The sequence below is a fragment of the Myxine glutinosa genome, chromosome 4, assembly GCF_964187855.1.
Source record: "Myxine glutinosa chromosome 4, kmMyxGlut1.1, whole genome shotgun sequence".
Lineage (NCBI taxonomy): Eukaryota > Metazoa > Chordata > Myxini > Myxiniformes > Myxinidae > Myxine > Myxine glutinosa.
Window position 1 is genome coordinate 35,950,799 of NC_136264.1, and position 72,089 is coordinate 36,022,887.

Consider the following 72,089-nt stretch of genomic DNA (forward strand, 5'->3'; position numbering starts at 1 on the left):
AATCCCATCTACTGGCATTAGTTGGTGGACGTTCATGATTTAACGGTGCTTTCACAAAGTGTAGTCGGGCTATCACAAGCACCCTGGCTATATTTAAAACTTGTGCCCTGACTTCCTGAGTCGGAGTGGTGACCTATGTAGGATTGTAGCCTAATAACTGCTTAGTCAGCACCAAGGCTCTCCATAGGGCATGAGACATAATGTATCAATATATGGAATTTTGCTACAACATAATGTATAAATTAGGGAACCAAATTGTTATACGTTCTGTTAAATTAAATTTTAAAGAATTTAGAATCTCAGAATGTTTTTTTTAAATTTAGTTGGGAGAGGGGGTGGGGGTGGGGTGGGGGTAATAGTGGCGCATTTAATTGTGAGTGGGGGCATTTTATACTGCCCCAGATCATTCGCATGATTTTCGTACCGCTCAAGCACTGTGCTGAATGTCACCCTTCTGAACGTTCTTATTTCAGTAAAACTAAGTGAAGATGTCCTGGAAAAATGCTATTAAGTGCAAGTGATAGCAGAGGTGCAAAAATCGACGATGAAGCAATTACATTGGATGTAAAATTAGATGTGTTAAGGTGATTTTGAAGAGGGTGAAAATTTTTGCCAAATGGTGAAAGCATTATAGCTTGCTACATCTGCAGAGAGAACTACACGTGATAGTAAAGACAAAATAATAGCAGAGGTTCTCAAACAGCTCCACCTTTAAGTGTTACTACGTTGTCTTATCGTAAAGGTGATGTAATGGAAAACATATTGGGGTGATGGAAAACATATTTATCCATCTTTGAACCGAAATATTTTTTTTCTGTTGGAACACATCTCCAATTGTATGATGGAAGTCAATGGGAAAATAGGGTTCGATATATGGAATTTTGCTTCATGTACAAATTTTCAAGAATATATTTATTCCGTCATTCGAGGGACGGGGTATCCACATCACATTAATTTTTATTTCAACAATATGTTCAAATCTTATTTATTTTTAAATTCTCTTTTCAAGATGCATATTGATCATAGACCACTCGTCTATTTTAGCTTTAGTTCTGGAAACTCATATTTGAACACATTTCCTCTGCTGACACAGGCAACTAACTTCAAAGCAAGAGGTCAGGGCAGTCTCTTGGGAATATCCGATACTTTGGGCATGGCCTAGTACCCAGCCCTGCTTGCAAAGCTCTCTGCCATTAGCTTCCAGGGTCCATTATTTATTGGATGGCAAACTTTGTGCACCAATGGAAGCAACATGTCACTTGGAGTCTGACTGCAACTTATTTTCCTCCCGATCCTTGGAGCCTCGAGTCATACAACACACGGTACATGGACTAATTGTTTTTGACATACAAGATTTGATTTGACAGTTCAAGGTTTACCTGCAATTTTAATTAAATAAATCGCTTCTTTTAGCATGAGTGGGGAGGGGTGGGGAGGACATCCCTAACCTATATAATCACGTGGGCAGGAAGTTGCCACATAATGCATTATTTATTTTTGGGATTTTTTGTATACATAGTCGAGGCTCATGGAAGAGCTAGTACAAGTACACTGAATGGATCAGGACAAAACAAGATAAAAGGAACAGCAGAGAAAGGGGAGAAATACCAACAGGAGAGCCAGAGGCCAAGACAAAGGCAGGTGGACAATCTAAGGGTGTGGGGAGGAATGAGGGGCAGGAGAGGGTAAAAGGGATGGACAAGATGGATCCAGAAGGAAACTCCAAGGAGGGAAAATTGCAGGGAGTAGGGATTTGGGTGGGGTTAACGAGTGTAAAAAAAATTCATGGTTTTAGATTCGGGATGATGTGAGATGGTGGCGAACAGCTGGCTTGAAGACCTGGAAGGAATAATGAGATTGAAGAGGATGTGGAAGTTGATTCCATAGATGGGAAAAAGAGGAACAAATGAGTTGAGGTGAGCAGTGATCCCAGATTTCTGTAGTTTCACCAAAAGGGGGATGATGATGGACTGTGTGTTCCCTCCAGAAACCCGGCGGAACAAAGCACAGAAAGAGCAGAGAGCACAAGACCAGAAAGGAGGTGGTAGCAGGCAAAGAGACCACTTACCAGTCTGCGATGGTGAAGTGATAGGCCTATAGATTCAGTTTTATCACTGGAAATTCTAATAATCTTAAATGCCTTGGTTTCCATGGTATCAAGCTGAGCAAGAAAGATGTGAGGCAGGGGAACCAGCCCAAAATGGAGGGCAGTACTCCAACAAGCCGAGAATGACGACCTTGTAGGTGGATAGGAGTTCAGGTGTGCAAAGAAAGAATTTTGTATGACGGAAGATGCCCAGTCGGCGGCTGGCTTTGGAGGACAACTTTGAAATGTGGTTTGCCCAAGAAAGATATTGGCTGATATTGAGGCCCAGGAGTCTGAATGACTGAACTTCCTCAAAAGGATTGTGAAGAAAGTAGATTGGAGGATTTGCCAGATGGTCCTTTCAGAAAGAGATAGTAAGGGGTGTGAGATTTGTCAAGATTGAAAGACATATTCCAAGTGTTTAGCCAGCTGGTCATTTTTTTTAAGGTCTGAATAAATGGAAGAGACTGCAGCCTACCTGTCTGAAAGATGCAGGTGAAAGGCAGAGGGCGGATTCATCAGGAAATACATAACGAGGATTTTCCAGAGGGTCAGAGAGATCATTGATGAAGATCAGGAATTGGACTGGGCCTAAAATTTTGAGTTGTTGTTAGGATTAGGGTTAGGGTAGACAATTCAAATCATAGACAAAATGTGTTTTTTTTTTAACACAAACAGGGCAATGGCTTTCTGGGTTCACCTTGGTGCACTGAAAAGCAGGTGATCAAGCATTCAGTGGTGACACAGTGGCTCCCCATGGTCCATGAAGTTCAAAACAGTGACATCTGCCAGGAAGTGTTGTCTACAGTGTTTGGTGACTTCCGATGACTTATACATGTCGATATTTTTGACAGCAGATAAATTACCACCCATTATTACAGCGACTTCCTACGGAAATAGGTTTGCAATGCAATTTGCAGGTGGCAGCCACGGATTGCTCACAGCCATTACATAATGTATTGTTACATTACAATGCCACATATTGCAAAGCAAGTGTCAACCACGACACAGTTGTGCAGAATCATCAACCTCACATTGAAAATCTGTCACATTGTGACTTTCACCTCTTTGGGTCACAGAAGAAATACTTTTGGTGGCCTAAATATTGGGAGTGATGATGAAATGAAAGCTGATGTGCTAATGCTGATGTGCTAATAATGTAGCTGTGCACCCATCCCAAAATATCTCTATGAAGATGACATTGAAACACCACCATATAAGTTCAAAACACACCTCGTCACAAGTGTGCCACACTGACCGGGTCCTCAGTCGAGGTCCCCAGCATCATCCCGTTTCGGCCCTTCAACCTCGATACGGTCAGCAAAGGTGGGCCAGCAGGGGCACATACGCCTCCACATGCAGCAGCTCCACTCAGATGCATACACACCCCCACCCCCAGCCAGTGATAACACAGACTACAACAACAAAACTGCCTTCACTCCCAGAATCAACAGCCCCTCATCCACTCACTCACACACCGAAAAAAAACGAAAAAACAAAAAACAACCGACCATCACCCTTACAACATGCACTACTCAAACAAAAACACATTCATGCAAAACCACACCCACTCCTGCAACACACACTCCCACTCCTCTAACACACACACCCACTCCTGCAACACACACATACACACACACACACACATCATTCACACATCTCCATTTCTCTTCCGTGCTCAGTCACTACCCCTTCAGACTGAAATGAACCACCACCCACAACCTCAACCTACACCGTTCGACGTGGCTCCATAAACTTCCTCCATATCCAAAATGAGCCTTTCAAGGCAACCTGGGCCATTTTGTCACACACCCTCCTTCTTTCTGTCCCACACACTCCAAGCCGAACAAGAAATGCAGAAAAGAAATTGCCAATATACCCTCCACACCCCACCTCAAATGGCTGACAAGAAACTCGCCAACCCTTCTCCCGGCACTCTGCCTCCAGCTCACTGTACTTTCCTCTCTTCCTCTTGTGCACCTCCTCCATGTTCTCTTCCCAAGGTACACACATATATATATATATATATATATATATATATATATATATATATATATATATATATATATATATATATATATATATATATATATATATATATATATATATATAATATAATTATATATATATTTATATATATATATATATATATATATATATATATATATATATACACACACACACACACACATATATATATACATATATATAGCCTGGTGTTGCCTTAGCGGTTAGGGTGCCGGCTTGGGATCCTAAGATCCTGGGTTCGAATCCCGGTCGATTGCTAAATTAATACCAGGGGGGTTGACTCAACCTGTCATCCTTCCGAGGTCGGCAAATTGAGTACCAGCTTGCTGGGATGAATGATCCCGGTGTGTACACCGCTTTAGAATAGGTACACCGTACCCCCACGCATCGTAAGAGGCAACTAAGGGTTGGCGCCAGGAAGGGCATCCGGCCATAAAAACATTGCCTCAAACAGGGAACGATGATTGTCATGGGGCCCGCAAGGCTAACCTTCGCTCTAGCGGGGGAAATGGCCTTAAAACGATCATTCATATACATATATTTACACACACACACACATATATATATGTGTATATATATATATATCAGTCACTATGCGACCTTCATATCATCAGTGGAGAACCACTGATGATATGAAGGTCGCATGGAGAACCACTGATGATATGAAGGTCGCATAGTGACTGATATAAAAACCGAAAGGTTCACAGAGTTACAAGTGTATGGAAAGCCTCACTGCGTTGCCCTGATGAAGCCCCAACAAGGGCGAAACCAGGTAGGTAACTGTGAGTTTTGCATGCACTTGTGACAGTATCTGAATTTATAATCCGTAATGACGCACTGCTAGATGGTTCCTCTGGAGCTTTGCAGGCAATGCGGACATGCATGGCGATGACGTCATGCTGTCCGCTCATTAGGTTGGAGAACCAGATTACAGATACCATTATTAGTAACTCCCAACCGCAACCAGGTCGACTCCATATGATGAGTGGATACCAGAGATAACGTTACCATGTGGCAGGCGGTGCTTATCGCTCCCAGCAAGGTGCAGCAGCAGCTGTATGGGACACCTTGCTGGTGGTTCTCCACTGATGATATGAAGGTCGCATAGTGACTGATATAAAAACCGAAAGGTTCACAGAGTTACAAGTGTATGGAAAGCCTCACTGCATTGCCCTGATGAAGCCCCAACAAGAGCGAAACCAGGTCGGTAACTGAGTTTTGCATGCACTTGTGACAGTATCTGAATTTATAATCCGTAATGACGCACTGCTAGATGGTTCCTCTGGAGCTTTGCAGGCAATGCGGACATGCATGGCGATGATGTCATGCTGTCCGCTCATTAGGTTGGAGAACCAGATTACAGATACCATATATATATATATATATATATATATATATATATATATATATATATATATATAATGTGCCGTGTCTGTTTGTTTGTCATGATATAACTGATGAACGGATTTTAATAAATCCAACTACGGTGTGTACCCCAGTTTAGAATAGGTACACCGTATTCCTGCATGTCGTCAGAGGCGACTAAAAGGTTTGGCGTCAGGGAGGGCATCCGGCAATAAAAACATTGCCTCAAAAAGGGAACCATGACAATTACAATTACATATGGGCAGGGTACAGCCCGAATTACCCCTTGGGGGACCTAACTCCCTCTTGTCAAAACTCAAGGTGGGGAACTCGATCGAAACAAGGGTGGAAATCACTCCAATTATGACGACGAAACGCCTGATGCCCCACGTGAAGATCGGTTTCTGAGGTTTGGGACATGGAATGTCGGGACAACGACATGAGGATCAGGAGAAGTGGTGGAAGTATTGGTCAGAAGAAGAGTGGACATATGTTGTGTGCAGGAGACGAGATAGAAGGGAAGTGGTGTGAGAATGGTGAAGGGTGGGCAGGGACAGAAATGCAAGTTTGTGTGGCAAGGGTGCCCGGAAGGCGTGCATGGTGTTGGTGTCCTGTTTTCTGAGGAGTTTGTAGACAGTGTGGTGAGTGAGACTAGAGTGAGTGATCGGTTGATGATGGTGAAAATGATGATTGGAAAGCTCTTGGTGAACGTCATCTCGGGATATGCTCCGCAGGTTGGTCGAAGCGATGAAGAGAAGGACAAGTTCTGGTGTGCGATAGAGAAGCTGATGGAAAACGTGAAAGATGAGGAAGTTGTTGTGGTAGGAGGAGACCTAAATGGACATGTGGGAAGGAGTATAGATGGTTTTGAGGGAGTTCATGGGGGTTACGGATATGGTGTGAGGAATGGAGAAGGTGAAAGGATTTTGGAGTTTGCTGATAGAGCTGATTTGTTGATTTGTAATACTCAGTTCCAGAAAGAGGATAATAAGCTTGTTACATACACGTCAGGTGGGTCGACGACAACCGTTGACTACCTGATGGTGCATAGGTGAGATAGGGAGCACCTCCGCGACACAAAGGTGATCACGGGGGAGGAGGCTGTTTCACAGCACCAATTGGTTGTCTGCAACATAAGGGCGAAAGGTGCGACGAGAGCTCGGCGGTGAAGTACCAACCGAGAATGAAGGTGTGGAGGTTGAAAGAGGTGACAGTGAGGGAGGCATTGAAAGAGAGACTGAGTATGGCAGAGGATGATGTGGTTGAGCTTGAAAGTGGTTGGATGTCAATGAAAGATAGTCTGTTGGGAGCCGTTGGTGAGGTATGTGGATGGACAAAAGGACCAAAAGGTGAGGTATGATGAAGGCACTCGGAAACATGGCGGTGGGATAATGAAGTTGGAAAGAGGATTGACGAGAAGGGGAAGGAGTTCAAGGAGTGGCAGAAGGCGAAGGGTACGGGGGCAGAAAAGGCAGAGCATGAAAGTTATAAGGCAGCAAGGAAGGCTGCAAGGAAAGAGGCAGCAAAGGCACAGGGGGCATGCAGGAAAATGTTCGGAGAACACTTGGATTCGGAAGAGGGTCAGAGAGCGGTATTCAGGATGGCAAAGCAGATAGCGAAAGAGAGGTGTGATGTGATGGGGGTGAGTTGCTTGAAGGATGAAGTGGGACAAATCGTTGTCGACTCAGATGGAATTAAAGGAAGATGGAAGAGATATATGGAAATGCTGTTGAATGCAGAGAATGAATGGGACAGCAACATCGAGAGTTACCCAGTTTTAGGACCGGCAGAGAAGATAACTGAGAAGGAAGTTGAGGAAGCAATAAAAGCAATGAAGAGTAGAAAAGCGGGAGGCCGACGGGAGTTGTGGGAGATATGTTGAAGGCAGCAGGAAGTTCGGGTGTGAAAATAATGTCAGAGATCTGCAATCTGGTGGTGAAAGAAGGCCGCATTCCAGTGGATTGGGAACTGAGTACCCTCGTCCCTCTGTACAAGGGGAAAGGTGACCCTTTGGACTGTGGCTTGTATTGAGCGATAAAGTTATTGGAGCATGGAATGAAGGTGTTGGAAAGGGTGTTGGAGAGGAGGATAAGTAAGAAAGGGAATATCGATGAAATGCAGTTTGGATTTATGCCAGGAAGAGGAACGACAGACGTGATTTTTATTGTAAGGCAGTTGCAGGAGCAGTACATGGAGAAGTGGAAAAAGTTGTTTATTGGGTTTGTTGATATGGAGAAAGCATTCGATAGGGTTCCATGCAGAGTAGTGACATGGGCATTGAGGAAGTTAGGAGTGGTGGAATGGTTGATCAGAGTAGTGATGGCAATGTACAAGAGAGCGCACACAGCTGTAAGGATGAAGGACGGGAACAGTGGTGAGTTTGAGGTGAAGGTGGGAGTGCATCAGGGGTCGGTACGAAGTCCACTACTATTTGTAGCTGTGATGGAGTTGCTGGCTCGGAATGTAAAGGAGGGTTTACCGTGGGAGTTGTTGTATGCAGATTATCTGGTGTTGATTGCAGAGAGTATGGATGGAGTGAAGGAGAAAATCAACAAGTGGAAGGAATGTATGGAGACAAAAGGTCTGAAGGTGAATATCGGAAAAACGAAGGTGATGGCAAGTGGTAAAGCATGCGGTGAGGTGGAAAGAACTGGGAAGTGGCCGTGTGCTGTGTGCAGGAAGAGTGTCGGAGTGAACTCCATTCAATGTACAATGTGCGCTGAGTGGGTTCATCAAAAATGCAGTGGTCTGAGAGGGTCATTAACCAGTGTGGCAGCTACATTCAAGTGTAAGGTGTGCACAGAGGGAGCTGCAGATGGAGGAAATGTTGAGTTGGATCTTGGAGACGGCGTGAAGCTGGAAGGTGTGAAAACATTTTGCTACCTCGGAGACATGCTGAATGGAGAAGGTGGATCAGACTCGGCAACGGTTGCTGGAGTGAGATGTGCATGGAAGAAGTTTCGGGAACTGAGTGGCATGCTGATGAGGAGGGGAGTGTCGTTGAAGCTGAAGGGAAAGGTGTATGCTGCATGTGTGAGAAGTGTTATGATTTATGGAAGCGAGACATGGGTAATGAACGTAGAGCAGCAACGAAGGCTGGAAAGGGTGGAAATGCGAATGGTTGTGCGGAGTATCATTGAGAGAGAGGAAGACAAATGATGAATTGGGAAAGATGGGAATAGAGTCTGTGATGGATGCTGTGAAGAGAAATAGGTTGAGATGGTTTGGTCATTTGTTGAGGAAGGATGAAAGTGACTGGTTGAGAAGAGTGATGGAAATGAATGGAGAAGGAAGTAGAGGACGGGGAATATCGAGAAAGACTTCGCTAAAGGTGGTGGAAGAAGAAATGTGGCCAAGGGGGTTAACAAGGGGAGATGCAGAAAATAGGGCAAAATGGAGAAGATTGTCATGGGGCCCGCAAGGCTAACCCCCGCTCTTGTAGGGAAAATGGCCTTAAAATGATTGTTGTTGTTGTTGCAACTACGGTGGATTCGGGTAACTCCCGTGCATGTTTGAGATCCAAAGAAGGATTTTTAAAAATGGGTTCATGGACACGCGTGCCAAACCCGCAAATGCCAACACGTGACGTTGGATATCCCTGCACGGAGAGCAGAAACACCCAGGAAGCATTCTTTATTAACTTTAGATCGGATTTCAATGAAGCCACTCTCAGGAAGTAAATATAACCACTTATCCCTCTCCCTTCAAATATGTTTTATCCACCACGTTGATTCCAAATCTCCACGAATCCAAATCATACAAATCGTACATTTTCCACATTTCTTTCATCGAATGTCTTTTTTTAACACCAAGCAACAACAACCTTTTTTTTCAATTACGCAAACATTGGTGTTCCCGTCAGCAAAGCGACGGGTCTTGTATGCCCGTACCGATGAAACGAGGTTGTCGGTGTTGCTAAGGCATATGTTGAATAGTGAAAGTTTCATCGTTTTTGGATTTTTTTTTTCTTTGTGAAATTAAAGTGCTGGTAGACCTTGAATCATCCTCGTACATCAACAATCTCTCCATCTCTGAAAACGAATTCCTCTGCATCACTTTGCAGATGACTTCACCTTATGCCAAATGGTTATTTCAACAATGGTGCCTATCAAAGAAGGCTGCTGCCACACTGCAGATATTTTGGTGGCATTATGGCATTTTTAGCATTTCACAAGTGCGTCTCCAGCTACACGAGAGAATGCATTTCTCCAACAGCACATTTATTGTCCACCTTTTTAAGGCTAAAGTTTCATCGACATTTACAACTTATTCTCTCTTTCCCATAGAAGTAATTGGCTGCTGATGCATTTCCAGTATTTTCCCTTCCAACAATTCAATGCAGTAGCTTTTCCACCTTTTGTCCAATCCAAAGTCTAACCCTGATCTTGCCTGTATGATTTATTAATGAGTCTCAGGGCCATTTGTTCTCAACTTCTCCATTGTTGGTTTTATCACACTGCAGTCCTATATTGGTTAGCTCTTCAACAAGGCGGTATCAGTCAGTCATCCCCAGTGGGGCATCAGGGCACCCATAAGGAGTCACAAGCATTTTACAGCTCACGAAATACTCTGTAAATGTTGCTACACTCCATCACAAGGTGCTGTCCAAGCAACGCTCAACAAGAACAGGAAGGTATATGGCCACACAATAGCATACTTTTCATTCTGAGCCTTTGTACACATTTAAATAAACAAATAAAACAATTGCAAGTATATATATATATATATATATATATATATATATATATATATATATATATATATATATATATATATATTGTTGCGGTTTTGTGAATAAAGGCAACCCCCCTATAGTTAGTTACACCACAACATGTAGCCTCGTATAGTTAGTTATTTCTTATTAAATGTAAAGCATAGTCCCCTTTCCAGTGTTAGGATGCGTTGATATGCACCTGGGCACCTGAGCTAATTTGCAAGTGTCATAGCAAAGGGTATGAATACTTATGTCAATGTGATATTTCAGTTTTTTCTTTTTAACAAATTTGCAAAACTTTCTAAAATCCTGTTTTCTCTTTTTCATTATGGGGTATTGAGTGTAGATTGATGAGGGAAATAATGAATTTAAACGATTTCAGCATAAGGCTGCAACATCACAAAATGTGAAAAAGTGAAGGGGTCTGAATACTTTCTGAATGCACTGTACATAGAAATGCCAAGGAATAAAATCTGACCTTCTCTACTCTTGCCTCATATTCATCTTTTGATCTCAAATCCAAATTTCTTGAGTATATAGCAATAATAACAAATTTGACTTCACTGTTCCAATACTTATGGAGGGCACGGAAGGCAACCGGAACCAATTAAAGGAGTTACGGATGTAGCTTCAGGACGATCTTTCTTCGAAAAAGATTTCAACTAAATAGGCCTCGTCATTGAGGAAGACCAGGAATAACACGTATTTGGCAGAAAGCTTGTTGGAATAAAGAACATTTGGATGCTACATCCGTAACTCATTTAATTTCTTATGGTTATACAAGGAGGCACCCTACTCTTTTGGGGGAGTTTATGCGATACACGTTCTGCTCTATATATTAATACACTCCTCTGTTTACCCATTGACCCACTCCCCTTAATTATCTGTGTCATCCCTGAGTCTACTTCAAATTTTGCTTTCATGCAGAGAATACAGTATAGTACAGAATTATAACAATTCCCACAAAACATAAATTGGGCATAACAGTCCAAATTCACAATCCATACCGAGTTGGGCCACCTGAGCAACATCGGGTTATTTAAATTTTAGTAAACTATCAATAAGTTTGACGTTTAAAGCTCGAGAAAAGCTTACCCCAAGAGTGCAACACGACAATGATGTGGCAATGGCCTCATTTTCTTGGATACGGTCGTGCAGGATCACATGACGAATACCTACATTCAATGTCGCTGTGTGCCGAAAGTAGACCTTTGTATATTGATTTTCATTCTGCATATGAAATATGAATATTTAAATGATATTAGTTCGGTTCCCAACAAAATTCACCACTGAACGTGATGTGGAAGGGCCAAGCTCCACCCCTCTTGCCACCAAGGACATTCAGTCAGCCATAGCAGGGTTATTTTTGTTTTTAACATAGATTTATGATTATGATTTATGATTATTTTATGATTTATGTAGAGGTCACAGATTAATAATGGCAATTTTTTTATTGTGATGTTGACCTGGCATGTGTTAGAATAATGTAGTATAGCAAAAGTTGTGGCAATTGGACCAGGGGTATAATGAAATTGTATTAAAAAAAAAAATCAACTAACAGGCTCTCCATCCAGACACAACTCACTGATATCCTGCATATATATATATATATATATATATATATTATATATACAGTATATATATATATATATATATATTATATATACATTTATATATACATATATATATATATATATACATATATATATATATAAACAGGAATTAAAGTCCTGCGTGGGGCTAAGTGTAAAAAAAACTCTGACTCAACACGGGACTCGAACCAAGGGCCTCCATCACTTTCGCGGCAACAGCACACTGCGCTATTGAGCCAGCCAAAATCTCCTCAGAATTTTCCGCACTTAACACTGCGAGCTTTATAATGGCCGATGTCTTACGTGCCTGCTAGGCAGACCCCGGATGTGAGCATAAGTATATGTATGCGTATGTATGTGTATGCAAATATATGCAGAAGTGCATTGGAGATTAACTCATCTACAATTTTTTTATAAACAGGAATTAAATTCCTGCGTGGGACTAAGTGTGAAAAACTCTGACTCAACCCGGGACTCGAACCAAGGGCCTCCATCACTTTCGCGGCGACAGCCCACTGTGCTATATTCCCTCATATCAGACACAACTCGCTGATATCCTGCATATATATATATATATATATATATATATATATATATATATATATATATATATATATATAATATATATATACATACATACATACATATATATACATACAACAACAACAACAGGCATTTTAAGGCCATTTTCCCTGCTAGAGCGGGGGTTAGCCTTGCGGTTCCCATGACAATGTTCTCCATTTTGCCCTATTTTCTGCATCTCCCCTTGTTAACCCCCTTGCCCGCATTTCTTCTTCGACCATCTTTAGCCAAGTGTTTCTCGGTCTTCCCCGTCCTCTACTTCCTTCTACATTCATTTCCATCACTGTTTTCAACAAGTCACTTTCATCCTTCCTCAAAACATGACCAAACCAGCTCAACCTGTTGCTCTTCACAGCATCCATCACAGGCTCTATTCCCATCATCTTTCGCAATTCATCATTTGTCTTCCTCTCTCTCAACAATACTCGGCACATCCACTGAACCATTCGCATTTCCACCCTTTCCAGCCTTCGTTGCTGCTCTACGTTCATTACCCATGTCTCGCTACCATAAATCATAACACTTCTCACACATGCAGCATACACCTTTCCCTTCAGCTTCAATGACACTCCCCTCCTCGTCAGCACGCCACTCAGTTCCCAAAATTTCTTCCATGCACATCTCACTCGAGCAACCGTTGCCGAGTCTGATCCACCTTCTCCATTCAGCATGTCTCCAAGGTATCAAAATGTTTTCACACCTTCCAGCTTCATGCCATCTCCAAGATCCAACTCAACATTTCCTCCATCTGCAGCTCCCGCTGTGCACACCTTACACTTGAATGTAGCTGCCACACTGGTTAATGACCCTCTCAAACCACTACATTTTTGATGAACCCACTCAGTGCACATTGTACATTGAATGGAAATTTATTATTATTTATTTAGTTATTATTTATAAAAAGGAATTAAATTCCTTCATCCAGATACAACTCGCTGATATCCTGCAACTGCAGGTGTGTGTATATATATATACATATATATATATATATCCATACATACATACATACATATATATATATATATATATATATATATATATATATATCCATACATACATACATACATATATATATATATATATATATATATATATATATATATATATATATATATATATATATATTCAATCACATGAAAAAGTAAGTACACCCCATGTAAAGTTTTGACTTTTTCAACATACAGCTATTTGATCTTCATTTCAACAATATTGATAGATAAAGGTGATATAAGATAACAAATATCATGAAACATTTACATACACTGTACAACACATGCATTATATTGAGTACAGTAAATGTGAGCATATACACTGTACAGCACACTATATTGAGTACAGTAAACGTGGGTATACAATGCACAAAATGTTATATTGAGTACAGTAAACGTGGGTAAAAACTGTACAACATGATATATTGAGTACAGCAAATGTGAGCATATACACTGTACAGCACACTATAATGAGTGCAGTAAACGTGGGTATACACTGCACAAAATGTTGTATTGAGTACAGTAAACGTGGGTATACACTGTACAACATGAGATATTGAGAAAGTGTTTTGGGGATGTGTGCAGGTTTTGCTTTAACAACCCAGCTTGTGCATACATTGAGAGATTTCACAAAGATGTCTCCATTCCCTGAATTCTCACAGATAATCATCCCATCCCCTGTACATTTACCTTTTCCCATTAGCAAATTACATCTATGGGGTATGTATACCCTTTGGCCAAATGCACAGTAGATGTCTCGCTTAAGTTGTAACTCAGGATAATTAAAAGAATAAATAAATGGGAGGACATACATTGGCCAACTTTGTCACACAAAATGGGTAAAAGTTTCAACGTAGCGATGCATTCACCTTGAGATAAACTAACACCAGAACGTAGAATCCACCAGATACAGATTTTGCTTATTCCTGATCCCCACTGGTGATGTACAGTCAAGTGAAAAAGTAAGTACACCCCATGTAAAGTTTTGACTTTTTCAACATACAGCTATTTGATCTTCATTTCAACAATATTGATTGATAAAGGTGATATAATATAACAAATATCATGAAACATTTACATTTTGTAGTCCATTGTATAATTTAAATAAACATAAATGCAAATTTCGCATGTGGAAAAAGTAAGTACACCCTTGGCTCTAATAGGTGGTGCTGTCCCCTTTGGCAGAAACAACCTCAAGTAGGCGTTTCTTGTAACTGTCTACCAGTCTCTGACATCGACTGGGAGAAATTTTTGCCCACTCCATGCAGAGTTCTCTCAGCTGTGCGATGTTTGAGGGGTTTCTTGCATGCACAGCTCGTTTCAAATCGCCCCACAACATCTCGATGGGATTTAGATCCGGGCTTTGACTTGGCCATTCCAGAACCCTCTATTTCTTTCTTTTCAGCCATTCCTTGGTGGATTTACTGGTATGTTTAGGGTCATTGTCATGTTGCAAGGTCCACCTTCGGTTGAGCTTCAACTCTCCGACAGATCGCCTCACATTATCCTCAAGCACCCTCTGGTACAATGAAGAATTCATAGTGGATTCTATGATGGTGAGCTGCCCAGGCCCTGATTGAGCAAAGCTGCCCCAAACCATAATATTTCCACCACCATGCTTTACAGTTGGTATCAGGTTCTTGTGGTCAAATGCTGTCTTTGGTTTTCACCAAACATGTCTTCTGGTTCTGTGGCCAAATAGCTCTACCTTTGACTCATATGTCCAGAGCACATTGTTCCAGAAGTGCTGGTCTTTGCCTCGGTGTTCATTGGCAAACTTTAGTCTTGCCCTGATGTTCTTTCTGGACAGCAAAGGTTTCCTCCTGGCACACCTCCCATGTAGATCAAATTTGTGCAGCCTCTTTCTAATGGTAGACTCGTGCACTTTGACATCAACAGTTGCAAGAGCTACCTGTCGGTCCCGTGATGACATTCTGGGGTTCTTAGAGACTTATTTCAGCATCTTGCGGTCTGCTCTTGGGCTGAACTTGTTGGGGCGGTCTGGCCTGAACAAGTTGGCAGTTGTTTGGAATCTTCTCCACTTGTAGATGATCTTCCGGACAGTCGAATGATTGGTTTCAAATTGTTTGGAGATCTTTTTAAATCCCTTCCCAGACTCGGAGGCATCAATACCCTTCTTTCTGAAGGCCTCAGAGAGCTCTTTTGATCTAGGCATGGTGACGCCGCACACTTCAACAACAAAGAGCAAACCAAACTAAATGTCTGAGGTTTAAATAAGACAGGTTCCTCCAAGATCCTCTCTAACGATGTTCTAATCATTTGCACATGAGCTGGTGCATCTGATTCTAATTTTAGGTATTTGAAGTAGTTATAAATGTAGGGGTGTACTTACTTTTTCCACACGCAAAATTTGCATTTATGTTTATTTAAATTATACAATGGACTACAAAATGTAAATGTTTCATGATATTTGTTATATTATATCACCTTTATCTATCAATATTGTTGAAATGAAGATCAAATAGCTGTATGTTGAAATATGTTTAAAAAGTCAAAACTTTACATGGGGTGTACTTACTTTTTCACGTGACTGTATATACATATATATACACACACACAGTGTATCCCTGTAAACAATATAGTATTTGCATAAAATATGAAGCTGAGATGGCTGTGAATCATGAATCATCATTAATTTGGTGAGACAGGTGTGATTATCCAATAATCCTCTCCCTGTGCTGAGTTTGGTTGCATTTAATGCCACATTTGAAAATTTCCAGGCAAGTCGTAATTTGTGCAGACCTATACAGTAGAGTAAAAGAAGTGTTGAATTTCATGTCATAAGATAATGGAAAAACAATACATGAATGTTTTAAGGCAATAAATTGTTGAATTTCTAACCGTTGACAGCACAGTGATTCTTATTGTGTGGAATTGCTGGCAGCTTCTTCCTCAATACTTGCTTTGGTTGTAACTGTTCTGGCTACGGGATACAGTAAATATATGATATTGTACTTGATGTAGAGGTCACAACTCACCCGCTGGGATCTGGGTCAAGCACAAGGTGTTGCGGCAATCGATGGCTTCTTTCGACATGGTGAAGTCTGAGATGTTACCCAAAGGTGGAACGCCACATGAGGGTTGAAAAGGAAAGATCTCATCCGAGGGAATTAATCTTTGATGTTTATTTTTGGAAGAACAGCATGAGGGCAGTGGGTTTAAGGGAGATGCCGGCCAGTTCAATCGATTTCCGATGTGCAAATAAAAAATTTTAAGACGTGTTGAAAACAATACGTGTTAAAGTGCAGGAGAGATTAAAGGAGAAGCAATGAGGTGTTGGAACAAAGTATAGCGCTTGGGACTGGGGTGGGGAAAAGCAAGGAAAGGCAGAGAGCAAAGGTCACAAAGTATGAGCAGCAAGGGGATTGTCAATACCAGAAGAAAACGAAATCCAATTTATATGGCTCTTGTAAGTGTCAGGAATACTAAGGAGCATGAATGTTAATTAATCTGCACGAACCTGAAGGAATGACAGCTGCTGCTTCATGACAATTTCGAACTATCGAAGCTAAACTCATTCCGCATTTATTTCATAATTGGAGTTACTTATGCATGGACGTAGTAAGCCTATTATCTTGCGTGTCATGGGGAAATTTGATAATGTACCGTAATTATTGTAAAGACAAAGTTATAACAGACACCGAGACTGATTTTCACTGGAATGCGAAGAACCCGGTATGGTTCGGGCGACTGTGTTTGTGAATAACTTTGCCCGCTCCCCTGGAAAGTGGCTCGGCGTGGAGACAACATTATCAATGATGAACGTGGGCAGTGGACATTGATACAACTACAAACATATTTGCGGTAAAAGGCAGAAATCTCCGAGCCTCAGTATTTTTGTACAACTTCTAGAAATGTGCAAGATGATTCATGCTTTAAACTTCCATCAAATTGGGCAGATACATAACCGGCAAAAAATACCGTAGCAGAGAATAAAGAAGTGATTTTCAAACAAAATGACTCAGGCGATGTGATGGAAAACATGGAAGGAAGTAGTTTCCTTTTGTATCTGTATTTTAGTGTCAGCTCAGGCTTTTTGCACTGGCATTGGTAACATGTAACCCAGTGCCGCATGGTCGGGTTGTCACAACTAAACTTTGGGCTTTGCTAGTGGGGAGGATGACTGTGACACCCTGCCAGGACTAAAAAGAACACCTGGCAAAGGGAGGATGAGCTCCCATAGGGAGCCAATGGCCATCCAGTAAGGAGATGGTGTCTCCTAAAAAACACCCATCCGGATTGGACCGGTTTGAGTCATACCAAAGACTTTAAAAATGGCACGTCCTGCTTCCTTGCTCGAAAAGCATAGAGCACGGACAATCGCCATTGGTTGACATCCATCGGGAGGAGGAAATTACTCTTGAGGAAATAGCCCACTGAGCACGGTGAAAAAAGCAGCGCCATTATTATGACGTCGCTGGTACTCAATATCCCAGGAAGTGACGACACTTCCCCCAAGCTCAGTGGCTGTGTTAAGTATTTGTCATGTCAGTATGTCCGTCCGTGTGTGTGTGTGTGTGTGTGTGTGTGTGTGTGTGTGTGTGTGTGTGTGTGTGTGTGTGTGTGTGCATGTGGTAGCTCCATTACAAGCCATAGACCACGTTTTTAAAAAGTCCATCTTGTCCACACCATGCAACCTCTTCTGCCCCTCACCCCTCCCTGCACCCAACACCCATTGTTTGTCCAAGTCTGCCTCTATCTTAGCCTTAATCCCTGTTGTTGGTATTTCCCCCATCTCTCCTGTTCCTTTTGTCCTGTTGTGTCCTGATCCATTCAGTGTACCATTTCTAGCTCTGCCATGAGCCTCGACTATGTATAGAAATAAATAAATAAAATCTATTGCTCACATTGGTGCAGACAATTGAATGTCCTTTTTTGCTTTTCTTTTTTTCTCATTCTTGGGGGTCAGGAACTAACCAATTCAAGCTCAAATTGAGGAACGTTAACAATATGTAATGATGCAATTTCCTCTTTTCTTTTTCTGAAGGAGTCAAACTCGCTGCACCTGTCGTTGGTGTGACCTTTTTGATAGCGGTGTGTAGTCAACATGCCATATATCTTACTTGTGCCTTGCCTCACTTCGTGGCGCTGAATCAGTCTCAGCCATTTACTCTGCTGCTTGACTCACCGCAGTCTGGCAATAGTTGACGGGTAATGTCGGATCATCGTGCATGGGCAATGGTGAATCTACAATGAAAGAACTTTTGGCATTTGGGAGTATACACTCTTCCGTCCATGAAAGATTTAGTCTTGTTATACTTATAGATGAGGAAGCCTGGTGTTGGCTTAGCGGTTCGGGTGCCGGCTTGGGATCCTGGGTTTGAATCCCGGTCGATCGCTGAATTAACACCAGGGGGGTTGACTCAGCCTGACATCCTTCCGAGGTCGGCAAATTGAGTACCAGTTCACTGGTAATTCCCTGTGTGTCGCAAGAGGCGACTAACAGGGTTGGCGGCAGGAAGGGCATCCGGCCATAAAACATTGCTTCAAAAAGGGGCTCAAGGTGCCCGAAAAAGGTCCAACCCCTGCTCGGCGGGGAAAAATGGCCTCTAAAGGTGGCTCTATACTTATAGATGAGGAAGGACACAGTGTGAGTAGATTATGGAAGAAGAAATATATATATGGTGTCTGAGATTATAACCAGGGGTCACCAGCAATCTGATGAACGTGTTCAGACGTCTGATCTGGGTAAAGCGACTGGCAAAGGTTGGCATCGTCCCAAAAATATTGGAGGGAATCATTAAGGAATCGTACACAAAAGGGAAGCCAAAACTGAGTGGTTGAAGCAACACGCGGCAATCATAGGTAATGAATGGTGGGCGCACCGTTACGCAAAACAAGAGTGTTACCCACAGTTAAGACTGTGAGGCAAAGGGCAGAGAAAGCATGGCACAAGGTGAGAGAACATGTAAACAGATAGATGTTTGCACTATCCCAGAAGTGAGTAATGATGACAAATAGTCGCCATCAGGCCATAATTGCAGCCAGCAGGGCATCCCAGTGTCATGTTATGACTTCGAAAACCCATAGGCGCCATTATTATGCTTCAGCCAACAAGACCTTTCAGCCTGCCGAAGACAAATATATGCCATTCGATTAAATATTAGGTGTCATGGTAGCTCACGCCATGACACATGGTCACACCTACGGTGGGTGCCGACACCTTATTGGATATTTCCACGTGAAAGTTGTCGTCAGTTGACACACAAGACACACAGCACAAGATAACAACATCAATGAAGGCATGTTGTAAAAAGTCATTATTTTGCATTGCTGCTGTCTGACTTGGAAAGTGACCTCACATTGTATCTTGTGACGTGTCTATACCCGACTGTAAATAAGGGTGCAGGAGCAATGGTGATGACAAAATTCACCTTATCATCAGCTCCGTCGAAATGTTTTCCCAGCTCACCAATTCCTTGTGAGGTCAATTGATTGCACCTGTTTCAGTGCATTCCAAAGCACATATCATTAAATAAAGGAAGCCTGAATGTTGCAAGAACATTTATATACGATGTGCCCCCAGATCCCAGCTTACTATGTCTATGTCCTTCAAGCCCTCCCAACCTTCTCTTCCGAGTCGTTCATTCTCTTGCTTGTTGTGTCAAAATGTTACCCTGCTGCCCCACTGTCAGTTCATATTCTCAGGCACTTTGCTCTTCTATGGGCCTCAATCGAAGAAATAAATAAAGTAGAAAAATAAAAATGAGAATACACTAAAATAAATAATATAAAGTTTTGTAAAGATTGATTCAACTGTTTTTTGAGTTATAGCTGTGACTTACATAGCAATAAAATGACTGCCTATAACATTGGGGTGGATTAAGACATCATTGTATAGCCATGATCTATTTGCCGTTAATACAACAACGTTGGGGAAACGTCAGCCCCAACGTTGGGCCAAACACAAAAAACAACGGGCCAACGTAATTTTTTCCCAGCGGGCAAACGGTGGGTCGATGTTGGAAGGGAGCACTGGCCCGACGTTGGACCGATGTTCGACAGATGTTGGTCAGACGTTGGGACGACGTTAATCAGACTTTGAAAGGGAACGATGGGCCAACATCATGCTGACGTTGGAAAGGAGCGTTGCTCCAACATTGGGCTGACTTTGGGCCAAAGTTGTTCTGTTAGCTGGGTTGGTTCTTCAAATTTAATTGTGATATCATCATATTTAAGAGAGAAAAAAGACTAACTGCACATGTATGCAGATCTAAAGATTGATCTATGTAATCACCTTTGATGTAAAGCATTTTAATCAAAATTGGCCAAGTAAATTTACTAATTAATTAAAGTATCTATAAAGTGATTGGTTTAGCAATAAATCCTCCATTTGCAAATTGAAAACTAGAGCAATGCGACTGTGTCGCCAATATGCCTCAGCATGTCACTTGTCACAGGTAGATGCCCTCGTTCACCTCCTAAAAATAAACAAGTTTGATTTAAATCCCTTCAACTTTTTTCAAGTATCACATCTTCACCCACCATGACAGGTTTCACATTGATCGGTGAAGCGGTTTCAGAGAAGGGATTTTTAAAAATATTGGCTTTCAAGATAATATGGTTGCCACACCACGTGACATATGACCTTAAAAAATGTACACTTTGCATATGTATAGATCATGTTTGTGAAGTATTGTGTTGATCGAATAAGATTAGTTTTTCTATCCAAGATGACTGCCAAACCACATGACTTACGACATCATCAAGTTTCAAACTATATGCAATCCACCCTCTCTGAAAAAATGTCCACTTCTCCCTTCATTGACCTCCACACCCCTTCCGACCTCACTGACTACTACAACCACACTCTCTCCTCCTGCCTTGACCAGCTTGCGCCTGTAAAAACCAAAACAGTTTCTTTCACCCATTCTGCTCCCTGGTTTACCCCTGAACTCTGCCTGATGAAAACTCGTGCTCGCCAACTTGAAAGACTCCGCAATAAAACAGGTCTCACAGTTCACTCCCAAGCCTACAAGGACCACCTACAACACTACAAAGATGCCCTCTCCCACGCCCGCTCCGCCTACTACTCTCAAATTATCCACTCTGGCTCCGGAAACCCAAAAGCACTCTTCTCGACAATAAACAAACTCCTCCGCCCCCTGGACACCACCACCCAGTCATTCACAGTAGACAACTGCATCTCCTTCCTTTCTTTCTTCCAACGCAAAATTGACAACATCTACAACAGCTTGACCACCGCCGCACCCGCTCTTCCTCCAACCACCTGCCCCCCCTTATCCTGCCTTCCCCTGTCTCAATTCTCCCCAGTCTCCCCTACTGACCTCCCTGAACTCCTCATAGGAATGAAAACTGCCACCTGCACTCTTGACCCCATCCCCTCCAGCTTTGTCAAGGCCTCCCTCCCTGCTCTCTCTCCACTTATCATTGCAGCAATAAACTCCTCCCTGTCTACAGGCATCGTCCCACCATCCCTCAAAATTGCTGCTGTTACCCCCATTCTAAAAAAACCTGGTCTAAACCCTGACACCCTAAACAACTTCAGACCCATCTCCAACCTACCCTTTCTGTCGAAAGTTTTGGAACGTGCTGTAGCCACTCAACTCAAACATCACCTCTCTGCCAATAACCTGTATGAAACATTCCAATCCGGATTCCGCTCAAACCACAGTACTGAAACTGCTCTCCTCAAAATCACCAACGACCTTCTTCTCTCCTCTGACGCTGGCAACCTCAACATTCTCGTCCTCCTCGACCTCAGCGCTGCCTTTGACACCATCGATCACACTATCCTCCTCACCCGACTTAATCCACCTTTAACGTTACTGGCACTGCCCTCTCTTGGATTAAATCATACCTCTCTGACAGACGCCAGTTCATCTCCATCAATAACTGCAAATCCCCCACTGCTCCCCTCCCCCAAGGTGTCCCCCAAGGTTCAGTTCTTGGCCCCCTCCTCTTCATCCTTTACCTGTCCCCCCTCGGTCACTTAATCCGCCGTCATGGTCTCCAATTCCACTGCTTCGCCGATGACATCCAGCTTTTCATCTCCACCATGTCCGTCTCCACCGACACCCACTCTATCCTGACAAACTGCATCTCTGAAATAAAATCCTGGCTTCAAATCAACTTCCTCAAACTTAACTGTGATAAATCTGAAATAATCATCATTGGCCCAAAAACGCTCACAAAATCCACCCATAACTTTGCCCTCAAAATCGACGGTATCCCAGTATCCACCTCCCCTCTCATCCGGAATCTTGGCGTCATCTTTGACCAAACCCTCTCCTTCGACAAATACACTAAACAGATCACAAAGACAGCCTTCTTTCACCTGAAAAACATCGCCCGTCTCCGCTCATCCCTCTCCTCCACGGCTGCAGAAACCCTCATCCACGCCTTCATCACCTCCCGTCTGGACTACTGCAATAGCCTCCTCTATGGTTCACCCTCAACAATCACCAATAAACTCCAATACATTCAGAACTCCGCTGCCCGTCTACTCACCCATTCCCGGACCCGTGACCACATCACCCCCGTCCTTTACAAGCTTCACTGGCTCCCCATCTCCCAGAGAATCCAGTACAAAATCCTCCTCTTGACCTACAAAGCCCTCCATAACCTGGCCCCATCCTACCTGGCTGACCTCCTCTCCAGACACACTCCCACCCGCAACCTCCGCTCTGCCGGTACCAACCTCCTGACCCCCCCCCCCCCATCCGTACCAAATTCAGATCCTGGGGGGACAGGGCCTTCCCCATCGCTGCTCCCACCCTCTGGAACTCACTACCTCACACCATCAGAGACTCCTCCTCACTCACCACATTCAAAACATCACTCAAGACCCACCTGTTCAGCACTGCATTCAACATTCAACCCACAGCATTTAACCCCTGACTATTACTTCTCCTTCTCCCTCCTTTTGCTTTAAATATTTCCCGAATGGATTCTTGTCTTTTTGCAATTGTTGTTTTCATGTTTTGTTATGCATTATGTTTTGCACTCTGTCAAAGCGCCTTTGGGCTTCATGAAAAGCGCTATACAAAATAAATGAATTATTATTATTATTATTAATGGTGATAGATAGCATTTGTAAAATTTTGCACAATAGGGTAAGCGGTTTCAGAGATATAATTATTTTATATTTTCCTTCAATCCAATATGGTTGCCACACCAGGCACACCATGTGACCAATGATATTTTCATGACCAACCTTTAACCGCCTTGCCTAGTGAGTGTTTGTAGTTTAAGTTTCGAGTCAATGTAAATGTAAACATGTAAAGTTTCGAGTCAATCAATTTAGTAGTTTGGGAGAACGTGTTTTTTAAAGGTTTTATGTTAAATACAATATGGCTACCAAACCATGTGACCTATGATGTTATGAATTTAATATTTCAATACGAATGATTCATAGATCATGTGAATGCAATTTCAGATTTTTAGGATAAGGAATTCGATTAAAACATTTTTGGCTGGTATACCACTTTCCCTATGATGTCATCATTATCATGCTTTTGTTCCCCATTGGGAGCACTTGACAATGTGCTGAGTTTAAAAATTTTCCATTCAGCGGTTTCTGAGAAATATATTTTTAATTAATTGTGTTTAAACCAAGATGGCTGCCATAGCACGTGACCTATGACATCACAATTATCAGAAAAACATTCTGCATGGGTGTCACTCCTACCCTAAAAGTTTCGTGTCAATCGGACATATGGTTGCTGAGAAAAATTATGTTTAGCCCATACGGACGGACGTATGTACGTACAGAAGGACGGACGGACAACCCGAAAACATAATGCCTCCAGCCACCTTCGAGGGCGGAGGCATAAAAAAGTAAAACTGAGATAATTGAACTATTATAACCGAATAATGATTCAATAACTTTGGCCATTTCAGAAAAATCAAGAAGCATGAATTAAAATTATTCTGAAATAAAAATGACCAACTATTTATTGATATCCAGGGGTATAATGAAATCAATATATGTTGCATTAAAGTGAGCCGAGTTTTCTTGCTTACTTGATGCAAACTCCACTTCTCTACTGAGCACAAGGGCGCTAAAATCTCCAACCTTGTTCCCAGCATGGGGCCAAAGCAAACTCTGAGCAAATGCGTATGCGCAGTCCAAGCTCCGCTCTCTCCTCTGCAAAATGTGAATACATCCATTACGTATGTAGAACAACGCCAATATGCCTGAAGTACATAGTAGTATAGAAACTGTTTGATGAAAATTATGACTTGCGTAAGTTACAATCTTTGCTTTCAGCAAATAAGTTGAATTATATTTCGAATATATATATATATATATATATATATATACATATATATATATATATATACGTATATATATATATATATATATATATATATATATATATATATATATGTATATATATATATATATATATGTATATATATATATATATATGTATATATATATATATATATATATATATGTATATATATATATATATATATATATATATATATATATATATATATATATATATATACACAGACTTGGCATTTAATATGGAATATTATTTTTTTCTTGACTTGGATTTACTTTCTTAACTCAGTATATCAATCTGGTGAATTTCTTTTACACTTTGGTGATTTATTTGTTAAAAGAACCATGTCACTGATTGTCTATCGCAGCAAGAAGTCAACAACAGGATTATATCACAGGTGGCGTGGCAAAATGTACGGACAGGTGCATTTGATGATTGGCTTCACAGTCGGGTATACAAGGGTTGTTGCGTTCTGTATTAGTGGAAAACAACTGCTGCACTTCTCCAAAATTTATTGCCGCTTCCTCTGGAGATGGTCCGTCAACTCGACAATGCTGTTTGTCATGGAGTGGTGTCTTTACGAAATTACGGCATGAAACAGCCTGCTATTGCTCGGCAGTATGGCATCACTCAAGGTAAGGTGTCAAAGATCCTGAAACGAAATGCTCAGAGGGGTGTCCCTCCTCCAATACCGAGGCCAGGACGTCCCCGCAGAACCACAAGGAGGGATGATCACCAGCTGCACCCGTTAGTCCGCAATGGCCGTACCAAGTCAGCTAATCGGCTTAGGGCTGAGTGGCAGCAACTGACAAATGTGCCTGTATCCAGAAGGCTAGTCAACCAACGACTGGTTCAAGCAGGCTATCGTGCCAGGTGTCCCATGAGAAAGCCACGCCTGACCAGACAACACCGCCAGCGCCGCGCCGATTGCAGTGGGCCAGAGAGCACCGTCAATGGCAGCCAGGACACTGGAATCACGTGATCTTCAGTGACGAGTCTAGATTTCTGGTCTATCGTCAAGATGGCCGCGTCCGAGTGCGCAGACAAGTGCATGAAGCCTACAACAAAGATTGTATAGTGCCAAGAGTCCAAGCTGGAGGTGGTGGGGTGACCGTTTGGGCTGCTTTTCATGCAGGGGGCAAAACTGACCTGGTTGTTCTGAATGGAAACCTGAACCAGTTCAAGTACAGGGCCATTCTGGAAGAAACATTGCTTCCATTTGCTCGTGCAGCCTTTCGAGGAAACTTTGTCTTCCAAGATGACAATGCACGGCCTCATCGTGCTCGCATGATCCAACACTTTCTTGCTGACCGTGGTGTAGAGCATATGGAGTGGCCTGCCATGTCCCCGGATATGAATCCGATAGAGAACTTGTGGGCAGAATTAACGCGTCAAATCGACCACTTGGACCAGCAGCCGACCTCTGTGCGTGAATTGCAGCAGGCTATTGTCACTGCATGGCAAGCGATTCCTGTCCAAACCTTGGAAAATCTCGTGAACAGCATGCCTCAACGTGTACGTGCTCTCCTGAATTCTCGTGGGGGATACACGAAGTACAGAACTGTAATTTTACTGTTCGTAATCCCAGTCGTAATTTAACTTTTGTTTTTGTGGAAAAAAAAATTGGCTAATGTGCAAAATAAAGAGATACTTCTGGAAAACGTACAGAAGTTTAACACAGTACTGTCCATGAATTGAGTTCGATATCAGTTTACATCACTTTCAAGGATCAATTTATTTGTTTCGAAATGTCAAATGTGGTTTTTGTTTCTTTTAAAGGGAACATTAACAAAATCTAGAATAATTTCAACATAATTCCAATGAACTGTTGGTTCTAAGACATCTTGAAAAGTAAGTTCACCCCACAAAAAAAATATTCCATATTAAATGCCAAGTCTGTATGTATATATATATATATATATATATATATGAATGAATGAATGAATGAACCTATCTCCCCTTTTTCCATTGACCCAATGCCCCGCTATTCATGGTTTCGCAATTCGCAGCATTTTCCAGGAACGTGTCCCCCGCAAATAGCAGGATCTCACAGTATATATATACAGTGAGGTATCCTTACACATTGTGTAAGCAATAACAAACCATGCTTCGCATATATATATATATGTATATATATATATATATATATATATATATATATATATTAATATAAATATATTATTTCACATGTTGTTGTGTTACAGCCTGAATTAAAAATGTACTAAACGGAGTTTTTTTTGTCACTGATCTACACATAATACCCCATAATGTGAAAGTGGAATTTCTTTTTTTTGAATATTTTGCAAAATAATTAAAAACTAGAACTGATGAGACACTTCCAGGCAAAATGGCCACGATTCCACATTACTGATGACCTCATCATTTTCAATAAATTTTCCACATGGATATTGGATCATATCTGTAAACTTAGGTTTGGATCGGTTAAGCAGTTCTGGAGATTTAGATTTCAAATCTTTTTCCTTAAATCCAAGATGGCTGCAATACCATCTGACTGATGATGTCATCATTTGCAAAAAAAACAAAAACATTCATCATGTGTAGTCAATGATAAGTATGAAGTTTCGGATTGATCCGTTGAGTGGTTCTGGAGATATTGATTTTCGAAAATATATTTTCGTAAATATACTTTCGAAAATATATTTTCCTTAAATCCCGGATGGCCGCTATACCACATGACTGATGATGTCATAGCTCAGAAACTTTTTTTTCTCATGTAGTTGATCATACATATGAAATTTTGTATTGATACATTCAGTAGTTTTGGAGAAAACAATGTTTAAATGTTTTACTTAAATCCAATATAGCTGCCATATCACGTGACTGATGACATCATAGTTTATAAATATTTTCCCTACATCGGTAGTTGATTATATGTATGACATTTTGCATTGATCCTTTAAGAGGTACTCTGGAAAAGGTTATTAATTTTTTGCTTAAATTAAAGATGGTGGCCAAACCACATGAATGATGACATCATAGTTTGCAAATGTTTTCCCACATCGGAATGTAAACATGTGTTTCAAGTTTCGTATCGATCGCATAAGCGGTTTCGGAGAAGTGGACTTTTAAAGTTTTATTTTTAAATCCAATATGGCCGCCAAAACATGTGACCGATGACGTTTTTTCGCAAACTTTTATCCCCATGGCTAGTCAGTCGTATTTGTAAAATTTTGCGTTGATCTGTTCAGCAGTTCTGGAGAAGAAGATGTTAAAATTTTATGACATCATGGGCAATGATTGCTTGCGTGCGCAGATCAGAAATCAGAGACATTCATGAGCAGCCAATGTAAGTCAAAATTGCAAAAACAAAATTAATGATGCACTAAGTTACATGGGTATCTAAAATTAGTTTAAGTTTCGTGGAGCTAGCTATAACGGTTTTCTCGGAATCGTCTCCACAAAATGTGTGAGAATAATAATATTCTTTACAAGAACAATAGGCTCCAGTGGGAACCTCACTGAAAGCCTAATGGAAAGCTGAGATGTCTCGATTCAATAAGTATTCAACCGCTTTGCGATGACATTGAGCTCAGGTGCATCCAATTTTCTTTTGATCATCCTTGAGATGTCTCTACACCTTGATGGGAGTCTACCTGGGGCCACTTCAATTGATTGGACATGATTTAGAAAGGAACACACCTTTCTATATAAGGTCCCACTGTTGCCAGGGCATGTCAGAGCAGAAACTCTACCATAGAGTACAAGGAACTGCCCATATAACTCCGAGATAGAATTGTGATGAGGCATAGATTTTTTATTTTTTTAATTTTTTTTTTTTTTTTTGTATACAACATCGAGGCTCGTGAAAGAGCTAACATTAATCACACAAAAAGACAAACCGACACACAAAACACAAAAAACAAGGGGAGCGGCAGACAAGATGGGGAGAGAGGGGGAAGGACACAAAAGAGAGGGGGAAGAGGGGGAAGGACACAAACACAACATTTGAGAGCAGGGACATCGGGAGGACTTGGGGGGAGGTGGGAGAGGATTAAAACATATGAACACTGCAAGGACTCTGGGGTGAATTACCGGGGGTAGAAAAGATCAAGGTTTTCGATGGGGGACGATAAGAGATGGTGGTGAACAGCTGTTTTAAAGACCTGGAGGGAGGAGTGGGATTGAAGGGAGTGGGGGAGTTTGTTCCAGAGGCGGGAGAAAAGGGGAATGAAAGAGTGAAGGTGAGCAGAGAGCCTAGACTTTGGCAGTTTAACCATAAGAGGGTTGCAGGCAGATCTTGTGCGACCTGAAGGAATATTGGGGGGACAGAGCACAGAGAGAGCTGGGGGAGCAAGGCCGGAGAGGAGTCGGTAGAAGACAGAAAGACCACCAACCTGCCTGCGGTGAGTGAGTGAAAGGCCCTCGGCGTTGACGACATCGCAGGAGATTCCAATGATTCTGAAAGCTTTGGCCTCAACAGCGTGAAGCCGAGCAAGGTGTGAGGCAGGAGCACCAGCCCAGAGGGGGGAACAGTATTCCATTGAGCTGCGGATGAAAGCCTTGTATGTGGTGAGGAGCTCAGGTGTGCCAAGGAAGGACTTCGCACGACGGAGGATGCCCAGTCGGCGACTGGCTTTGGAGGCCAGCTTGGAAATGTGGTTTTCCCAAGAAAGATCATGGCAGATAGTGAGACCCAAAAGCTTGAGCGACAGAACTTCTTGGAGAGGATTGTTGAGAAAGTAGATGGGAGGGTTGTCCAGTCGGTCCTTTCGGAGAGACATTGTAAGAGTGTGAGATTTGTCAGGATTGAAAGACATGTTCCACTTGTTTGACCAGTCTGTGATTTTGTCCAGGTCTGCAGAAAGTGAGGAGGCTGCAGACTGCCGATCTGAGGGATGAGGAATGGAGCGACAGAGAGTAGAGTCGTCAGCAAAGAGATAGAGAGGATTTTCAAGAGAGTCAGAGAGATCATTGATGAAGACCAGAAAAAGCACAGGGCCCAGAACACTACCTTGGGGAACTCCAGCCTGAACAGGAAGAGGAGATGAGAGAAACCCATTCAGGGCCACACGTTGACTACGACCAGAGAGGAAGTCCGCCAGCCATGCGTGAAGATTTCCATGGATACCAAAGGAGGAGAGTTTGGAGAGCAGAGCAGGGTGCCAGACCGTATCGAAGGCACGTGAAATGTCAAGGGAGACAGCTCTAATTTCCTGTTTGGTGTTGAGGACCTCCATCCATTGTTGAGAAAGCAGAAGCAGCATGTCCAGAGTAGAGTGACCAGGTCTGAAACCAAATTGATGATCAGAGATCAAGCCATTGGAGAAGAGGAAAGATTTAATATCTGAAGCAATGATGGATTCCATGACTTTGCTGATAATTGGGAGAAGGCTGATTGGTCTGTAGTTGCTGGGATCTGTTTTTGCACCTTTTTTGTGCAAAGCGGTGATGTTGGCTGATTTCCAAGCAGATGGCAGATGACCTTGAGCAAAAGAGAGGGTGAAGAGAACAGAAAGAGGGAGTGAAAGAGCAGAAGAACATGATTTTAGGACCCGTGGGCTGATGCCGTCAGGACCAGTTGCAGAATCAGAGTCGAGGGTTGACAGAAACTTTTCCACCTTGTCAGGAGGAAAGGACACAGAGTCCAGGAGCAGCTGGGTACGACTGGGTACGGTGGGTACAGAGAGGGATGGGTTTGGGACACAAGATTTAGAGGCAAACACTGAGTTGAGGCATTCAGCTTTTTCACGTGCGGAGTCAGCCGTTAAGCCGTTTGAGGTGAGGGAGGGGATGGAGGGGGAACAAACACCAGAAACAGATTTGACCAGACGCCACCAGGATTTGGAAGAGGGAGACAAATAAGAGAGTTCGGTCTTGAGAATGGTGAGATATTGTTTCCTGGCTCTCCTGAGGGTGGACACACACTTGTTTCGGGCTTTGTGAAAGGAAATGAAAGGAAAGAAAATCTGGGGCTTTCCTTGTGAAAGGAAAGGAAATCTGGGGAAGGGTATAAAACAATTTCTAGTGTTGAAAGTTTCTGTACTCCAAGAAGTTCTGTCACTCAAGCTTTTGGGTCTCACTATCTGCCATGATCTTTCCTGGGAAAACCACATTTCCAAGCTGGCCTCCAAAGCCAGTCGCCGACTGGGCATCCTCCGTCGTGCGAAGTCCTTCCTTGGCACACCTGAGCTCCTCACCACATACAAGGCTTTCATCTACAGCTCAATGGAGTACTGCTCTCCCCTCTGGGCCGGTGCTCCTGCCTCACACCTAGCTCGTCTTCACGCTGTTGAAACCAAAGCGTTCAGAATCTTTGGAATCTCCCGCGATGACGCTATCTCCGAGGGCCTTTCACTTACTCACCGCAGGCAGGTTGGTGGCCTTTCCGTCTTCTACCGACTCCTCTCCGGCCTTGCTCCCCCAGCTCTCTCTGGGCTCTGTCCCCCAAATATTCCTACACGTCGCACAAGATCTGCCTGCAACCCTCTTATGGTTAAACTGCCAAAATCAAGACTCTCTGCTCACCTTCACTCCTTCATTCCTCTTTTCTCCCACCTCTGGAACAAACTCCCTCACTCTCTTCAATCCCACTCCTCCCTCCAGGTCTTTAAAACGGCTGTTCACCACCATCTCTTATCTTCCCCAATCCAAAACCTTGATCTTTTCTACCCCCGCTAATTTCACCCCAAATCCACTTTTTTGACGTGCCGACTTCTTTCCTGGAAGACTTGGTGTCCTTGCGTTTTTATACCTATCATGCATCCCCCCAGGCCCTCTCCCTCCCACACATCTCCCGATGTCCCTTCTCTCAAATGTTGTGGTTGTGTGCTTCCTCCCCTTCTCTCCCCATCTTGTCGACCGCTCCCCTTTTTATATACTTTGTTTGCTTGTTTGTTTGATTTGTTTGTGTGATAAATGTTATACCAAAAAAAAAAAAAAAATTGATTTTTAATTATTTTGTAAAAAAAAATTCTACAAACAAAATCCCACTTCAACATTATGGGGTATTATGTGAAGATCAGTGACAAAAAATCTCAATTTAATTCATTTTAAATTCAGGCTGCAACACAACTAAATGTGAAAGATTCAAGGGTTGTGAATACTTTCTGAAGGAACTGTATAGTCTGCAAAGTGGTATACTCCCTGGAAATTTATTCAACATCACTCCACGATTTAAATAGGAATTACTACATTTGCCGAAACTCCATGACAGGTGAACAAAGTAAATTATACGTTGGATAAGTAAGACATTGAAGCAGCACCGTGATGTGATGATTATATATTTTTTGTTCTCACAATGAGAGTCATAGATGAGCAGCTTTCAATATAGAAGTACAGTATGATAACTCCGATACATGGGCAGTAACTTTCTCATTATTAGTTAAGAGAGCAATCATATTGTGGCTTTGTAAAAGCCAGCATTATATGTGTCATTTTCCTTCGTGGAATTTTTGACAAAGAGTGTTTGAACATTTGCGCAGAGGGTTAAGGAGAGAAACCCATGGTCATATTTTAATGATGCCTTCAGAAAGTATTCACACCCCTTGACTTTCTCACATTTTGTTGTGTTACAGCCTGAATTTAAAATGGATTTCATTGAGATTTTTTGTCACTGATCTTCACATAATACACCCATAAATTCCAAGTGGAATTTCTTTTTTGGAATTATTTTGACAAAATAATTTAAAATGAAATGCCATAGCAGATGGCCCACTTTGTGATGCAACTCCCAGCCTGTGAAGCACCAATCCAAGAGTTAGGTCGGAGACTTGGGTAGGAAATAAAATGCAGTCTAGACAGCTAAAAGGTAAGTGCACTTCCGATGTATCAATCTGTCAGACTCCCCTGGAAATGTGTCGACTGAACAATAACACATCATGTACCATTCACGAGTAAATAACATCAATGTTTAAATTTTGATTGTATAGTATTACCCCACCTCTCAAGAATTTTCCCTAAAAATGTCTGAGTATCATGGAGGACATATAATGTCCCACTGGGTGAGAGTTTAAATCATTGAAGCCTTTGGTATGACTCACATTACTCATGCATTTTAGAGGGGGTAAAGTGTAATTTGGCAAGGCTCAAGTCATAAAACATTTTTTGGCACTATCCATCGATGGCAATGTAAAATGCATGTGCTTCTTACAATAAATATCAACCTGAATCCAGGTACAGTACGTTGTTCTATATTTGTCTCTGATTGGTGTCATATTCATATTCTATATTCATGAGACATTCATTATCAGCTCCTTGATTTGATATCCAGGCGGGGCCTCCGAGAGTAGTAGATCACACTCTTACGATGTCTCTCCGAAAAGACCGACAGGACAACCCTCCCATCCACTTTCTGAATAATCCTCTCCAAGAAGTTCTGTCACTCAAGCTTTTGGGTCTCACTATCTGCCATGATCTTTCCTGGGAAAACCACATTTCAAATCTGGCCTCCAAAGCCAGTCGCGGACTGGGCAATGGGCATCCTCCGTCATGCGAAGTCCTTCCTTGGCACACCTGAGCTCCTCACCACATACAAGGCTTTCATCCGCAGCTCAATGGAATACTGCTCTCCCCTCTGGGCTGGTCACGCTGTTGAAACCAAAGCATTCAGAATCATTGGAATCTCCCGCGATGAAGCTAACTCCAAGGGCCTCTCACTCACTCACCGCAGGCAGGTTTGGTGGTCTTTCCGTCTTCTACCGACTCCTCTCTGGCCTTGCCCCCCCCCCCCCCCCCCAGCTCTCTCTGGGCTCTGTCCCGCAAATATTCCTGCAGGTCGCACAAGATCTGCCTGCAACCCTCTTATGGTTAAACTGCCAAAATCAAGACTCTCTGCTCACCTTCACTCCTTCATTCCTCTTTTCTCCCGCCTCTGGAACAAACTTCCTCACTCTCTTCAATCCCACTCCACCCTCCAGGTCTTTAAAACAGCTGTTCACCACCGTCTCTTATCTTCCCCCATCCAAAACCTTGATCTTTTCTACCCCCGCTAATTTCACCCCAATTCTACTTTTTTGAAATACCAACTTCTGTCCTGGAAGTCCTTGGTGTCCTTGTGTTTTATACTTCTCCCTCCCCGCCCCCCTTCCCACGCCTCCTCCCCCCAAGCCCTCTCCCTTCCACACATCTCCCTGCTCTCAAATGTTGTGGTTGTGTGCTTCCCCCTCTCTCCCCATCTTCTCTTCCGCTCCCTCTTTTTATATATTTTGTTTGTCTGGTTGATTTGTTTGTGAAGTAAATGTTAGCTCTTTCACGAGCCTCGATTCAGTATAGAAAAAAAAAGAAAAAAAGAAGAAAAAAAAGCCTCCAATCAAATTACTGAAGCAGATCATGTCATATTCCGAAGATCAAGTGATGCGGAATGCTAGAGATGGTAAATGGATTGCACGGCAGAGCTGAAAACCAGGCTTATAAATGTCTTTACTGCTTAAGTACATATTTGATTTCAACTCCCGGCTTTCCTGTAATGACTGGTCTTGGAAATTACATACTGTGAAAGGAGTAAACATGATAAAGGCCTTCAGCACTTTGGAGGCCTTTTTTTTTTACCGGTTAAGGGACAGCGAGAGATACACTAATGCAACATTTAATCCAAATCATCTTCAGTTCCTGCAAACATCAAAATCATCTTTCAATGATAGCTTAGAGTCAATTCATAAACTTCCATCATTGTTATATTATAAATATGTAAATTATAATTGACTAAATTCAATGGACATTGAAGATGACTCGGTCAATAGTTGAGCAGTTGCTTCATTATATTGCCCGACAAATTTACAACACATAAATGTTATGGAACTTTGTTCTTCCAAGCTGGTCAAATAGCAAAATAAAACTGTACACAACCGTCCTGTAGATCTCCTGGGCATGGCCATTCAAACAAGAGTGAAAATTGCTTTGCAATACGTGTCCCCTGCCAAGTTTCAGTTCAATATCAGTAAAGACATCCCTTTAGTTGGGCGGTGTATAATCCCGTGTTCAATGCCAAAAATAATAATAAAATAACCCGATGTACACACATGAAGTAAAATCATGCATACGGCTTATGTGCATATATGATATATTGTCATGGGTATATACCTGGGATCATTCCAATTGCACTGGGCCATGGTAGCACCCAGACCTAAAGCCTGAGGCCTGCCAATCTGTACTGTTTCATTTTGGATGAAGTCAGGCCAGCTATCCAGCCAATGTGTGTAAAGCAGTGTGGTGAAGTCAGGGCAGCTGTCAAGCCAATTGGGTGGAGTAAGGGCAGTTGAAAAACTGACCCATGTATAATGTGATATTTTCTAAGTCCAAAAAGGGCACAACTCAGTGAAAAATTAACGAAAAACTCCAAAACTCTTCCGACTTCTTTCAAACTCCGACTCTCTGGAAAATCCTCTCTATCTCTTTGCTGATGACTCCACTCTCTGCCGCTCCATACCTCATCCCGTAGATCGGCAGTCTGCAGCTTCCTCACTTTATGCAGACCTGGATAAAATCACAGACTGGTCAAATAAGTGGAACATGTCTTTCAATCCTGGCAATCTCATACTCTCACTATGTCTCTCAGAAAAGACCGACTGGAAAACCCTCCCATCTACTTTCTGAACAATCCTCTCCAAGAAGTTCTGTCACTCAAGCTTTTGGGTCTCACTATCTGCGATGATCTTTCCTGGGAAAACCACATTTCCAAGCTGGCCTCCAAAGCCAGTCGCCGACTGGGCATCCTCCGTCGTGCAAAGTCCTTCCTTGGCACACCTGAGCTCCTCACCACATACAAGGCTTTCACCCACAGTTTAATGGAATACTGCTCTCCCCTCTGGGCCGTGCTCCTGCCTCACACCTAGCTCGGCTTCACGCTGTTGAAACCAAAGCTTTCAGAATCATTGGAATCTCCCGCAATGAAGCTGAATGTGAGGGCCTTTCACTCACTCACTCACCGCAGGCCGGTAGGTGGTCTTTCTGTCTTCTACCGACTCCTCTCCAGCCTTGCTCCTCCAGTTAGATCTGTGCTCTGTCCCCCAAATATTCCTGCAGGTCGCACAAGATCTGCCAGCAACCCTCTTCTGGTGAAACCACCAAAATCAAGACTCTCTGCTCACCTTCACTCTTTCTTTCCTCTTTACTCCCGCCTCTGGAACAAACTTTCTCACTCTCTTCAATCCCACTCCACCCTCCAGGTCTTTAAAACAGCTGTTCACCACCGTCTCTTATCTTCCCCCATCCAAACCCTTGATCTTTTCTACCCCCGCTAATTTCACCCCAATTCTACTTTTTTGAAATACCAACTTCTTTCCTGGAAGTCCTAGCAGTGTCCATGTGTTTTATATCTCTCCCATCCCCGCACCCCTCCCATGCCTCCTCCTCCTCCTCCTCCTCCCTCTCCCTCCCACAGATCTCCCGATGTCCCTGCTCTCAAATGTTGTACTTGTGTGCTTCCCTCTCTCTCCCCATCTTGTCTCCCGCTCCTTTTGTTGTATGTTTTGTGTGTCCGTTTTTTTTTTTGTGATTAATGTTAGCTCTTACGCGAGCCTCGATCTTGTATATGAAAACAAACAAACTCAAACTTCTTCTGTAACTTATCATAATAAAGCCCAAGTACCAAGTTTCAGTTGGATATGTTAAAGGGTATGGCGGAAGTGCAGAAAACCACAGGTAGGATGGACGGACGGACGGACAGACAGATGGAAAGTAAATCTATAGTCCACTCCGGGTAGGGGACTAATAATTAAAGGAATGCCTAAAAAAGGTAATTTTTTTTGACCTTTCACTCTGTGATAGCTTCGTCAAAAAGGGATATTGGGAGGAGGCCTGATACATCTCGATTTCTAATTAAGAAAGGAATCTGATCATCAATTTCTGTCAAAATGAGCCTGGTGTTGGCTTAGCTGTTAGGGTGCTGGCTTGGGATCCTAGGGTCCTGAGTTCGAATCCGGGTCAATTGTTGAATTAATGCCAAAGGACAGCCTGTCATCCTTCTGAGGTTCGCAAATTGAGCACCAACTTGCTGGGATGAATGTGCTGGTGTTTGCCCCGGCCTAGAATAGGTACACCGTACCCTGCATGTCGTAAGAGGTGACAAAAGGGTTGGTGTCAGGAAGGGCATCCAGCCATAAAAGCATTGCCTCGAAAAGAGAATGATGATGATTGTCATGTGGCCCCCACTCCAGCAGGGAAAATGGACTTAAAAAAGGGATTATTTTTTTTGGCAAAATCTCTCAACTGCAATTTGGACATTTGCTGTATTTCCTGTTTTTCGAAAGACCTTTTGATTTCATTTTCACCCGATTTAAGTGTGAGTTGGGAGGGATAGAAAAACTTGGTAACGACAACCAGAAGACAGGCTTCTGTCAATTTCCGCAAAAAATATATCTATTACTTTCAGAGAAAGCCCGACTGTTTCTGATTAGTTTATAAAGTTAACAGAGACAGGTGGGATTGACCCCACATCATGAATTGACCTTCCCAGGAGCATTGTTCCAGGTTTGCTAAAATAAAAAAACATTTCAGATTTAATGGAATAAACAAATAGATGTCCCAAACTAAGAATTATTACAATTACAGAATATCTATTGTTTTTATGAAGAAAGGAAAAGGCTCCTGAAGGATCTGCATTCATATTTAAGAAAGGGAGGACGAAAAAAGCCAAATACTAAAAATAGTGATTGGATTAAAATAAACGAATGAATGGAAGGATAGAGATAAAAAGACAGGACGTGTGCTCGAGAATATCCGAATGAAATGACAAATTTACAGTGGCAACCAAAAGCACATATGATGGAGAAGATGGCGAAAGTTCGTGATTCCAGAAACAATGACTTTTTGAGATAGAAATCAGTTCCCCAAATGTGGAGAGAACAGCCCATGAAGCTGCCAACTGATGATAGGGATGATGCCAATGGAAGAGGAAGATATGTTTATTGGAGCTGGAGAGATGAGTGCAGGAATGGGGAATGAACGTTCAGTAAAGTAGCACACAATCACCTGCAAACTTGCTTATTAACTGTCTAGCATCCGACTTGAATATCGAGACAGCTGTTAACTGCCACCCTGGTGTTTCTCACGTGCCGGTGCGAGTGGTCTATTGACCTGAGGAAGCTTGCTGTGAAACGGGTGAAACGTCACCAGGGACTGGGTTTGCTCTTGCTGATTTGCTGAAATTTGCAGAATAGATCTAGTTTTTTTTTACTTTCTGGTTGCAAGCGCCTTCTTTCTTACATCTTCATATATGTACATACACACACACACACACATATATATATCTATCTATAATTCCAGTAATCTCTGTGTGTATGTGTGTGTGTCTGTGTGTGTGTGTGTGTGTTTGTCTGTGACCGCTGTTTCTCGACAACTACCGGTCCGATATACTTGAAACTTGCCAGGTATATTGCTGGGGACCCGAGGATGTGCCTTTTAAAGGTTTGAAATTAATCGGACAAGTGGTTCCCAAGGTATGGTCACCGTACTCGCAAGCCGTTCGCTTTGGCTTTGCGAATGGACCAAACCATTTCATGTAAATAGAGGGGGGGGGGGGTTCTACCGTACTCGCAAGCCGTTCGCTTTGGCTTTGCGAATGGACCAAACCATTTCATGTAAATAGAGGGGGGGGGGGGGGGTTCTGTGGTCGTTACTGCCACGTGCAAGCCGTTCGCTTTGGCTTTGCGAATGGACCAAACCATTTCATGTAAATAGAGGGGGGGGGGGTTCTGTGGTCGTTACTGCCACGTGCAAGCCGTTCGCTTTGGCTTTGCGAATGGACCAAACCATTTCATGTAAATAGAGGGGGGGGGGGGGGGTTCTGTGGTCGTTACTGCCACGTGGTTTCAAAGTTTTTTTTTGTTGTTGTTTGCACGCATGTTTTTTTGCACGCACGTACGGGCAAGCACGTACGGGCAAGCACGTACGTGCGGGCACGCCCTAGTATATATAATTTGAACAGACTCATTCAAACAAATTAGTTGTCACAGCTGATGTTATGCAATCATGTTGTATCATAAATACTGTTTTTTAATGGTTGTGAAAGCACAAGCAGCAGAAAACGCTAATTGCCTTCCCAATCCTTGCTGTCCTGCAGAACCTGCTGTGCTTGCATATCCATGTCATGACTCACCGTAGGAACAAAGGAGAAGGTTAAAGTGATGTTTTGAATTACTTGCCAGTTCACTTTTTTCACATTAGTTTAAAGTTGCTGTGCATTTGGCAGCACAAATAATTTATCAAAAACCATTCTTTCTCATGGTACATGGTACCGGGTGGAGCGATAGAACCTGAAAGATGATCGAAAAGGATTGAAGCTATTAATACAGCTTTTGGGACTTTCAACATTTTTTTATATACAAAATCTAGCCTCATGGAAGAGCAAGGAGACAGACAGTGAAAGGGTAATGCAATGAGAGGTGGGGTCGCAGTTGAACGTAACGAGCAGGTGAAGGAAACAAACAGGAAAAGGGGAGAGAATGAAGGGGATAAGACAGTAACCTGCAAATAAGAGTTTTGGGTGAGGTCGGGTGGGGATAAATATGATTGTGGGAAAGGGCTATGACATGAGATTGTGGTGAACCCACCGCTTGCGTGCAGCCAAAATTGCGAGAAAATATACTCGGCATGAGAAAAATGTGGTGGCCAAAATCTGACAACACATGCATCTTACATAACATTTCAAACAGGTATATTCAGACATGACTAACTTCACCTCTTTAAAGAAGGAAATATTTGTTAGCATTTTAAAACTTTTTTTTTTGGGAAAAAAAAAAAAATTGGAACTTTTCCCCCCCCCATTTTGAACATTTTAAACTTCTTTTTCAAATTCCGTTTTCCTGGCTGAAATCCCTTGTGGTGTCCATCTTATTTATACCGTGTACCCCACCCCAGCCATCCCCATTCCACAGATCTACCGATGTCCCTGTTCTCTACCGTTGTTGTGCTTCCCTAGTTCTTCCCCTCTTGCCTCAAGCTCCCTTTATCATAAGTTATATGTGTTAGCTCTTACACGAGCCTCAGATTAGTATACAAAAAACCTATTTTTAGAACAACTAGAAGGATGATGAAATAGTTGGAACTAGAACTGCCACTTTATAACTGCTGGCAGTAATGACCGGTTTCCTCCGCCTTCCTGCTTTCATACAACCCCGCTTTCACTTTTTTTTCTCACACACACACACACACATCCCCCCACACGCACACACACATCCCCCCCCACACACACACATCCACACACACACACACACATCCCCATACACACACACATTCTCACACACACACACACCCACATCCTCCTACACACATATGCTCACATCCCCATACACACTGTTGCACTCTTGGGGTGGATTGTTTAATGACGGTACATTCGTGGGGCTGGGCTTGCAATGATGAGAAGCTGTGAACGTTAGGGTGTATCTTCCGTGAAATTCTGGACCGGCTGTGAAACCAGATTAGCTCTTTTGTTTCTTCCTTCCCTTTCGACTTTATTTTTATTATTTTGTTTTTTAAAAAAAAGAAAGATCTTCCTTATCGACCTTCTCCCTCCCACTGGAGCGCTACATAATTGAATAGAGAAAGAACCTCTGGGAGGAAAAGAAAGGAAAAGGAGGTGAGAGGAAGAAGAGTGGAAGGCTAAAAACGAACGCAGGACGCACGGTCCCAGATTTGATGAGAAACTCGGCCTGTGTGAGCTTTTTGAGGATTTGATTAATCTCTCCAAGGGCTGCCTGTTGGAGGCACAGTCAGTGCCAGGGAGATTGGGGTGGAGGAGGGTTTTCCTGGTGCATGTGGGATCATGAGGAAAAGTGGGAGAGGGAGCAGAAGCGTTTGCTCCTCGTCAAGTATCGTCTGAGCCGACCGGAGGCAACGTGCGGCTTCATGGTTTTGCATAAACTGCTCTGGGCAAGTTGTTCGTGGAGTTTGAGGACACCCACTGAGAAAGAGAAGAGTGGAGGTGGGGGCGCCATCCTCGGAACACGTGTCTGGGGTGAGGCAGCCGGATCGCCACTTGAAACTGGCCTGGATTTCTCTCCTCCTCTCCCAGTTTTATTTGACCCATTATTTTCTTTATATTTTGGCGAATATTCCTTTGGTATTTTGCTTCCCCCTCCCTCCCCTATGGGATTAGCTGGGGATACCGGTGGGTCGTTTAATTGTCTTGTCCGTATTGTCTTGGCGCCTGTCTGTCCTTCTTTAATTACTTGATATTTGCCGCTGCATGTCAGCGGGATTTCTTTTCCTTATGATTTATCTATTCCTTGGTGATATACCCTGTGTTTTTCTTGATCTTGAGTAAAGGATTTTCATTTATTCCACTGTTTTGAATTTGCCTTGCATTTCTGGATTGGCATACTGTGTGTTGAAGGGTGGGGGGGGTGTAAAATTGCATCAGCATTTGGATGGGAACTTTTCTCGGTCACTTCTGATTGCTCCTATGGTGTGACCCACCCACGGGGAACGTATTGGCCTCCCGCACACATTGATTAGGATCTCCGGAGCAATAGGCAGTACCCCGAGCCCTTCACGTAGGGGCCAGGTCGTAACAACACACACACATCCCCATACACACACACACACACACACACACACACACACACACACACACACACACACACACACACACACACACACACACACACACACACACACACACACATTGGTGGACATTTCCTGCACACATCTTCATTCACAGTACATAGCGGTTTGGGGGGGGGGGGGGGCGGGGAGGAGGAGGGAGGGAAGAAACATAATAAACTCTAGGAAAAAGTAGAACGGCACTCAGTAGAGAGCATACCTCCGCCTGGTTGGCCATTTCACTCAATCGTGAAGAATAACTTTTAAAATTCTACTGGCTGGATGCGGATCCGGATCTTCACCAAAATCGAATCTATTTGTCCTTGTCACATACACAACCTGTCGAACAAGTCTCGTCCAAATCCATCCATAACTTTTTGAGATATCCTGCTGTGTATCGTTTTTTGCCCAATCTCCCAATGGTGAAGAATTACTTTAAAAATTAAATAATTCTCATATCCGAATCCATATTCAGATCTTCACCAACATCGAATCGTATCGTCCTTGTCAGACACCCAACCTGTCCAACAAGTTCCGTCCAAATCCGTCCACGACTTTTTGAGATATCCCACTATGTATCGTGTTTGGTCCTATCTCCCAATGGTGAAGAATCACTTTAAAAATTAAATAATTCTCATATCCGAATCCATATTCAGATCTTCACCAACATCGAATCGTATCGTCCTTGTCAGACACCCAACCTGTCCAACAAGTTCCGTCCAAATCCGTCCACGACTTTTTGAGATATCCCACTATGTATCGTTTTTGGTCCTATCTCCCAATGGTGAAGAATCACTTTAAAAATTATAGTAGCCGGATCCGAATCCGGATCCTCACCAAAATCTAATCATTTCGTCCTTATCACATATGCTACATCTCTGCCAAATTTCGTCCGGACCCGTCCACAACTTTTTGAGACATTTTGTTCACAAACAAACAGACAAACGGACAGGCAGGGGTGAAAACATGACCTCCATAAAACCTTTGGTGGCGGACGTAACAAAAGGTATTGCAGAGGAAACCTAATCATACTCATCGTTACATATCATATTGGATATCACACCGTTATCTTCAAATGCAATTCAGTGTAATGCTCTACAGATCCAAATTATATGAATGCGGATTTGTTTAAAAAAAAAAAAGAAAAAGAAAAAAAGAGTTGCCAACTGTTGGAATCCAACGGTAAAAGCTGATAGGCCTGTAATGGCCAAAATTATTGACACTTCGAGGGGTTGGCCAGGGAAATGTTTTGGCCCAAGTCTTTCATGAACCGGCTGGCCCATCCTGACATTGTCAGGAGAAGTTAGAGCACGAATCTGGAATTTGTTCAGGCTGCTGGCAATTGCTCACCTACTCTTTGACAAGGTCTAAGTGGGAACGATGATGGTTTATAGCTCGGTCGACGTTCTAACCCAAACTAGTCAGCTCAGAGGCGAGTGTGCACACCTCTCGGGCCTAGGCTATGCTGTCAGGCCGAAGCTACCATATCAAAAGAAAAAACGTTGTTCGGCAGTCTTTGCAAATTTGATGAACAACGGATGGACATTGATCTGACGAAACCTAAATCTCAAACAAGAGGTTAGGACTCTCTTCCTGGACATATCTCGGGCATTCGACACATTCTGGCATCCTGCTTTGCTTGCCAAAGTCTCTGCCTGTGGCACAGTCGAAGGCCACCTTCATTCCTAGATTTATGACATGTCTGGCATCACACCTGCCTCTCTTGAATTCTGTGTAATCTAAAGCTTTCAAAGTTATTGGAATAGGTATACTGCGTGATGAGGCCAGAGCACAAGGTATTTTGCTGTCAAATCGCAGGCAGGTCAGAGGTCGTCTCTGTTTTCTACTATGTATTCTCCAACATTGCTCCCTCTGCACTCTCAGACATTTTGCTTCTTTAGTAACTCGATTACATTTTTATGCCTCCGCCGACATTATGTTTTTGGGTTGTCCATCCGTGCGTGTGTCTGTCCCTCCGTGATAGGTTTTCATTACTGTGATAACTTAAGAACGGCTGAAGAGATCCAAGTGAAACTTGGGACAAGTATGTATAACAATGAAAAGATGAACCGATTAGATTATGGGGTCAAGAGGTCAAAGGTCGGAGGACCTTTTAGGTAAAAATTCTGTTACCGAGGTAACTTATGAACCAGTGATGGGATTTTGACCAAACTTGGTATGAGCATAGATTATGATGCAAAGATGAACTGATGAAATTTCGCTGTCAAAGGTCAAAAGTCAGAGGCCCTGTCAGGTAAAAATGTGATACTTGAGAAGAGCTGAAGGGATTTGATTCAAACTTGGTACAAGTATGTATAATAATGTAACAATGCGGGAGGAGGCATGTCGGTCGCTGTCGCGGTGTTCAAGAGTATCGTTCTAGTTCTATGTATTTTGCATGAGGTGGGGGACATACAGAAAAATAGATACCACCTTTAGAGGCCATTTTTCACCCGCAGAGCAGGGATTGGCCTTTTTCAGGCACCGTGGTTCCTTTTTTGAAGCAATGTTTTATGGCCGGATGCCCTTCCTGCCGCCGACCCTGTTAGTCGCCTCTTGCGACACACAGGGAATTACCAGTGAACAAGTCCTCAATTTGCCGACCTCGGAAGGATGACAGGCTGAGTCAACTCCACCTGGCATTGATTCGGCGATCAACCGGGATTCGAACCCAGGATCCTAGGATCCCAAGCTGGCACCCTAACCGCTATGCCAACACCAGGCTGTACAGAAAACTAGATGAATGTAAGTATTTGCTTACCAGTGATGAAAGTGGACATGATGGTCATGTGACACTGAAGGATTGTAAACAACTCTGAACACCAATGAAGAAGAATATACATCAGCATCAATCATTTTTATTTCTATATACAAAAAGAAAATACAATATGATCCAGGAGCAGATTTCTTCAAAATAAAAATCCAATCCTTCATGAAGATTGCGAGGAAAGGTGTTTCAAAATAACAAGATAGTTTATTGAGGTTGATCCTGTGCAAATCCCAGAGTAAGTTGGAAATGAAATGACAACTGAAAACCAAGCTACCAATGAAGGACGATCTAATCAGATGAAAGTCACGCTGTCTTGAATTGGAGCGATCATGTTTTCAGAGAACTCACAAAGTTGTACGTAAAGTGCTTACTGGGAATGTTCACGAGAAAATTATACACATCTTCCAAACTGAGCGCTGGACCACTTGCTGGGCTTGTTCATCAATTCACACCAGCGGACAGTTCAAATGGGCACTTTTCCAACTCAACAGGCACCCTCTTGGCCAGACAACTGACTCCTGCCTCTCCCAATAACTCCAAATAATATTCAAGAAGCACCTCCACTAAAAATTACGAAACTATTCAGAGAAGGAATTAATGTTAACTTAGGAAAATCACATGTGATGCCCTTGCTTTGACTTTTCCAATATGGCACCCACATGGCTATGAGGAAGTGACATCATGCCAACTTCCAGGATATACATCTTCTTCTACAAGCTTGTGAAAAGATTAATAAATAATCTGCCATATGTCAAACAAATGTGGAGCATCTTCAGCTAAATATTATATTACAAACCTTTCTACAATAAGTTCTTGAAATTTTTGTTAAGAAAAAAGAAATACTTCAACATATAGTCATTTAAATGGAGGTCATGTGTCATAAAATGATTGATTGGAGTTGTATGAGGCAGTTTCTGATTGTGGGAGGACAAGGGAAGTGCAGTGAATGCAGTTTGTCCAGACTTTCAAAAGGCTTTCGATAAGGTACCACATGGGAGGCTTTTGCAAATATGGCAAATTGGAGGTGATGAAAAATGGATTGGGAATAATCAAACATGGGTTTTCATTTTTTTTTTCTTAGACGTGAAGTGATACTGCCTGCGGAATCCTGGCGGACGTTGATGTGGCCTTAGGTGAGGAAAAGCTCATGACGTCACACTAATTCACAAAGCAAATTGACGTCACACCAAGCCAATTGACTAGAACGATACCTTGCATATTGGCCACAGGTCACTACAGGTTTATCTGTCTGCATATCAATCCTTGCAAGTGGAATGGAAGCAAAATATTGCGTTTTAAAAATAGATTTCCATTCAATATGGGTTTTTATGATACTAAAACGGGTCTGTGGGTTTCACAAACCCATGAAACTCACTTGCCATATATGTTTTGGACTTATGGAGTGGCTGGTAGAGTATCCATCTAGATTGGAAACTGGCTTAGTGATGAGAAGCAAAGAATGGCTGTGAAGAAGAGGATATCCAGCAAGGAGGATGCAAGTAGTGGGGTACCCCAGGGGTCAGTTCTCGGACTGTAATTATTCATAATCTACATTAATGATTTGGACAGTGGGGTTAAGAGTCAGCTTTCTAAATTTGCAGATGACACAAACCTTGGAGGTAAGGTAGATAGCAGAGGGGGGAGGGGGAGTCAGTGATCACATTCAGGGAAGACTGGATACTATCATTAATTTTGGGGTAGAGTTATATATAGATCAGATAGATATGTGTAGGTATCGTGCTCCGAGTATCGTGAAGAAGAAGAACCATCTCGATGTACATAAGCAGGGACCTGTCTAGCCCGGATGTCGGATTAAGTGTATCTTTGTGGCCATACGAGGATGGCGTTGTGTTAACTAGAGTAGGGATTATGCTAATTCCCCTGTGTGTGAGACCTGGTGATCTATCCTTTGTCCCGTATGGCAACACACTAGACACGTTGATCAGGAAAGGCCCAATAGCTACACACACACATACAAATTAAATTCCCCCCTCCAATAAAACTCACCGGAAGACACGAGGTTGGACGAAGGCCGCCGATTGACAGAATAAGGAAGGACTGGTGATTGGCAGGGGCGGGGCAAGAAGCTTCCCTCGGATTGGTGGAAGGAAGGGAGCAAGAAGCGACATACTGATCAGCCACCGACCGATGGCGTGAGGAGGAGAGCGCAAAGCGCTCGGCCAATGGGGAGGGACTGACGCGAGAAGAACATTCGAGAGGTCAAGAGGCGATGGACTGATTGGCAGAGAGAGAGAGAGAGAGAGAGCTGACGCCACGAGACGGCCGATAAAACGACTCGCTGGCCGACTTTTCCCCTCTCGTTTTTGGATCCCTTGGTGGCTGGACCTCGTTCGCTCCTGCCTTCTCGCCCACCTCTGCCCTCGACCTCTTGCTCCTGGTGCCTGCGTGCGAGTGCTGTGGCGTGAGACAGACCATACAGCGAGGCCGTTTCGCCAAGGTCGGGCAGTTTTCCCACCAACCGGAGCTGCGTCGGACTGCACGCTTTGGGCCTGACGATCCCTGACACTACAGCCGAGTTGAGATAAGTCCCCACGATAAAACACACAATGTTTCTTTTAATTTATTTTCCCTTCGTCTGTGTGCAAGTCTGGTGTAGGAGCGCTCCATTTTAGGAACATCATCTATTTAACCGGTGCGTTTCATTGTTCTCGGGTTCCGTAAAATAAACTTGTTTATTTTTGTACATTCTAATTCCGTCTTCGGTTGAGTTACTTTCCTGCAGGATTGAAGGCTGCCGCGCGGGACCGACAGGTAAAAGCTTATCGCTTCTTCTTCTTCTCTCTTCTGCCCATGCGTAGATATAACATCCGCTATTGAATAACGCCTCGAATAACGCTCGATTTGCTATCCGTGATTCCCCGGTATTAACCAAGGGGGAGTCACGTGACAATGATTTAATGGATTTGACAAAAGATTGGCAGATGCAGTTTCACGAAAGGAAATGTAAGGTTCTGGGAATGGGTAACAATAACAAAAATCGGGACAACATAATGCAGGAGGCAATCTTGGAGCATGTCACACAGGAGAAGCAACTGGGGATGGTAGATGTGGGGGTTAAGCAGACAGGACAATTCCAGGTAGATATAGGTAAAGCCAACAGGGTTTTCGGTTGTATTCGTCAGCGGATTAATTATAAATCAAAAGAGGTAGTGATAACACTATATTTAGAAATTTAGTGAGACCTCATTGTGTTCAGTTTTGGTCACCTCATCTAAGGAAGGACAGCTGTGCCACATAGAGTTCAGGTAGCACTATTACATTGATTACGGATCTCGTTAGACTAAGATATGAGAATCAGCTGAAGGAGACAGGACTTTATACATTATAAATGAGGTGGTTACAAGGAGATATTTTAGAGATCTTTAGATAATAATGAAGGATACAAACAAAATAAGTGCAGAAGAGTTTGTCATCAGAATAGACAGTGATAAGACTAGTGGCCAAAGCCTGAGAGTAAAGAAGAGGAGAGTTAAAACGGTAGTAAGGCAGGGGCCTTTCAGTCTCAGAAAGTAGTTAATGCATGAAATTGTCTCCTTGGAAAAGTAGTGGCAGCAGAAACAGCAGATAGATATCTCGTAAAAATGTTGACAGGGAGGTACTTGGATGTTGGCACTGTTGGGCGGGTTTGATAGGCCTAATCATTGAAGTTATTTGAAACTCTTTGTCAGGCTCACTGAGGCTGCTTATACATTTATTACACACAAGACAATGATATAAGGGGACCTCACTGTACTGTTGCATGAATGGTAAACAATTGTAAAAATTAACACAGTACTTACTGTATATGTGGAAGCAAAAAATGTTAACACAAAAAATAATTCAAGCCCAATCAGACTCGGTGGTGAGATGGTTAGAGCATCCGCTCCAAATCTGGGAGGTTGTAGCTTCGTAACCTGCCCGGGTCACACCAAAGACTTAAAAAATAATTGTATCTGCTGCTTCCTTACTTGTTGTTTGTCCTTCAAAAGCTTAAGAGGCATCCCATAGGTTGGCATCGACGGGGAGGATGAATTTCTACCTGAAGAAATGTCTTGCTGAGTGCAGTGAAAAAAGCGGCGCCATCGCTGTGACATTGCTGGTACCCAGAGTACCCCAGGAAGTAACAACACTTCCCCCAAGCTCAGTGGCTATTTGTCCTGCCTAACAGTCCTGTGTCATATATGTTTGTCTGTGTGTGTGTGTGTGTGTGTGTGTGTGTGTGTGTGTGTGTGTGTGCGTGCGCAGTAGTTCTACTAGTCTTAGATTACGTTAAAAAACAAGAATATCCCATATACTCAAACGGGAACTCCAATTAGACCAATTTAAAAAATTGTTTAATTGGTGAATTTTGAGTTTGTCATAATAAAATGGATTTTTAAAATCAAATATTTGATCATAATTATGCTGATGCCATAAATCAAATGATTCACCGTGATGATTGTGGGTTTTCCAGCTGAATCGATTTCATACCGCTGCCGTAAATGTTACACTATCCATTGTACAATCACGATTATTATGGATTTTCTCCACAAAATGTTAATAGGAGATGAAGTGTGACTGAAATGTTGAGCGTCAGCTAGCACCTTGTCTGAAAAAGGAAACAAACATAAAAATAAATAAATTACTCTGATTAAGGCATTATGCTGAAAAATAAAGCATATAAATAAATAAATTACTCTGATTAAGGCATTATGCTGAAAAATAAAGCATATAAATAAATAAATTACTCTGATTAAGGCATTATGCTGAAAAATAAAGCATATAAATCAATAAATTACTCTGATTAAGGCATTATTCTGAAAAATAAAGTGTATAAATAAATAAATTACTCTGATTAAGGCATTATGCTGAAAAATAAAGCATATAAATAAATAAATTACTCTGATTAAGGCATTATGCTGAAAAATAAAGCATATAAATAAATAAATTACTCTGATTAAGGCATTATGCTGCAAAATAAAGCATATAAATCAATAAATTACTCTGATTAATGCATTATGCTGAAAAATAAAGCATATAAATAAATAAATTACTCTGATTAAGGCATTATGCTGAAAAATAAAGCATATAAATAAATAAATTACTCTGAGTAAGGCACTATGCTGAAAAATAAAGCATATAAATCAATAAATTACTCTGATTAATGCATTATGCTGAAAAATAAAGCATATAAATAAATAAATTACTCTGATTAAGGCATTATGCTGAAAAATAAAGCATATAAATAAATAAATTACTCTGATTAAGGCATTATGCTGCAAAAGAAAGCATATAAATCAATAAATTACTCTGATTAAGGCATTATGCTGCAAAATAAAGCATATAAATAAATAAATTACTCTGATTAAGGCATTATGCTGAAAAATAAAGCATATAAATCAATAAATTACTCTGATTAAGGCATTATTCTGAAAAATAAAGTGTATAAATAAATAAATTACTCTGATTAAGGCATTATGCTGAAAAATAAAGCATATAAATAAATAAATTACTCTGATTAAGGCATTATGCTGAAAATTAAGCATATAAATAAATAAATTACTCTGAGTAAGGCACTATGCTGAAAAATAAAGCATATAAATAAATAAATTACTTAGTCTAGTAGGAAGACTAGGTCCCCCTGCACCCCCCGGAGATATACTTCTAATCAGTGTTTCTAGATTGGAAAAAATGTGTAGAAAATGACTAGCTATGGCCCCAAGCTGAAAAAATGTCCCACATACCATTTTTATGCAAATTACTGCTGCAAATTTTATGCAAAATTATGCAAATTTTATGCAAATTTTTGATGAGGAGTAGAGTTGAGGGGTCTTTGAGGGCTTCATCGAGGTGCTCTCGGTTGCAAGACTGGGTCATTCTGAGAAGCACAGCAGGGTCAGAGATCATGATGTTCTCCTCCTCAGTGAATCTCTCCATCAACAGCCTCTCCATTGCCTCACACACTGTTTTGAGGCAAAAGAGGGACTTTGCGTAGGCCTTTCCACTGAGAACACCTTTGAGAGATCCACTTGTTACTAGTTGTGCCTCAAAGAGAATCTCTGCATATCCAGAACCACGCATCTTGTGTCCAGTGAGCATCCCGATGTAGTTCATGGATGTGTGGAAGGGTCCAATCGTTACTACATGACTAGCAAATTCATTTGGCCAGCGCCAGATGATGGGAAGGGCTTTCATGCAGACACCCAGATCAAATGTATTCAGGACCCATCTCTGACCCACCTCAGCAGTTGCTGCCTCGGAACGCTTCAGTAGCTCACGAACAACTGCGTTGTCTGTGATCGGTCTGTGCCTGGTGCCTGCATGGCATGGCAATGGCCTGCAGCCTGTGCCTGGGCTAGGGGGTTTCACCTCTGCAACTGGTTCTCCCCCACCCAGCAAATCAACAGTCGACTACTGCACGCCTATCCACCAACCGATCACAGACAACGCAGTTGTTCGTGAGCTACTGAAGCGTTCCGAGGCAGCAACTGCTGAGGTGGGTCAGAGATGGGTCCTGAATACATTTGATCTGGGTGTCTGCATGAAAGCCCTTCCCATCATCTGGCGCTGGCCAAATGAATTTGCTAGTCATGTAGTAACGATTGGACCCTTCCACACATCCATGAACTACATCGGGATGCTCACTGGACACAAGATGCGTGGTTCTGGATATGCAGAGATTCTCTTTGAGGCACAACTAGTAACAAGTGGATCTCTCAAAGGTGTTCTCAGTGGAAAGGCCTACGCAAAGTCCCTCTTTTGCCTCAAAACAGTGTGTGAGGCAATGGAGAGGCTGTTGATGGAGAGATTCACTGAGGAGGAGAACATCATGATCTCTGACCCTGCTGTGCTTCTCAGAATGACCCAGTCTTGCAACCGAGAGCACCTCGATGAAGCCCTCAAAGACCCCTCAACTCTACTCCTCATCAAAAATTTGCATAAAATTTGCATAATTTTGCATAAAATTTGCAGCAGTAATTTGCATAAAAATGGTATGTGGGACATTTTTTCAGCTTGGGGCCATAGCTAGTCATTTTCTACACATTTTTTCCAATCTAGAAACACTGATTAGAAGTATATCTCCGGGGGGTGCAGGGGGACCTAGTCTTCCTACTAGACTAACTCTGATTAACGCATTATGCTGAAAATTAAGCATATAAAAAAATTAATTACTCTGATTAAGGCATTATTCTGAAAAATAAAGCATATAAATAAATAAATTACTCTGATTAAGGCATTATGCTGAAAAATAAAGCATATAAATAAATAAATTACTCTGATTAAGGCATTGTGCTGAAAAATAAAGCATAAAAATAAATTAATTACTCTGATTAAGGCATTATGCTGAAAAATAAAGCATATAAATAAATTAATTACTCTGATTAAGGCATTGTGCTGAAAAATAAAGCATAAAAATAAATAAATTACTCTGATTAAGGCATTATGTTGAAAAATAAAGCATATAAATAAATAAATTACTCTGATTAAAGCATTATGCTGAAAAATAAAGCATATAAATAAATAAATTACTCTGATTAAGGCATTGTGCTGAAAAATAAAGCATAAAAATAAATTAATTACTCTGATTAAGGCATTATGCTGAAAAATAAAGCATATAAATAAATTAATTACTCTGATTAAGGCATTGTGCTGAAAAATAAAGCATAAAAATAAATAAATTACTCTGATTAAGGCATTATGTTGAAAAATAAAGCATATAAATAAATAAATTACTCTGATTAAAGCATTATGCTGAAAAATAAAGCATATAAATAAATAAATTACTCTGTTTAAGGCATTATGCTGAAAAATAAAGTATATAAATAAATAAATTACTCTGATTACGGCATTGTGCTGAAAAATAAAGCATATAAATAAATAAATTACTCTGATTACGGCATTGTGCTGAAAAATAAAGCATATAAATAAATAAATTACTCTGTTTAAGGCATTATGCTGAAAAATAAAGCATATAAATAAATAAATTACTCTGTTTAAGGCATTATGCTGAAAAATAAAGCATATAAATAAATAAATTACTCTGTTTAAGGCATTATGCTGAAAAATAAAGTATATAAATAAATAAATTACTCTGATTACGGCATTGTGCTGAAAAATAAAGCATATAAATAAATAAAATACTCTGATTAAGGCATTATGCTGAAAAATAAAGCATATAAATAAATAAATTACTTTGATTAAGGCATTATGCTGAAAAATAAAGCATATAAATAAATAAATTACTCTGTTTAAGGCATTATGCTGAAAAATAAAGTATATAAATAAATAAATTACTCTGATTACGGCATTGTGCTGAAAAATAAAGCATATAAATAAATAAAATACTCTGATTAAGGCATTATGCTGAAAAATGAAGCATATAAATAAATAAATTACTCTGATTAAAGCATTATGCTGAAAAATAAAGCATATAAATAAATAAATTACTCTGATTAAGGCATTATGCTGAAAAATAAAGCATATAAATAAATAAATTACTCTGATTAAGGCATTATGCTGAAAAATAAAGCATATAAATAAATAAATTACTCTGATTAAGGCATTATGCTGAAAAATAAAGCATATAAATAAATAAATTACTCTGATTAAGGCATTATGCTGAAAATTAAGCATATAAATAAATAAATTACTCTGATTAAGGCATTATGCTGAAAAATAAAGCATATAAATAAATAAATTACTCTGATTAAGGCATTATGCTGAAAAATAAAGCATATAAATAAATAAATTACTCTGATTAAGGCATTGTGCTGAAAAATAAAGAATATAAATAAATAAATTACTCTGATTAAGGCATTATGCTGAAAAATAAAGCATAAAAATAAATAAATTACTCTGATTAAAGCATTATGCTGAAAAATAAAGCAAATAAATAAATAAATTACTCTGATTAAAGCATTATGCTGAAAAATAAAGCATATAAATAAATAAATTACTCTGATTAAAGCATTATGCTGAAAAATAAAGTATATAAATAAATAAATTACTCTGATTAAAGCATTATGCTGAAAAATAAAGCATATAAATAAATACATTACTGTGATTAAGGCATTATGCTGAAAAATAAAGCATAACAAGCGTTACGCCTCGGTCCCCCGTCGGGGAAGTGATGTGAGTTGACAAAGTGGAACACGCAGAAAACATGCTATGATATGATATTTCGCTCACAAGGGTCAGACAAACATGGAGGCGGCCATCTTGGATTTTGACGTGGCGACCCAATTTTCAATAGCGTTGTTCCTTATGCCTAGATGCACCCACACACCAGAAGGTACTTCGCTTATTTTTCAAGATATTTCGCTCACAAGGTTCAGACATATATATGGTGGCGGCCGTCCTGGATTTTGACGTGGCGACCCACTTTACAATAGCGGTCTTCCTTATGCCGAGATACACCCACACACCAAATTAGAAGTTGGTACTTCGCTTATCTTTCAAGATATTCTTCTCACAAGATTCAGACATACATGGCGGCGGCCATCTTGGATTTTGACGTGCCGACCCAATTTTAAACAGCGTTCTTCCGTGTGCCTAGATACACCCACACACCAGATTAGAAGTTGGTACTTCGCTTATTTTTCGAGATATTTCGCTCACAAGGTTCAGACATATATATGGTGGCGGCCATCTTGAATTTTGACGTGGCAACCCAATTTTCAATAGCGTTCTTCCTTACGGCGAGATACACCCACATACCAAATTAGAAGTTGGTACTTCGCTTATTTGTCAAGATATTCATCTCACAAGGTTCGGACATACATGGCGGCGGCCATCTTGGATTTTGACATGGCGACCCAATTTTCAATAACCTTCTTCTTTATGCCTAGATACACCCACACACCAGATTAGAAGTTGGTACTTCGCTTATTTTTCAAGATATTCATCTCACAAGGTTCAGACAGACATGGCGGTGGCCATCTTGGATTTTGACGTGGCGACCCAATTTTCAATAGCCTTCTTCCTTATGCCTAGATACACCCACACACCAGATTAGAAGTTGGTACTTCGCTTATTTTTCAAGATATGCAGGTTACAAGGTTCAGACATACATGGCATCAGACATATACATGGCGGCGGTCATCTTGGATTTTGACGTGGGTTGCACCCACACACTAAATTCTAATGCGGTCCTTCGCTTACGCACGCACGCACGCACACACGCCCGGACGGACACACGGACGGAGGGGAAAGCCATAGTCCCCCTTTCGCTCCGCTGAGCGACGGGGGACAAAAATAAATAAATTACTCTGATTAAGGCATTATGCTGAAAAATAAAGCATATAAATAAATAAATTACTCTGATTAAGGCATTATGCTGAAAAATAAAGCATATAAATAAATAAATTACTCTGATTAAGGCATTATGCTGAAAAATAAAGCATATAAATAAATAAATTACTCTGATTAAGGCATTATGCTGAAAAAGAAAGCATATAAATAAATTAATTATTCTGATTAAGGCATTGTGCTGAAAAATAAAGTATATAAATAAATTAATTACTCTGATTAAGGCATTATGCTGAAAAATAAAGCATAAAAATAAATAAATTACTCTGATTAAAGCATTAGGCTGAAAAACAAAGCATAAAAATAAATAAATTACATTCTTCATTTCTCACAAGGATACACACATTCTCATCAACATTTCATCTAATTTATGTTGTCCGACAACACAGAGCGACACTCAACCTTCACGGAGACTAGTATTCCCATGAATGTTACTGTGCATCTCTGTAAAAGAACAAATGGAATGAATGAATATCAAGTAAGTCGTTATCAGGCCTACCAGCTTCGTGAAAGTATCCTCACAATCATTATATATTACTGGTACAAAGAAATAGCAGAGGGCAGAGTGCGACTGCACTCTTGCTTGAGGTTTGCACAGTGGTTATGCTGAGATTGTGGAACAACGACGTCGCCCAGAACGTGCCATGCTTCCAATGCACAAGATTTCGCGCCTGCCTTTGGGCGACTACAATTAGTAGGGAGAAAGCTGTTGTAAGTGGATAGAGTAGGCCATGCCGACGTAATTCAAAGTCAACTTCAAATACTGCAAAAGCTTGGCCCTGTTGGACAACCTCAGCTCCCTGCAACATCGATGTGTCAAATTCAAATTGAATATATATATACATATCGGTTTATAATTCTTGGCAACGGTTCGAAATGTTTAGGCATCGCCGTTTGCAATTAAGTGGAAGTGGAATGACCACATGTTAAACATTATTCCCTCCTTGTGGTGCATAGAATGCGCAACTACTATGTCGCCGTTTCATAATTGTAACTGATGGAAGTGGTAACCCATTGCAGGAAAGCTTCAACAGGGAAACAGCTGCAGAGTTTTACAGCTCGGTTGAATCCACTTTGAAACGGCATTACGTGGGTTCATGAATAACATCAGAGCTGATGTTGTAGCATTGTGACGCTGAGGATTGAAAAAAATTAATGTAAACAGGGATGGTGCGGACAAAGGATAATATTATGGATTCTACTTCCTGATTATTACCTTCGCAAAAGCGGAAGGTTATGTTTTGATCGCTGTGTATTTATTTGTATGTCTGTGTGTGTGTGTGTATGTTATTCGCATAACTCAAAAAGTATTCAACCGAATTGCATGAAATTTGGTGGGATGATTTGTTATTATACGGGACACATTTGATTAGATTTTGGGAGCAATCGGGTCAAAGGTCAAGGTCAAGGTCACGAAAAGGTCAAAATCGTATTTTTGTTGTTCTGTTCCCTACACTCCCATGCCAAGTACAGAACAGTAGCTGCGGCGAAGGTATGCGCTCTACCGAGTGCCCGTTCTAGTTGAAAATGACTTTTTTGTGATGATTATTTTGTTTTTTGTTTGCTTGTTTTTTTTATTTAATTTTTTAGACTTTTAAAATTGAGTTTTTAAAATTTATTTGATTGTTTAATTTTCTTTGTTGTTTTGATGTTTTTTGTGATGACCATTTTGTTTTTTATTCATTTTTTTGACTTTTTGATTGGGGTTTTTATTGATTTGATTATTATTATTTTGTTTTGATATTTTGTGGTTTTTGTGACGATTATTTTGTGGTTTTTTTTGTTTTTTTAAAAACTTTTTTGGTTGTTTTTTTATTGATTTCATTGATTTTTTGTTGTTGTTTTGATGTTTTTGTGATGATTATTTTGTTTTTGTTTGTTTTTTTTATTGATTTTTTAGACTTTTTTGATTGAGTTTTTTTGATTGAATTGATCGATTTTTTTGTTGTTTTAATGTTTTGTGAGGTTTTGTGATGATTATTTTGTGTTTTTGTTTGATTTTTATTGATTTTTTTAGACCTTTTCGATTGATTTGATTGATTATTATTTTTATGCCTCCACCAACAAAGTCGCCAGACAAAAATGTTTTAATCGAATTCATTATCCTAAAAAATTGAAATTGCATGAACATGATCTATGACCCATTTGTATTGAAATATTAAATTTATGACATCATAGGTCACATGGTTTGGCAGCCATATTGGATTGAAGGAAAATATTAAATAATTATATCTATGAAACCGCTCACCCTATCGATGCAAAATTTTACAAATATCATCTAACAGCACTGTTGCATATTGTTTGAAAATGATGATGTCATAGGTCACATGATGTCATAGGATGATGTCATTGGCATCTATCTTGGATAGAAAAACGAACCTTATCTGATCAACACTAAACTTCACAAACGTGATCCCCTACCCATACATATGCAGAGTGATGGCACCTACTCATTGTGAGACTATGCGGAGGCATATTGACGACACAGTCACATTATTCTAGTTTGGTTTGTTTTGATGTTTTGTGAACAATAAATGATGATTGAAAACTCAAAAAGAAATGAGAGAAAAAAAAAAACCATTTTGGAACAAACATCCTGTTGTAAAAAGCATCCGTAAATGAGTTGATACTTTTGAAGATCTTTGCTTTTTTATTATTGACAAAAATTTACAGAACTCCATCCGTTATCCTTGCTTCAATATATATACACTACATGACCAAAAGTATGTGGACACCACTTCTAATTAGTGGATTAGGCTCTTTCAGCCACACCCATTGCTGACAGGTATATATAATCAAGCACACAGCCATGCAATCTCCATAGATAAACATTGGCAGCAGAATGGGCCATATTGAAGAGCTCAGTCACTTTCAATGTGGCACCGTCATAGGATTTATGCCCTGCTAGAGCTGCCCCAGTCAACTGTAAGTGCTGTTATTGGGAAGTGGAAACGTCTAGGAGCAACAACAGCTCAGCCGCAAAGTGGTAGGCCACACAAGCTCACAGAACAGGACCACTGAGTGCTGAAAGGCGTAGCGTGCAGAAATCATCTGCCCTCGGTTGCAATACTCACTACCGAGTTCCAAACTGCCCCTGGAAGCAAGGTCAGCACAACAACTGTTCGTTGGGAGCTTCAAGAAATGGGTTTCCATTGCTGAGCAGCTGCACACAAGCCTAAGATCACCATGCGCAATGCCAGTAGTTGGCTGGAGTGGTGTAAAGCTCGCCGCCATTGGACTGTGGAGCAGTGGAAACGCATTCTCTGGAGTGATGAATCATGCTTCATCATGGAGACTTCACTTCACCATGCTTCACCAGTCCGATGGACGAATCTGGCTTTGGAGGATGCCAGGAGAATGCTACCTGCCCGAATGCATCGTGCCAAATGTAAAGTTTGGTGGAGGAGGAATAATGGTCTGGGGCTGTTTTTCAAGGTTCGGGCTAGGCCCCTTAATTCCAGTGAAGGGAAATCTTAATGCTGCAGCATACAATGACAGTCTAGACGAGTGTGTGCTTCCAACTTTGTGGCAACAGTTTGTGGAAGGGCCTTTCCTGTTTCAGCATGACATTGCCCCCGTGCACAAAGTGAGGTCCATACAGAAATGGTTTTTCGAGATCGGATTTGGAAGAACTTGACGTGTGCACAGAGCCTTGACCTCAAACCCATCAAACACCTTTGGGATAAATTGGAATGCCAACTGCGAGCCAGGCCTAATAGCCAAATATCAGAGCCTGACCTCACCAATGCTCTTGTGGCTGAATAGAAGGGAATCCCCAGAGCAATGTTGCAACATCTTGTGGAAAGCCTTCCCAGAAGAGTGGAGGCTGTTATAGCAGCAAAAGGGGGACCAACTCCATATTAATGCCCTTGATTTTGAAATGAGATGTTCGATGTTTGGGTGTCCACATACTTTTGATCATGTAGCTTATATATATATATATATATATATATATATATATATATATGATGATGATGTAGGAGTGTACGCTGGATCATCACTTCACTGCGTCCTTGGACGACTCCTCAATGTGTAAACGAAACGTTAATTTTAATATTTTTGAGTGTTGTTTCATCAAATGAGGTTCAGTGGTAGCATGTTTGTGTCCTGCTGCTTATCTCGTTGTGGTTTTTATTTCCATTGAAAACCGATCTTACTATAAAACCAGGAATGAAAAGTGAAATTCTTACAAGATGCCGCTTGCTGGAGCAGATTCTCCTTTTGAGTAATGGACTTTACTTATCCCAAGGTATCTTTTAAAATAACAAGACCAAAAGTCTAACAGCGGTGTAGCCGGGCTTGTAAAATATTATAAACCACAAACACATGTGATTAGCTTTTTAAACAGTCGCTAATGCTCTTTATAACATTAAACAAAGAAATATGGAGGAATCCAGACATCCATGAGGTAAGTTTTACTTACAGAACTGAGGGAAGATCTACTGTAATCTATATACCCCACAAGGGTTGGAGGTGTGCTCATTTACCAAGCAGCTAGCTAGCGCATGCCAAGCCAGCCGTTCCTTAACGGTTTTGAATGGAGTGCTTGCTCGAATGCTTTAACCACTTGGCGATCTCTCCACAAGAAACTTGGTAAATGAACACACACCGGATGTTCTAGAGACCCGACCATAGATCTACTGTAATCTATATACCCCAAAGAGGAATGGCCTTTCCTGCAGCTCCCGTAGTGAGTGGGTGTTTCCGCTGTAATGACATTATATACGTAATGACGTAGCATGACGGCGGGACACAAAACTGCCACTACTTTAATATATATAAGATATATATTTAACCTCCAGTGACGTTGCAGTCACTACAAAGGGATTAGTGTTACGATTAGATTTACTATAATAATAACGTTACTTTATCATTACGAAAATAATATCTATTTTTTTAAACCGAGGTGAATTCCTTACTTCCGCTTTTACACCACTTCAATCCATCAACATACCATTCACGACATTGGGATTAAAGTGTTATGATTATATTTACTATAATATTATTATTACTACGAAAACGATACTACTGAAACGATACCACTGTATTAAGAAACCTGGGTTTAATTTGGCCGAAGCAGACGGTTAGTCATAACGTCCGTCTAAGGCCGACAACCGTATTGTTGGAAGAGACGTAACGCCGATGCTTTTGATATTTGATGGTCATTTTAACAATCGGTTTGTTTGTGTTTTACCCTGAATGAAAAAGGTAAAGGTGGAGCATGGCGATTGTGATATATGGCAGGTTCGACAATATGTTCGGCATGAACGCCATATAAATCAAAATGGCGGTGTGTGGAGAGTCAGCTGCCAAAACCGCCGTAATGACATCGGACGTAATCACATCACCCTGTCATGTGACGAGATTCTCAGCTCTAATTGGTATACGTTTGAGGGGACATACATACATACATACAGACGGACAAACACTGTTCTAGACGACTCTGCCCGATGAGCTACGCCGTAAAAATGACGACCTTTGAATGTAAAACTCGAGGTATGATTTCAGTATGGCAAGATTTTCCTTGCAGGAAAGGTTGGCCAATATCTCGTCCATAACCTCCCAAAGTCTTAGCTATATGTCCAGTATTCTGAATGTCTGTGCTACAGCATTCTATGACTGACCATACAGCAGGCAATTTGAAATAATAAAAAGATGTTCAGTTCTTGTATCCTGAACAAAACGACAAATGAGGTGTTTATATACAGAGGTGAGAAGGTGGGGATGGTGTGAGTGTGGATGTTACCCCACCTTTCATGCCAGAAGCCATGTGACTCTATTCCAAAGGTAAAATGAAATGTAAAATTAGAGATTGCCATGTTGGCATGTCCATAATGCACATTTATCCAAGTGCTAGAGTTACCTGTTATTCCTGAGTGCCAAGTGCTGGAGTTAGCAGTTTTTTGTGATATGTCTAAAGATTGCAACACTTGGAATAAACTATGTAGAGCTGGGAGCATCCAAGGAATGTGGAAGAAGCTGTGACATTCACATCAATTTCCTGGTTCAAAAACTGGCAGGTTTTGTAAGAGTATAAAATTGCCATTTGTGGCAATGTATGTGTTATGACTGAGCAGACAGGACAATAAATTTTCGCAAACAGATGCATACAGTGCTAACCGCCACGAGAAGGTGACATTTCTGGCATGAGCATTTCTTCAGAGGAAGAGTCAGCAAAAGATACGGTATATATGGTTTGCAATTACAACCCTCCAGCAAATTTGACATTTTCTTTGGAAAAATCAAAATAAGAGGACAATAGGCCCACCATGCCTGTGCCACATCCACAATCACTCAATGTACATTTACATTCAATTTTCCTAACAATAACCCCATCCACACCACAAACACATCCAAACCTACCGGGAAACCAATTGGAAGGGGAAAAGCAAACAACCGGGAGAAGGCTGCAGGAGATACACCACCAAGAGATACACCACCAACATGGCATCAAGACGCACCAAAATGGGAGTATGCTTTTAAAGTTTTTTTAAAATATGGGGGATGGGTTGCATTAATACCATTCATTGAGGTTTGCTTTCATACAGCATGTTGATCCTTGATAACACCTATCACCCAGAGAATTAACATCTCAGGATACCTGGACAGCACAACTTGCACACAACGAACACAGATCACGCAATTCAATTCTGGCCAACCTTAGAATTCTTACTATGTTACTGTATGCATTGCTTCTAGATGTTTATCCCATTTCATTTGAAACCTTTTAAACCTACTACCGATTGAAAGCCAGCCACAGACTGGGCGTCTTCTATCATTCCAAGTCATTCCTTTAGAAAAATCACAATCACTTACTGCCTACACGTCCTTTGTCCATAGCTAAATTGCTATTCCGAAAATGATATCCCCTATGGCCTGGAGCCCCAGGATCAGTCACTCCTGTATTCTGTGGAATCTAAAGCTTTCAACATTGTTGGAATCTCAACAATGAGGCCAAAGAACCAGGCCTGTTGTTCCCACAGTGCAGACGGTTATGGGGCCTCTGTTTTTTTGTTTGTTTGTTTTCTAACTGCTTTTTCTCTGGAATAGCTCCATGTGTTCTTGGCCTTTCTGACTCTCCCCTGCTCCACAAGAACACACCTGCTCTTCCAGTAACTTTATCCTGGTTAAATTCCTAATCCAGGCTTACCATTCACCTCCTCTTTTGTTTCTCTTTTCTCCATTTGGTGGAATGCTGTTCAATATTGTAATTTTCAGTCCAAGGCTTTAACTAATCAATGCAGCACCATCTCTTGTGATCCCACATCCTTAACGGGAAGTTTGGGTTTTCTTGAAAGAACCTTTAGATGCAAAGAAGGATATACTTATCCATATTAATTGTTAAATTATTACATAACCTAATCAACCAATTTTAACAGGGTGGTTCAAACATAACAACCTCTACTTGTTAATAAATACATACAAGGAATTTTGATGTGCAAAACCTGTACAACACCATATTAATTCAATCTAGAAATATATGTACATATTTTAAACTACAAAATATTTTTTTATGGGGATGACATGGTTGTTGTGTGAAAAATGAACAAACAGACAACACATTCACCTTTTGATTAGATCCTCTCACATACGACACAATCATGACACAGGTCACTCAGCAAAACTTCAGCTACATACAAGTCCTACCAGTATATATACAGTCACGTGAAAAAGTAAGTACACCCCATGTAAAGTTTTGACTTTTTCAACATACAGCTATTTGATCTTCATTTCAACAATATTGATAGATAAAGGTGATATAATATAACAAATATCATGAAACATTTACATTTTGTAGTCCATTGTATAATTTAAATAAACATAAATGCAAATTTCGCATGTGGAAAAAGTAAGTACACCCTTGGCTCTAATAGGTGGTATTGCCCCCTTTGGCAAAATCAACCTCAAGTAGGCGTTTCTTATAACTGTCTACCAGTCTCTGACATCGACTGGGAGAAATTTTTGCCCACTCCTCCATGCAGAATTCTTTCAGATGTGCGATGTTTGAGGGGTTTCTTGCATGCACAGCTCGTTTCAAATCCCCCCACAACATCTCGATGGGATTTAGATCCGGGCTTTGACTTGGCCATTCCAGAACCCTCCATTTCTTTCTTTTCAGCCATTCCTTGGTGGATTTACTGGTATGTTTAGGGTCATTGTCATGTTGCAATGTCTACCTTCGGTTGAGCTACAACTTTCCGACAGATGGCCTCACATTATCCTCAAGCACCCTCTGGTACAATGAAGAATTCATAGTGGATTTTATGATGGTGAGCTGCCCAGGCCCTGATGCATCAAAGCTGCCCCAAACCATAATATTCCCACTACCATGCTTTACAGTTGGTATCAGGTTCTTGTGGTCAAATGCTGTCTTTGGTTTTCACAAAACATGTCTTCTGGTACTGTAGCCAAATAGCTCTACCTTTGACTCATCTGTCCAGAGCACATTGTTCCAGAAGTGCTGGTCTTTGCCGAGGTGTTCATTGGCAAACTTTAGTCTTGCCCTGATGTTCTTTCTGGACAGCAAAGGTTTCCTCCTGGCACACCTCCCATGTAGATCAAATTTGTGCAGCCGCTTTCTAATGGTAGACTCGTGGACTTTGACATCAACAGTGGCAAGAGCTACCTGTAGGTCCCGTGATGACATTCTGGGGTTCTTAGAGACTTCTTTCAGCATCTTTTGGTCTGCTCTCGGGCTAAACTTGCTGGGGCGGCCTGTCCTGAACAAGTTGGCAGTTGTTTGGAATCTTCTCCACTTGTAGATGATCTTCCGGACAGTCGAATGATTGATTTCAAATTGTTTGGAGATCTTTTTAAATCCCTTCCCAGACTCGTAGGCATCTATAACCTTCTGTCTGAAGGCCTCAGAGAGCTCTTTTTATCGAGGCATGGTGACGCTGCACACTTCAACAACAAAGAGCAAACCAAACTAAATGTCTGAGGTTTAAATAAGACAGGTTCCTCCAAGATCATCTCTACCGATGTTCTACTCATTTGCACTTGAGCTGGTGCACCTGATTCTAATTTTAGGTATTTGAATTCGTGATAAATGTAGGGGTGTACTTACTTTTTCCACATGCGAAATTTTCATTTATGTTTATTTAAATTATACAATGGACGACAAAATGTAAATGTTTCATGATATTTGTTGTATTTCATGATATCACCTTTATCTATCAATATTATTGAAATGAAGATCAAATAGCTGTATGTTGAAATATGTTGAAAAAGTCAAAACTTTACATGGGGTGTACTTACTTTTTCACGTGACTGTATGCACCCCTTTATCACCAATGCTTCTAGACTAGGTACATCTCCAACTAAAATTTTAACATACTAGCAACGGTACCCACCCTATGGGCGGGGCTTCAATTGCGAAGCCCAAATTAAAAGGCAAAATATCAGAAATTGAAGGCTTTTATTTTATTTTAAACGATTTATATAAACATCCGTTAAATCATATCACACGCAAATCATCAAAATCTAAATAGTACATGGCACCCATTTTGAAAAAAGATTGAATTCTGCAAAACGGAAGCGGCCGCTACACGTCTTTCTCAGTCGCACATTTATGTGTGAAGAGTGCACGCCAAATCTGTAACATGGAAGCGGCCGCTACACCTGTATCTCAGTCGCTTTGCACACGCTGCCATGTTACTTCGGAGCCGCACCTTTATATAGGAAGAGTTCATCAGGAGTCGATCTACTCTCTCCTGGTACGTAGAATAAACCGTATTTGTAGAATTTCAACAAAAGCCACATCACTGTTCATATCGGTAAATATTATTCCATCGTGTTTTGAAAAACTGGAAAATTGGAAAAATTGGAAAAACAATATAGCCTATTTTACTCCAGGGGGTCCCAAAATTACCCACCCAAAATATCGTTGCGATCGGTTCAGCCGTTTTTGCGGTACCTTCGAACGAACGGATGGACATTTGGTGAATTATAGTAAGATGAGCAAAAAATCATTAAATATTACTAAAATTTGCAGAGGGGTGGTGACAACATGGCGTCCGCTCTAAGTCTGGGAGTTCTGTGGTTCAAACCCAAGACTTTCAAAATGGTACGTGCTGCTTCCTTACTTGACGCTCAGTATTTAAAACGGATAGAGCATGGACAAACAATGCTCAGAAAGATAGAGCATGGACAAACAATGCGCAATGGCTAACTACCCAGTATAACTTTTGCCAAGAAACTGCTTCAGCAGCACCAACACTCTGTAAAGAGTATAGTATATCAAAATATAAAGGTGGGAAAATATGGCAACCTCAGTGTAAAGTGATGTGACAGCTGCGTACAGTATTCTGGTTGTATCTAACATGGTGATAAACCATGCGTCATGTAGTAAGGGCGTCTTATAAGTGTTTTGTGATGAAACATGTAAAACTAGCTAAAATTTACAGATCAGTTGCACAATTTGGTAAAAATCATCCATAATTCAGAGTTGTGTTTGAATGGTGAAAAATGTTGAAAAGTCGATGTAGATATTGTGTACCTTGCAATTTAACAACAAAAGGATCATCTAAGGCCACTCTCATACTCCCATATAAGTATTGGAACAAATTACTGGCAGGTGTTTGTTGTTGCTCAGGTGTTTCTTGTTGCATTGATTGTTCACACATAAAAGGGCTACGAATGTCTAGTCTTGTTTTTAGCTTTCGCTTTTGCTTAGGTAGTCAGGATGCATAAATGGACGCAAAGACCAGAGAACTGTCTATGAAAGAAAAACAAGCAATTTGGAAGCTGAAAGAACAGAATAATTCAATTGTAACCATAGCACAAAAATTAGACATATCAAATACAACAATTTGGAATATCTTGATAAAGAAATAAACCACTAGTGTACTTAGCAATAGACAACGGCCAGGTCGGCCAAGGAAAACAACTGCATTGATGACAGAAACATCATCAGAGCTGTGAAGAAAAACCCCCAAAAAACTGTCAGTGACATCAATAACAACCTACAGAGTGCAGTGGTGAAAGTATCACAATCTACCATTCACAGAAGACTTCAACAGCAGAATTACAAAGGCTACACCGCAAGATGAAAACTCCTCACTAGCATCAATAATATAAAGACCAGATTAAGATTTACCAAGAAGTACAGAGGTGAGCCAGTGAGTTCTGAAATAAAGTTTTATGGACAGATGACACCAAGATAAACCTTTACCAAAGTAATGTAAAGGCAAAAGTGAGGAGAAAGGAAGGAACTGCATCTGATCAAAAGCATACCACCTCATCTGCGACACCGGGTGGAGGTAGTGTCATGGTTTGGGCTTGCATGGCTACTTATGGGACTGGCTCCCTCATCTTTGTTGATTACTAGTGGGGTATGCTTATACATTGTAAGCAATAACGAACCATGCTTCATATGTACAGACTGGCCACAAAGTCCCCATGCATAATAGTGTGTCCTCTGTTACTTATTTGTTTTATTTGTTTTGCAGGTACGGCTTCAGCATGACGGACACCAGTGAGTACACGATAGAAGAGAGGCTGATTACTTGCGCGCGAGAAGGAGCAAGTTTTGAAGACATCAGGACAAGATTTTCGCAGACATTCGATACGCCAGCTCCTACGAGCAACACGATGCGGGTATGGGAGAAGAAGGCTTTTTCAACAGGGAGCATCCTTGATTTAAAGCGTTCTGGTCTTCCTGAATCACGTCAACGCCATGTGGACATTATTTAAGCATCCTGCTCAAGATCACCATTGAAATCATCTCGAAAAAGATCTTCTGAGTTCAGCATTCCACTCTCAATAGTCCAAAAAATAATGAAAAAGGATCTGGGATTGAAGCCATTGAAGCCTGGATGTGGTGATGAGCTTTCCGATAGGGACTTGAAGAAAAATTTGACAAATACAGAAGAACATGGAGAAAAATTCAAATTTCTGCAGAGAATAGAGGGGAGCATACATATTTTTTACATACGTTTACGGTACGTTTTCATTGAAGTTTTTATTTGACAGTTTACAGTTATAGAAATTACAATTTCCAAATGCAAGATATGAGTGCGGGGAGATAATCGCGATTGGGCAATGATCGTGCTTTATATTTGCTATCACGATAACGATAATGCAGATTCATTATCACGATAGGTGCTGCGCATGTGCACGATAGGTGCTGCGCATGTGCGGGGAGATAATCGCGATTGGGCGATAATCGTGCTTTATATTTGCTATCACGCTAACGACAATGCAGATTCATTATCACGATCGGTGCTGCGCATGCGCAGTCAGTAGAATGCACCTTGAACCTGGATATTGTAGTTTGCCTTGTTAGTTCGCCCAGCCATGGGGCCGACGATACTCGCCTACTCTTTGCGAAGGACACCATTGGATCTTCAATCCATCAACCCATGGTGGCAGACGGTACTCTCAGTTTAACATCCATCCGAGGGAAGGCACACACATTGATGAATCACCCTGCCTGTGAAACACTGAACTGACGGTTTATAGGTGAGTCGGGATTCAAACCCGGCTAGACAGCTTAGAGGTGAGTGTGCGTTCCGTTAGAGTCGAGGCAATCCTGTCAGCCCCGTGAAGTTCAACATCAAAGGCGTAATTTTAAATGCCCGAAGAGTGAAGACAGTCATATATGACTTTCTTCACAAATGGTGTTTTCCTTTAGCAAGCAGCTTGCTTGGTGTGTTCCGTTATCAAGCAGCTTGCTTGGTGTGTTCCGTTATCAAGCAGCTAGCTTGGTGTGTTCCTTTCACAAGCAGCTTGCTTGGTGTGTTCCCTTGGCGAGCAGCTTGCTATTGCTTGCCAAGCCAGACATCCCATATCAACCGCTTTGTAAACTGCTCAATTTCGTCCAGGTAAAAGGGGTTTGACTTTAACCAAATTTCAACAGAAATACGAAATAAAGAGTATGAACACACGTAACTCTCTGGCTATTCAGTTTGTTTTTATGTGGGTTGTTCGTGTATGCTACATGGATCTCAAGGCACGAATTACATTATTCGCCCCCATTAGGCTCATGGATTTGGTCTCGTGCGTCCAGGCATCTGCAACCATATATCAGAGATGTATGGACTGATTTCGTTCATACTTGTCAGAAAGACAATACATGATGGTATATGCATATGCACATCATTTTGTTTCACGATGCGATCAAAGATGGCTGACTGGCGGCCATTTCTGTTGTAAAAAAAACCCATCTTGAACATGTCCTCAACCATTTCTCAGACGTGTATGTGATGATGTTGTTCAAACCTGGCACATAAATAATGAATGATTGCTTACATATGCACATCATTTCCTTTCGAGAACATATCCAAGATGGCCGACTAGCGGCCATTTTGTTACGTAAACGTGCCCCCAACCATATTTCTCAGACATGCATGGCCCGATTTTCTTCAAACTTGGCACAAGGACAATACACGAGTATACATATGCAAAAAAATTTGTTTTGTCTTCCGACTTAAGCCCTTAACTCCGTCAGCAAAACTACTACAACCATGGTGGGGGCTACTCAACAAGGGCGGTATTACTTGGATTAATTTTTATCCGAGACCAAATCAAGAATCAGACAGTTCAGAAGAGAGCACATTACCTTCTGAGCTATCCCTTCCACCTCTAAAATTAATGCTAAACGATTTGTTACATCATCCATCAACAGATGTGTGCTTAACTACATGGTTGGTTTTTATGCTCACCTCAAAGGAGGAGAGCCAAAAACGTAGCAGCAACTTCCTTCCACTGTAACAAAAGTAATTAATCATGCAGCAAAAAGATTTCAAGAGGTTTTCGAAGTGAGAAGTTTGGGTCATTTGCATTTGGCTTCAAAATGATTCTCAATTCAAATACAACTTTGGAAATCACTCTTCATTCTCTTGTTTCGCCATTGTAGAAAAATGGCAAAATCAATTTTGAATCCACTACTTGAAACAGCTTTTAGATATTCATAAGAATTTGTAGAATCCGCGTTACGAGGTCGTGTGGCTTTTGCCTTCTCGAAGAAAAATACTGACAGTGAAGGAGTAGGAGATCTTTTGTTAGAACATAATAAATGCCTTGATATAAAGGACAGGGTTCACAGGTCATGTGGAAGAAATATGTCCTCCATTAAATTAGATATAAAACACCTCCTGGGCTCATTTTCACATTTACTCTTACTCAAAATAAGGTAATGGTTGGTGTAAGAAATCACATATGCTTATTTAAAGGAGCTTTAGTCTGAATTTGAATACCCACCCAGGTGTAAAATGTCACCCTGGTGTTCAGATATCGGGCGAGGCATCAATGTGTGCGCCCGACCTTAAGGCGGAGGACCTCCCTGCCAGCACCGGTCCTTGGTGGACCTTAAAGATCCAAGGTGTCTTTTGAGAAGAGTAAACGAGTTATTGCCATCACCCTGGAGAATTCCAAATTCCTACTCTTATCTATTGTTGAGAAGGCAATGGCAAACTTGCCAGGAGACCAACCTGGACTATTTTTGAAAAAACCAAGACCAACCAAGAACCACCAACTATTTTTGAGATCAGCTTCGGCCAAAATGTCAACATAGGTCAACGGTCAAAAACTTTTTTTCAAATTTCTAAAATCCTCAATTTTCAGAGACCAACCTGGACTATTTTGAAGAAACTAAGACCAACCAAGACCCACCAACTATTTTTGAGATCAGCTTCGGCCAAAATGTCAACATAGGCCAAAGGTCAACCACTCTTTTTCAAATTTCTAAAATACTCAATTTTCATCCGATTGACTTGAAATTTGAATAGGATTTTCATATCAGCTTACTGAATTCAACCACCAACTATTTTTGAGATCAGCATAGGCCAAAAGATCAACATAGGCCAAAGGTCAACCACCTTTTTTCGACTTTATAAAATCCTCAATTTTCATCCGATTGACTTGAAATTTGAATAAGATTTTCATATCAGCTTACCGAATTCAACCACAAAGTACTCCTTGCCAGGAGGCCTTCTGTGGCACGAACAATCTTTCCAGAGTAGGTAACATTGATGACGACGACACGAACAATGAGAAGCAATCGTTTTTAGCTCAAGACATCATTTCTTCTTTGAAAATACCTTCTCATGAGATCAATGATTTAATATGAATGTAGTTGCATGAATATTTAATAAATGCATTCGCGTTGCGTAATTGTGACCATGCTTCACCCGAAGTGGTATAATTGGAAATTATTCCCGACGATCTTTTGTGAAATATATATCTAAGTGAATTAATTCTTGGTTGTGTGTCCACTTCTTATTGCATTCCTTAGACTTGATATGTTTAAGTGATGCACTCTCGTTGGATTTTTTATAGTTGCAAAGGTAATTGCCATTTCTTACACAGCAACATATCTACCTTCATGAAACAAACAATTGACAAAGCTTATGTCCCAATGACATGTTCCCATCATAAATTTCTATCACATGACTTTAATTATGATTTAATCGATATAACAGAGAGGTTGAGTGGAGAAAAGTGAAATTCATAAGCTCAACGCCATTTTTGGGGGGTTGTTGGAACTCATTTGTATTTTCACGATGTCCGATGTCAATGTGAACATCTATGTTGAAAACAACAAAGAAGCACCTATGAGATGTCGCATGCAACCACCTTCCGATAACCACTCCAGGTCATGCAATAAACGACACTCTATCATGTGGAAATTGGTTCACGCTCTCGATTGCCCCAGAGTCACCATGTTTCTATGAGCCAGATCCCATATGGGTGCAAGAAAAAAATGATGAGATGTCCTGAAATATTTTATGCCGACATTTGTGATATCATTCTGTTTATTTAGTTGTTCTGAAATTAGGTTCGTTTGACAGAAAGTAAGCTCTGGTGCTGGACTCAGACATAGTCCAGTCATGCTGTGTGGATTCTGCTTCCCCGCTGATGGACCTCTGCTCGCTTGAAACTGTTGCTGCGTTTTTGCTTGAGGAAGAACTGCTGAAATCTATCTATCTGGGTTCTTCCCAACATCTTCGTTCCTTTCACATTTCTTTATACTTTGTTGTACACCGCTCCTTTCCAATGCCATCTCTAGATGCTGCATGACGTCATTTCCAGGCACCGAAGGGAGCCAGGCGATGACGCACGCTGAAAGGGAGTACTCAGTTTTCACTCCGGTTGTTTGTTACTTGGCAAAAAAAAAAATGTTTGGACAAGTATGTTAATCGCCCCAGTTTGTGTGTGTGTGTTTGTTTGTCTGTCCACTCACTTATACTTGCGTACAGGTCTAAATTTAAAGCGATCTTCACAAAACTTCACCAAATGGTAGAGTTTGTGGTCCGACAAAATCCTTTTTATTTTTTAGGTCAAAAGCTCAACACAAGCCAAAGGTCAATCACTTTTTTTAAATGTCTAAAATCCTCAATTTTCATCCAAATGACTTGAAATTTGAACAGGATTTACACATCAGCTAACTGAATCCAATCAACAACTATTTTGTAGATAAACATAGGCCAATAGGTCAACATAGGCCAAAAGGTCAACAACCTTTTCAAATTTCTAAAATCCACAATTTTCATCTGATTGACTTGGCATTTTAATGGAATTTTCAGATCAGCGCACTGAATTAAACCACCAACTATTTTTGAAATCAACATAGGCCAAAAGATCAACCTAGGCCAAAGGTCAACCACTGGGTGGGGGGTTGGCTGACCCATTGCTGCCTACTAAACAGCCAATGCACACACACACACACACACACACACACACACACACACAAAAACACACAAAAATACAGACACACACACAAACACACACACACACACATAAACACACACACACACACACACACACACACAAATAAACACACACACACATACATACACACACATACACATACACACACACAAACACACATAAAAAACAAACAGAAACACACACATACATACATACACACACACACACACACACACACACACACACACACACACACACACACACACACACACACACACACACACACACACATGAAGGTGGATACTTTGAGACCCAGGAGGGCTCCGATCCACCTTCTGAAACCACATATGGAGATGACAACCAATGACACATACGCACACAACCTTCTCTTCTTTCCATTTGGTTCTATCCATTGACAAAAGAGCATTTATGAAGACGACTTTGTTCAACCTTTTGTACTCGTCTTTTGATTGTAAATCAGGCACCACCATGGCTCCTATGTCGATATATCATACGCGAGCAAGTTCATTATACCACGCAGAAAATGCATAAGAAAATCATGGGATTGGAAACAAATAAAATCAACCTTCTGGCCAGATATCAGTAATAATTAATCGCAACTACACATTTGAAAGGTTTGTCATGCATGTTTCATTTGCATCACACACTTTTATTTTTTTACATACATGTTCGATCCATTTTATGAATCACTCATCGATCTTTACTGTTTCAAAGGCTGCATTCCCAATATGGACCGAACCGAGCCAAGGTAAGGTAGATGGCATGATTGGTACAGTCGTGTCTAAACAGCAGCCAAGGGTATTCAAATGACATTCCATTCCGAGGCTTCTGATCGGAGTCAATACCCGTCTGGTCAGGGGTTCTCCACGGAACTGTAACTGGACCATTAGACAACAACATCCTGTCAGACAAACTACGTAGTACAGTTAGGATGTTACCTGTTGATTGCATGATTTACAGCTCAGGAACTTTAACTCTTAGATGCAGGCGTCAAAAATCCTACATAAACGCAGCCATTGGGCCTCGGAAGCCCCACAAATGTATTCATGTAAAGTTTTTTAATTTTCATATTTTTGTCACTGAATTATTTGTAACCAAGTTATAGGAGCATATAATGAGGCTCATATCAAGAAAGTAATGATATAACATTTTTATAATGATATAACATATAATGTACAACAACATTTATGCAGGGCCTCGAAGGCCCCAGGCCTGCATTCATGTTGGAT